Raw genomic sequence first — 72,089 nt, forward strand, 5'->3', positions numbered from 1 at the left:
AACAGTGCATCAATAAGTTTGTTAACTAATTCATCTTACGTGTGAAATAATTGAATAGCTAAGATTATTTATATATATATATATATTGAAGTAATGCCTCAAATTGTCTTTGAAATTTAGAGAAAAGTGTACCCTTGAAATTTAACGTGCTGTGTTAAAATTTAATAGAAAAATTCTAATATCTAAAATTTTCCTATTATCAATCAATTTGTCCGAGTAATCTAATGTTATTGTGTCAACTTGATCACTATAGCAGCAAACATTGCTATCACTCTAGCAAACCGAGGCTGCAACTTGAGGAAGAAAACACAATAATTAGTTTTGATGAGAAAGACGTACAAATTAGAATTAAACGTTGTATAAAAAATTTACTTGGGAGATTTTTGGCGGATAAACAATTTTCAAACAGTACTGTGGAGGCTGCTATGTATTTTAGATGGAGGCAATTAGAGAATTTTAAAGTGGTAGATTATAGAAGAAACATATTTCAATTCTCTTTTGGGGATGAGAAAGATATACTTCGTATTAAGAGGGGTGCCTCTTGACTCTTCAAAAACTACATCCTGAACCTTCAGAGATGGAAGGAGGATGAGAGTATTGTAGAAATATATTTTGCCCACGTACCAATATGGATACAAATTTGAGATTTGCCAGAACAATTCAAGACTAAAGAATTAGAATGGAAGATAGGAAGCTCATTTGGAGAGGTGTTAGATGTAGATATCTTCCATGTTCGGAGCAAGGAGCATAGCATTGTTAAAATCTAAGTAAATTTGGACATAACAAAACCACTTAGAAGATACGTCAAGCTTGCTGGTCCCAAAAATAAACAACTTGAAGTTGCACTCAAGTATGAACGGATCGGCACCTTTTGCAATTATTGTGGATTCATTGGACATGAAACAAGAGCTTGCAGTTTTTAATTTGAAGATTCGTTGAAGGAGAGGTGGAAGAAGAAAAATGGGGAATTGGTTGAAAGCTGACCAAACGGGATGAAGAGAGGGAGCTATGAAGGATAATCCTAATACTAATCTGCCTAAAGGAGAAGACAGCTCACACAATAGGGTCAAAAAGCCAACTCCAGTAAACTTAATTAAGGGACTGGCCAATCTATCAATATAGTATCGGGGAAGAGAGGGGAGTAGTGAGGAAGAAGAAGTATGAGCAATGCTATCGTTCAAAAGAAGGCACAAGTAGCAAACTATTTTCCACAAATCAATACCGGCTCAGAAATAGAAAGAAACAATGCTGAAGAAAGAGACGAAATGGGATATTTGAAGGGGATTGAAGTAACAACATGCTTTATGTTTAGAGAACAAGGGTAGCAGCTTACTCAATCCACCAACAAGAGACAGAACTTAAAGCAACTAACAAGAAAACCTATCAAAGTGTTAGGAGTTAAGAGGAGTACACAAGGAGAAAGGGTTCCACCCAATCAAAAAAAATTATGCTCAAAGAAAAAGGTGCAAGCTGAAGAGGGAGAGGGTGCCACCCTACAATGGGCATCCAGTGACCTATGAAGATGATGATGTGGAACTGTCGGGGTATGAGGAATCCCCTAACAGTTCACAACATACAAGGGATCTCTAGATCTCATTCCCCCAAAATAATGTTTTTATGTGAAACTAAGAATATTACCTCGAATGTTACAACTCAATGCAACAAAGCAGATTTTCAGCAGGTATATTGTGTGGATCCTAGGGGTCAATCTGGTGGGTTAGTACTGACATGGAAGGATAATGCAGTTGTCTCAATTCTTTTCAGTAATGATTTCTTTTTTTCTTTGAGTGGACAGATCCTACCAATCAAAGAAAATGGGAAGTAGTTGCTGTTCATTTACATTGTGATGACAACATTCGGTTTAATCAATACCGAAGAATTATTGAGCTCAAAATGATAGCTAGCCCCTACTTTCTTGTGATAGGCGACTTCAATTCCATCTTCACCTATCATGAGAAAAAGGGAGGAAGAATGAAGTCGGACTCATCAATAGAGGCTTTTAACAACTTCATTAGTGAGGGTGATTTGGTGGACTTGGGTTTCGAAGGGAGAAAATTCACTTGGTGCAATAGACAACACAGTGACAACCTAATTATGGAACGACTGGATAGATGCCTCTCTTCACATCATTTCAGAGCAAGTTACCCACGAGCAATAATTCTTCATTTAGATGATACAGGCTCTGATCATTGCCCTTTGATGCTACTGGCGGGCAGGGAGGAGCACAAGGCAAAAAAGAAGATTCTGATTTTAGAAAAGATTGTGTGATAGTGAAGAAGTTCTCAATATGATGAAAAAAATATTGATGACTGAATTTAATGGCTCTCCAATGTTCAAATTATTCTCTAACCTGAAGAAATGCAGACATGTTTTGGAAGAATTGCAGAAGTCCGGCTCTACCAATTCGCAAAAGCTAATTTCTGATATGAAAAATCGATTGAAATTGGAAAAAATGAAAAGGACAGAGGCAACAAGATCAACTATTTTACAACTAGAGGAAGAATTAGCTAAAGCCTACTTACAGGAGGAGAGGTATTAGAAGGAAAAATCTAGAATTCAATGGTTGAAATGGGGCGACCAAAACACAAAATTCTTTCATGCTAAATTCCAAAGTAGAAATCGGAAAAATAAGATTTTCAGACTACAAGACATCTCGGGTAATTTCAGCACAGATCCTGGAGGTATTGCCCAAATCGCCACTGAGTACTTTAAGGAGTTGTTCACTTCTTCTAACCCCAGTACTTACTCGGCAGAACTGCAATTTTTGGAGAGAAAAATTGATGATGATACTAATCGAATACCTACTAGAAGTGTTTCGGAGGAAGAGATCAAGAAAGTTACATTCTCTATTAATTCTTTCTCAGCCCCAGGAGATGATGGATTCACTGCAAAGTTTTATCAACATTATTGGGAGATTGTTAAGGGTGATCTATGTAGTGCTATTAAGAGCTTTTTCTCGAGAGGTCGAATGTTGAGGGCATTCAATCACACTCATATTTGCATAATTCCGAAAATGCAAGGCATAGAAACCATGAGCCAGGTCCACCCCATTAGCCTCAACACTGTCCTCCATAAGATTATATCCAAAATTCTTGTCCATAGAATGCAGGGTATTTTGGATAAAATCATAAGTGCTAACTAGAGTGCATTTATTAAAGGACGCCTAATAAGTGATAATATACTAATAGCTCATGAGTTTATGCATTTTTTGAAAAATAAGAACCATGGTGATCATGAGATGGTAGTGACGCTTGACATGAGCAAGGGTTACGATCGGATTGAATGGTGTTTTGTTTGAGAAGTCATGGAGAAGTTGGACTTTTGCTCTAAATGGGTTGACTGGATCAAGGAATGTGTTACCACTATGTCATACTCTGTTACTGTGGATGGTCAACCTTATGGTTACTATAAACCATGCAGGGGATTGAGGTAAGGCGATCCCCTTTCTCCCTATCTTTTCATTCTTTGTGCAGAAGTGCTGTCCCATCTGCTCCACAGAGGAGAACAGAGGAGAGAGATCTCAGGTCTACGACTCAATGGTAGATGTCCTACGATTAATCATTTATTCTTTGCAGATGACTCAATCCTATTTTGCAAAGCTAATGAGCAGGAATACCAAAGATTGCTAAAGATTTTGGAAGATTATAGAAAAGTTAGTGGGCAACTCATTAATTTCTCGAAGTCTTTAGTATTCTTTAGCAAAAATACTCCAATACAAATTAGAGATGCCTTAGCTGAATATCTACAAATTTCACATGTGGGTAGACAGAATAACTACCTAGATTTTCCAACAGTTTTACATAGATTTAAGAGACAAACATTCAATTTTATTAAAGAAAAGGTGGAAAGGAAGCTGCAAACATGGAAGAGATCTCTCTTATCTGTTAGTGGCAGAGAGGGTTTGGTGAAGGCGGTAGCTACTGCAGTGCCTATCTATACATTAAGCTGCTTTAAGCTCCCTGATTCGTTGCTTGAGGAAATACAAAAGAAGATTATGAGTTTCTGGTGGGGTCAGAGAGGCTCAGAAAGGAGGCTATAGTGGGTGAGATAGGATATAATTTGTAGAGAGAAGAAGTATGGGGGGCTAGGTTTTAAGGATCTAAAACCGTTCAATTTAGCTATATATGCTAGCCAAGCAAAGCTGGAGGATTCTTACCAAGCCTGAGTCCCTAATAAGCAAAATCTACAAAAGTAGATATTTCAAATATTCCTCTTTTCTACAAGCTCCAACAGGTCAGCAACCATCATGGGCCTGGAGAAGTTTACTACACAGAAGGAGAATTCTGGAGGAAGGAATCGAATGGAAGGTGGGAAGAGGCAATCATATTAGGATATTTGAAGACCCATGGCTAAGGAAGTTTAATCTTATTTCATACTACCAGCAAAACAATCACAATCCAAACATGGTATGGGTCAATAAGCTCATCAACAATTCCAGACAGTGGTAAGAAGAATTAGTCAAAACCATATTCAGAACCGATATTGCTACTGAGATCCTACAAACATCTATTTCAGAAGATGGGAAAGATAGCATTACCTGGAAGTGGGAACAAAACAGACACTACTCAGTGGCTTCTGGGTACTGTATTGCTTTCAAACTTTCTCACCCTCCAATCCAACAGCTCCCGGAAGTGTGCAGAGAGAAGAGAGTCTGGAATAGCGTGTGAGAACTTCAGTGTCCTCCAAAGATCAAAGTCCTCCTCTGGAAAGCTCTCTACGATGGTCTGCCTGTCCAACACCGATTACACAGTATGTTGCCAACAATCGCAGACGCCTGCCCGATGTGCCAAGAATTAGGGGAAATGGTAAATCATTGCATATTGGACTGTAAGCTTGCAAGAGAAATTTGGAGGAAAGTTGAATTTGAAAATTTTCTTACCTCTAATAGCTCTGAACATTTCTGGAGGTGTTGGATGAAGCTTATGGAGGAGCTGAAGAGAAGATCCAATTGGAAGACAAACACTGCTCTTGCTATAATTCTCGTTTGAAAGAACTGGATAGCACGAAACCTTAAAACCTTTGAAGCCAAGGATCCCTCCATTGACGTGCTCTATTCATCTGCTGTGGAACTTCTTGAAGAATTTGGGAAGAGAAATGGAAGGTAGTTGTTACGGTAGATAGGTTCAGGTTGTCATGTTTTGATGCTTGTAATGGGTTAATAGTTGTAATGGGTTAATGGGTAATCTTTTCTTTTCATTGGCGGTCCAAATGGGACCTCATCTTTTGTATATTCATTTTCACAAGTATAAATGAATATATAATTAACTTTGGAAAAAAAATGGTCTTTGAAATTTTTAACTCGCTTTAATTAAGTTTTTTACTTTTTAAAATGACCAAATATATCTCTCATTCTCAGAAACGTGAGTCCTTGTTAATCTAAATGTCATAATCCGTTTTAACATTATTGATGTGTGCAATTAAGTGCCAACTTGGCGGTTTGCTAAACCGCCTAAACGACGTCGTTCAGGTCTAACGTCCAATTGCAATAAAAAGACGCAGTTTCAAACTGAGTTTCTCCTTCAAATAAACAAATCCCAAATGGTCCCCATTAACCTTGCTCGGCCAGCAGCCTCCAAGTGTCTTCGGCGGTGAAAATAAAATGTTTGGGTCTTTAGTGACGAATAGCATAGCAATAAAGATGCCTCCGACACCAGTACCGGTGGCAACATTGAAGTAATCGGCGATTGTGGCATTGGCGTCGCCAGACTTCTTTTTGAGAGGATTTTCAAGGTAGGTCAGGATTTTACTGGCGAAGATTTTGCGCATGGCGCTACCGCCGTTGATTGAGAGGATGCACATCTTGCAACAATGGTTCTTGAGGGAAGATGCGGCGTCAAGAGTGGCGAAGGTTGGCGGTTGAGGAAGTTTCGATTTTGAATCAATGGAGGTAGGTATGTGCTTGAGGAACTAGAGCTTCTGTTTGTCGTAGAAAAATAGAAGCTTACTGTAAGGCCCACATCGGTTGGAGAGGGGAACGAAGTATGCCTTATAAGGGTGTGGATACCTCTCCCTAGCATGACGCGTTTTGACGAGTGAGTGTGGGGGACTTTGGCTATCATCCCTATCGTCAAAGGCAAAACCGTGAGGCCTTGTGTGCCAAAGCGGACAATATCGTGCTAGCGGGTGGTCTGGGCTGTTACAGATGGTATCAGAGCTAGAACCCGGATCGATGTGCCAGCGAGGGCGCTGGACTCCCTTAGGGGGGTGGATTGTAAGGCCCACATCGGTTGGAGAGGGTAACGAAGCATGCCTTATAAGGGTGTGGATACCTCTCCCTAGCATGACGCGTTTTGACGAGTGAGTGTGGGGGGCTTTGGCTATCATCCCTATCGTCAAAGGCAAAACCGTGAGGCCTTGTGTGCCAAAGCGGACAATATCGTGCTAGCGGGTGATCTGGGCTGTTACACTTACTACATTTCCTCTCACAAACTCTTCTTCTGATTCACATACAACATTCATCTCTACAAAATAAATATTATATTTTATTAGTAAAATATTTACAAGAGAATATTAAAAAGCATGTTTGAGCCTCTTCTAGCTACTAATCATTCTATGATGATGATGACTAGTGCTACATATACATATATAAACACTAGTATTTATTTTGAAAAAAAATTAATTAAACAAAGTAAAAAATTGTCACAATTCCTTAGCTGCTTCTCCTTATCTGAAATTAGAAAAACTAACTGCTCCTCAAAATTTCAACGGCAATCAACAACCAACTAACCAACAACAAGTACCGAACAAAACCACAAAATGTCAAATCGCCCTTGCCAAATGTTGGTGTTGCTAACATGGTTTTAAAAGAGACAATCAAAGGAGTAAGTACAGGGCGAAAGCTAGTGCACTCTAGATAAGGTAGGGAGTGCAGCACTCTTTAAAAGTTAACCTGCTATCAAAAGTAATTAGGTAAATTAAATTTATTTATTATTGTTATTTTTTTTTTGTCATGGGCTGAACAAACAAACCGGCACTAACAAAAAAAACTAAATTTGATCGACTTCCTCCTTTATTATGTTATTGTTGATTTGATGTCTTCAAGCATTTTTACTGTTTTGTTTGCTAGCAGGTGCTTCCACTATTGTTCTGTCTAGCCACAGATTTTGACGCTCTTGAACCCACCCCATTCCACATCTACCATAAATGGACCTTCAAAGCCCGAAAAATTGCTGCCATAGAAAAGGAAGACGCTGTCTGTCGCCGCTGCTGGTTGGCTAACTCCAAACGTAAAACTGATTCTGTAGAAGAACCCGGTCTCCATGAAGGCGCCATGATTCTTAGATGACAACGCAATCAAAGCACAAAATACATGACAGTTACAACAAGTCCATTATCTTTTATTTCAAATTATCCTCAACGTGTACGTAATAGAATGAAAAATTAAAATACAATTATATTTAAACAATTATTTGTATTATTTTTATTAATTTATTCAAAAAATAATTAAATTTTGAAGCTAATTGGTATAAAATATTACATATATAAAACTAAGAAAAATCTTTATTTGTATAAGAATGAGCCTAATAAATAATTATTTTATTTAATATATAATTAAAAGTATTTTTTTTTTGCCAACGAGTTATAGTTCAAATGACATAGTCTCTATATTCACCTAAGAGTTGATAAAAAAAAGAATACTTTTTTTTTATTAACTTTTTTAAACATTAATTATTTATTTTACATACAATATAGAAATAAATGAATATAATATTTATTGAGTAGACGCAATTACGTAAAAAAAATTTATTGTCATAGTATTTGAACCAAAAAAAAAAGTATTATTTTAAAAAAAAACTAATAATATATTTTTAATAATATTCTTAATACAAAATAATAAATTTTAAATATTTTTTAAATAATATATATTAACTAAAATAATATAATTATCCCAAATAATATATTATAAATATAGTAAAATGACATATTTCAATAAAAAAATTGTTAATAAAAACTTATATGAATTTTTGTTTCGCACAAAATAAAATTATTATACGTTTGTTTGCTTTTTACGTTGTGTATATGTTTTTTTAATTAAATTAGTATAATACAAAATCTTTTATCATTTTGTTCATATTTAATGTTTTAATTTTGTTTCTCACAAAATAAAATTATATATATATAACACAAAATTTTTTATCATTGTGTTTATATTTAATATTTTAATTTTATTTCACATAAAACAAAATTTATTTAAAATTTAATATTATATACATAATATATATTTAATATTATTTTTTTTAAGATTCTAATATATCTTTTTTTTTAGATTTAGTACATGAATTTTCAACTTATTTTTTATGTATTATTTATTTTAATTCTAAAGTCCAATAATTTTTTTTACAGACATATTGTTTTTAATATTTATATACTATTTTTTTATTTTGAACTTCAGCCCAATACCTGAGACTTACAAAAAAAAATCTAAAACTTATCAAAAAATGATTAACCTGATTAACAGGTTACCTTTTTAAATCCAGACCATTCAAATAAAATATAATAAATGAAGAGTTCAGATTTACGAATTCACAAGGTGTACAGCACTCCATACTTAGCAAGGAGCGTTTAAGGATGAGCCGTAAGTATAGGAATATTTGAAAGTTTTGGTAAAATTTGTTCCAACACCTGAATTTAAGACATTTAGAGTTGTTTATACTTTAATTTACTTGACTTTTATCACTACCATCCATCATGCTTCACACAGAAAAAAGGAAAAGAACAACAGAAGACGAAGAGGAGAAGGACACCAGAAAAGAAGAGCAGAAGAATGTATCAGAACAAATGATGAAGATGAAGATTTAAAAAGGGTAATTTACTCATTTAAATTGTTTGGAGAAATACGTTACCAGATTACAACTTTTCAAATATCCAAATACAAATGCAACTTTTGCAATTATATATAAACCGTGTCACCCTCCCACGAATTAGATTACATGTAAAAAAAAATTATATACACCCTGTTGCGGTTTACGTTAAATGGTGTGCATGCAGCGGTTTATAAAAAAATTGCTACGTGAAGAACGTCAAACTAAAAGATAATATTAAGCAAAAATAATAAAAAATAGTTTATTTTAGAATTGATATTGCTAATATATAAAAGATTTATAATACAAAATTTTCACGAATATTTGTTAAGATTTACTAATATGAAAAAAAATTTCTTAAAAAATAGTTAAATTAATTAAAATTTTTTAATATATATTTGTTTTATTTAATTTTTTTAAATAAAAATTTTCTAACAAATGTTGTATTGTAATTGTTAAAGTACTAAATATACATTTTTTAAATTAAATACTTAAACAATGTTAAACTTTTAATATTTTATAATATATTTATTAAAATTTTTAAATATCTATTTTAAATAATAGTGACGAGTGTGTTTAGAAAACATAACCTTAGTAAGATCCATCCATAATTAATGTTTTCAGCAATTTCATTAAAAAAAAGCTCACTAATAGAAAATCATAGAGATAATAAAGGTGGTTCTTTCCAAAAATTTTAAGAAGTTATTCATCAATTTAAAATCATGAATCAAACATATAGTCTTTCTTTCAATCACTAAATTAACACCGTTAACACAAAAATCTTATTGACATGTTAAGAAATATAGATAATATTCAAAATGATTTTTTTTAGCTTTTTAAATTAATTAAAATAGTTTTTTCATCCTCTCTTAAAATAAAATTCATTAACTATAGATAAACAATCATTTATGTAACTAAATTTAACATTTCATAGATAAAAGACTATATATTCAACCTGAAGAGTTTTGGCTGTAAGAGAGGGACTACGCAAGTTACAATATAAAATTATACATAAGAAACTAAATATTCTATATAAAATTTAAAAAGCCTTATACATATGTAAATAAAGTCCCGTACAAAATGAAATAAATATTTAAAAGAACAATAAATTAGTTCTTCTTTTCTGATTATTTAAAATTTACAAAATTAATCTCTTAGAGTTTCCAAAATCCTGATTGAATTAAAATATTAAACGTCTTGATTTGTCTGTTAAATATTTTTATTGTTAATCGCCTTTTTACTCTAAAAAATTTAAATTATCTCTAACTTCTTTTTTTTATTTTCTCACCATTTTCTCTCTCTACCAAACTTTGAAAAGAAAAGAACATGATACACTTTCAATTAGTGTTAGGTACTCTTTAGGTACTCTTTGGGTACTCTGATTATGAGAGAGCGACAGAGAGAGTGAGTTGAGAAAATACATATTGGAGTAGGTCTAGGTAGTCTAGGCTACGTTAGGTTCTTTATGGTTGTCATAGGTTAAGGTTGAATAATAGTTTAATAGGTAGCCCAACAAGAGATATTAGAGTCGATGGTGACCTAATAAGTAATATCAAAATCGACATTTTTTCGTTATATAAGTTGACAATTTTTCTATAATTAGAATAAAAAGGTTTAATTTGATTGAAACTAATTAAATATATTATGAGGAGAAAAAAAATGTGTGGGAGAGAAAATTCCTTTCATTCATTGTTATCGTATAATTTACAAAATATAATTCAATGAGAAACAACTGGAAAAATAAAACTAATCAAATATAAAACTACAAAACTATATATAACAGAGCTAAATAAAATCCAAATATCTGAAACATATATTTCTACAACAGTACACTAAATGAATAATCATCAAAAGCTACTATTTGATGTCACAAGTGCAAGGAATAGTATATGAAATTAGTCTCACGTTGAGGAGAAAAGAAAAATATTAATAGTTATATCAAGAAAAAATTTTAATTATAAATTTATTAATTACCTAGATTATTTTTTATTAATTTAATATTGATAGAAATTAATTATAGTAGGAGTACATCAAGAGTACATAAGGTTAAAAATTAGATGTTGAAAAATTTTTCTTAGAGCACTACTCATATGCAATTTAAATATATTATGAGAAAAAAAGAAAAAGGTGGGAGAGAGAAAACTTCTATCATTCATTATCACTGTACAATTTACAAAATATAGTTCAATAAAAAATAATTGTAAGAATAAAATTAGTCCGATATGAAACTACAAAAACTATATATAACAACGCTAAATGAAATCCAAATAGCTGAAATATATCTTCAATAATCACAAAAACTTACTATTTGATGTCACAAGTATGATGAATAGTGTATGAAATTAGTCCTACGTTGAGGAGAAAAGAAAAATATTGATAGTTATATCAAGAAAAAAATTTTAATTATATATTTATTAATTATTTAGATTATTTTTTTATTAGTTTAATATTGATAAAAATTAATTATTGTAGGAGTACATATAGAGTACATAAGGTTTAAAATTAGATATTCAAAAATTTTCTAAGGGCACCACTCATATGCAATTTAAATCAATTATGATTCATTCATTGTCACCGTACAATTTAAAAAATATAATTCAATAAGAAATAACTGAAAGAATAAAACTAGTCTGATATGAAACTAAAACTATATATAACAACGCTAAATGTAATCCAAATAGCTGAAACATATCTTCCTGCAACTGTACACTAAATGAATAATCACCAAAACCTACGTAAATGTGGTGTTTTCTCAACAAGTAGAGCCGACGGTGTGTCCCGCGGTTAATCCTAAATAAAAAAATAATTAATTAATAATTAAATCATAATTATCATATCTAAAAAAATATTTTAATTATATATTTATTAATTACTTAGATTATTTTTTATTAGTTTAATATTGATAGAAATTAATTATAGTAAAAGTACATAGGAAGTACATAAGGTTAAAAATTAGATGTTCAACAATTTTCTTATGGGCACCACTCATATGCTTGTGACAAAATAATTATATTATGTTTACACTAAAATCAACCACTAAAATTAGTTTATTAGTATAAAATATACCGCCACCTATCTAATATGCTTCCTGCTAATTTTGTAACTAAGTATGTTTTTAATTTTTCAAGGAAATATCTCACAAGCTTTTAAGAATATTATAAACAAAAGGACAACAAAGAAATAAAAAATAGTTCATATTTTATTTAATAAAGAACTAGGGACAATATTCCCGTATCCTACCACATTTAATGTAACTGATGTAAAATAAAAAAAATATCTACAAATTTTTGTGTAGAAAAATGTTAAACCTCTTTGTCATATAAACTATAATCCCAATCGAAAAATAAAGTAGAAGACATCCTAAAGCTAATACAAAGAATAAGGCAGTAACATGTCCCTGAAATTAAATAAAAAATAAATAATTAATAATTAAATCATAAACTTTTATAATAAATAAATTAAAAATAGGTAAACAGTAACGTTAAAGAATTATATGTTAGTTGCTAATGAGTTATAACTCAAATTGCATAGTCTCTCCCTACTCATTTAAAAAATTGTCGGTTCGAGTTTTCTATCTTTGGTTAAAAAAAAAATCATATGTTAGTTATATCTAAAAAAATATTTTAATTATATATTTATTAATTATTTAGATTATTTTTTATTAGTTTAATATTGATAGAAATTAATTATAGTAAGAGTATATAAAGAGTACATAAAGAACATCACTCATATGCTTATGTCAAAATAATTATGTTATGTTTGTGGAGCCGAGGTATAGGTCGGTGACAACTACTAGAATACTCGCAATACTCTTCTGCTGGGGATTGTGCCACCGGTTCCAGCCTCGTCCGAGCAGTGTGGAGCACTTGCAAAAAGGACTCCGATGCTTAAGTCAGTCTCTTAACAGGAATGCTAATAATAACCTAAAAATAGCTTATGAAGTAAAGTGGATTTGAATGTGTGTATTTGTTGTGTTGTGATTGTACTCGTAGCACTTATTTATGCTTGGAGAGGCACGTTGTCATATCCGAGATTCTCGGCCCCGTATCTGCAGTTGAGCTCGGATAATTACTTTTGAGCTAAACGGCCTGATCTTTGACCTCGTATTCGGTGCTTGTTTGTTGGACGTGGTCAGTTAGAGGTATAACGTCGGGTAGATTTAGTAGGGACAGATCACAGCCCCCAACCTTGACTTGACTTGATCGGGAGCAAGTTAAGGTTTTGGCCGATGTTATACTTTTGTGTGACCTATGTCCGAGTCCCCAAGCTTAACTTGTTCCAATACTAGGTATTTGTATAAGATTTAAAGTCGTTTAAAAATTTACATTTTGTGAAAATGTTTATATTATATTTATTTAAAAGATAAGAAGGTGAAAAAAAAGAAAAAAGAAAATAAAATTGAATAATAACTGGAAACGAAAGGTTTGGGAAAGGAAAAGAAGAGTCACATTTATTAGCATTTACGCCCTTTTAGTGGGTCCTTGAATCGAGATGGTCATGTCCGCTGATGCGTTGGTCATGTCAATAGTTTTTCAATCCGACGGTTGGGGGGTTAAGTATGGATTTGATCGTATGATAGTGTTTATTGCATTGGGAACCTTGGCGGAGTGTGGTTTTCTTGCTATATTTCTGCGGGGGGTAATGGCGTCGAAAGGTTAGTCTGTTTTTTTTTTCTTTCTCAGTTCTGGTAATGCTGTTGAAAACAGAGGACAAGATTGTTGAGGTCAAGGATGACCTTCATGAATGGGTTCACGCAGACGTCAAATGTCGTGCATCCCTGTTTCAAAATCCGAAAATGCCTGCCTCCCTTAATTCTTCTTGTTGGGTTCGTAAGAATAGTCTTTGCGGTATTGAGTTGGTTGCTTGTAGTGGGGAAGATAGGGTTTGTGAAAAGAGGGGTGACTGGACGTATTTCTATGCTTATACCTGCTTGTTTTCTGAGTTGGATGTGAAGCTTCCATTTACAAATTTTGAATGTATGGTCCTTACCCAATTGAACTATGCCTGTTCTCAACTTCACCCTAATTCGTGGGCTTTTCTTTGTGGTTTTGAAATTTTGATGTCGTTTTTGAACCATGTTTCTTCTCTGAACCTGTTCTTTTCTTTTTTCCAGTCCAAAGGGGTTCGTAGAGGCCTCTGGATAAATTTGAGTAGCTACTAGGACGTGCTTTATTTTCATTGTTTAAGTCTTCTCTTAAGAGCTTCAAAGAAATGTTTGTAAAAATCCATTCTTTCGAAACCGAATATCCTTTCTTTCTTGATGATGAGCTGGGTAAGCGGTTTCCCCTCTTTTGGTGTCTTGAACCAATGCAGGTTCTCGACGCATTGGGGAGATCCGAAGAGGATGACTTCGTTTTGGAGTTCCTTATTGAGTGTTTTTCCTCTGGTAAATTGTTATCTACTGCTGAACTCCTTTTGCATGAAAATGACCCTAAGGGTTTGGTTGAATACATTGGTGAGTGTTTTTGTAGGTTTTGTCCTATATTGTTTATCTACTTTCTTTATTGAGACATCTCCATTTTTTAGGTGGAAGAGTTCTGAGCTTGTCTTTGGTAAAGATGAGGACTTTCCTGGAGAAGAAACGAGAAGGGAAGGTAACTGCGGCTGGTGATATGGCGAAAGCGGTGACTGCGGAGAGCGCGCAGTCTAGCGCAGTCCACCGAGGAGAGAAAAGGAAGAGTCCTGAACCTGAGGACTCCTTGGAGGTGCTTTATGGTTTCGACTTTACAAGCGGTAATCGGATTAGAGGAGATTTAAAGAAACAGATGTGCTTACACGGTTTCACTGCTAGCGGGAGCTCGGAGTCGGTGTGGAGCAACCGTTTCCCTTATCCCGCCTTTTCAGAGAAGGTTGCACAGAGTTTCCCTGACACTCAACTTCTGAATAATACCGGGATGGAGGTTGTCGGGCAGTATGTTCAGGTAAAGCATATGGCCTTTATTTTTCCCTTTTTTCTAGGATCTTATTTGTAATATGTGAACCTTTTGTAGGTTGTAGCTACCAGGCTCTTATGCATTGGTCGTGGCATGGAGCTATCTAGTGCTGAAGGGAAGAAAGAAACTGAAAGAGTTAAGAACCTCGAAAAGTCTATCATTGAGAAGGACAACGTGATCATGGATCTGACTAAAAGAACAAAGGATTTGGAGAGCGAGGTAGGGACTTTGCAGGATCAAGTCTGAACTCTCCAAGAGCAGTCAAAAGAATCTGATGTGGAGAAAGGAAGACTGACAGCTCGGGTACATGAGCTTGAGGACGGCGGTTTGGAAATGTTTACTGCCGGGTTCGACCGAGCAGTGAGTCAGATTCCAGTGTTTTCTCCAAACTTTTATGTTTTAAAGCTGGATGTGACGAAGATAGTGGTTGGAGGGGTACTTGTTGATGATGACCCTAATGAGGCCGAAGGAGAGAATGTGACTGTGGCTAGCAAGTAGAAAATGTGTTCATGTTTGCTGGATATTTTATGTATTTGTGACTTTTGGGGCTTGTGATTTTTGGTCCCCTTTTTGTTGACTATTTATGTTTATAATACTGTTAAGAACTTTGTTTAAGCTCTGTATGGCGTTTTGCATTTTGCAAGCAAATAGATAGAAAAGTAAAATTTGACATGGATATTTGTTATTAATGTTTTCTTGTCTTGAATGTTTGATATGGGACAGTTCGGTGCTTGCGAAGATAGTCGCAAAATGAGAAACTAAGTAAATGATGAGCTTGGAGGGGTAGTCCAGGATGAGACCGCTGATGCAATTGTTGTGTTGTTTGATTTGTATTTGGCTTTATTTTGAGTTTTTCGTGAAACTCTGTGAGCGAAATGTATGAAAGCTTGTTTCAGCTGATGCTGTATGCAGCTTTCTTTTCATTGTCTATTGTGAATGTGACGTTTGCTTGCTGGTTTGTTGTTGAGTGTGTGTTCGAATAGGATGCATAAAATAGAATGTATAATTTTGATAACTTGGAATGATAATTCATATGTTTGAGTGACATTTGACATGTTTGAAGTGGCCGGCCTCATTAAAACCTCCCCAAGTAAAACCCTCCTTAGGGATAAAATCTTGGTGGTAGGAAAAAGAGTACCGTCCGAACTTCAAACCTTTAATAAGCAACTAAGTATGATACAGCCGTAATGAAGAAATGTCCATGTATTTGGTAAGTCAACAACTTCTAAGTTTTGCAGCGAGTATGCTCCTCGGCCATGTACTTTGGTAATTCGGAAAGGGCCCTCCTAGTTAGTAGCGAGCTTTCCCTATTCTAGTGGTTTCCGAACATCCTCTAAACATCTAAGGACTAGGTCTCCTTATTGTAGTGTCCGTGGTCTGACCCTTTTCTTATGCTTGTTCCGTATTATTTGTTGCATTGCTTCGCTTCTAATCCTTGCTTCGTCTCTTACTTCTTCCAGCGTGTTCAATTCGGCCTTCCTTGTTTGGCTATTCACGCTGTCTTCAAAGTGGTTTGTCCTTACTGATCCCTGAGAGATTTATACTGGGATCATAGCATCGGATCTGAAGACCAACGTGAAAGGTGTTTCGTTGGTCGAACTTTGTGGGGTAGTGTTGTATCCCCAAAGTATCTCGGGTACCAGTTTGGCCCATTCTCCCTTTGCCAATGTTACCTTTTTCTTAAGCGCCTGCAAAATGACCTTGTTAGTTGCTTCGGCGAGCCCATTAGTTTGTGGGTGCTCAACCGAGGAAAAATGGTGTTTTATGTTCAAATTGGATAAGAAAGAGGCTATTTTCCCATCTGTGAACTGCTTACCATTATCAGTAACAATGTCTATAGGTAATCCATATCGACATATAATAAATTTCCGAATGAAGTGTTTTACCTTGTTTGCCGTAATTCTGGCAAGGGATTGAGTTTCTATCCATTTTGTAAAGTAGTCTACTGCTACTAAAAGAAATTTTACCTGACCCTTCGAGATTGGGAAAGGACCAAGTATATCCATCTCCCATCTATGAAATGGCCATCCGACCTCTGTTGTGTGTAACATCTCGGCCGGGTTATGCATGATGGGGTGAACTTTTGGCAGTTGTCACATTTGCGTACTTTCTCCAAGCAGTCTTTTTTTAACGACGGCCAGTAGTACCCAGCTCTCAGTATCTTTGCTGTGAGACTTTGGCCTCCCACATGTGTGCCATAGATCCCCTCGTGAGCTTCGGCCATGGCCAGGTCGGCTTCTTCTTCTCCTAAGCATTTGAGTAGAGGTCGTGAAAATCCTCTACGATATAGGTTGTCACTGATGATGGTGAAGGAACTGGCCTTTCTTCTGAAGAGTTTCTAGTTTGACTCTTCCTGTGGTACCTCTCCGATCTTCAAGAAGGTGAAGTATGGGTCCTCTAGTCTTTTGCTTATGACAAGCTTAAAACAAGGTTGTTGCAAGTACTAGGATATTTTAGTGTTATTTATGACAGCTTAGTCTTATCTTCTAGTTTCCTTTTTGTAGCTAATTTAGACAAAATATCTGCCCTATGATTCTTGTTTCTGTTAATATGTGTTATTTGAAAATTCTGGAATTGTGTGATTAGCTGTTTTACCTGTGTATGATATTGTTCTAAGGAAGGCTCGCGTACCTGGAAGACGTCATTTACCTGTTGGACCACCAGCAGAGAGTCGCAATAGACCTTGATATTTTGTATTCCGCATTCTTTTGCCAAATGTAACCCCGCCAAAAGTGCTTCATATTCGGACTGGCTGTTGCTGACAGAGAACATGTACTTTATTGATTGCTCGGTTGTCAGTCCATTGTTGTCACGGAGTATGATCCCAGCTCCTTTGTCGTCTTCATTAGAAGCTCCGTCCACGTACAATTCCCATTCTGGGTAAATGTCTGTGGTGGTGGTGAACTCTACTACAAAGTCAGCCAGTGGCTGGGATTTTAAAGGGCCCCGAACTTGGTATTCTATGTCATGTTCGAATGATTCGATGGACCATTTAGTCAATCTTCCTACAAGGTTGGGCCTTGTTAGCACTTATCGCAGTGGTTGATTTGTTCGTACTATGATCTTGTGGCTCTGAAAATAGTGCCTTAGGCGTCTCGCCGTGATTACTAGGGCATAGGCCAGCTTTTCGATGGTTGGGTATCGCGTTTCTGCGCTCTGCAGGATCTTGTTGATAAAGTATATTGGGCTTTGTTGTCAAACTATTTCTGTTACAAGCACAGAAGAGATTGAATTAACAGATACTGAAAGATACAAATATAACAAGTTACTAGGTTTTGGTTTTGCCAGTATGGGAGGTGATGATAGTATCTGTTTAAACTCGGTAAATGCGTTTTCGCATTTCTCTGTCCATTCGAACTTCTTTGATTTTCGTAGTGTGTTGAAGAAGTGGTCCAATCTTATTGCCATTGTTGGTAGGAATCTTAACAGGGCGGCTAGCCTTCCTGTGAGTTGTTGCACCTCTTTGATTGTTGATGGTGACTTCATGTTCAAGATTGCCTTGCACTTGTCGGGGTTTGCCTCTATTCCTCTTTGAGTGAGCATAAACCCTAAGAATTTTCCTCCCTGTACTCCAAACGCGCAGTTTTCTGGATTAAGCCACATATTGTATTTTCTTAATTGATCGAATACTTCTTTTAGGTCGGTCAGGTGTTCTTTTTCAGTGTTTGATTTGACGACCATGTCGTCCACATACACCATGTTTTTCCCAATCTGCGTTTGGAATACTTTGTCCATTAAACGCTGGTAGGTAGCACCTGCGTTTTTGAGGCCAAACGGCATGACCTTGTAACAAAAGTTTCCCTAATCGGTTATGAAGGTTGTCTTCTCTTCGTCGGCTGAGTGCATGAGTATCTGATTGTAGCTTGAATTTGCATCCATGAAGCTTAGTATTTGATAGCCGGAAGTGTTGTCAACGAGTTTGTCAATGCATGGCAAGGGATACGAGTCTTTTGGGTAAGCTCGGTTCAAGTTGGTGAAGTCCACGCACATCCGCCATTTTCCCGAGCTCTTTTTGACCATCACTACGTTTTCCAACCATGATGTGAATTGTATTTCCCGGATGAACCCTGCACTCATCAATTTTTGTGTTTCTCTTGTTTCCGCTTCGGTTCTTTCCTTTCCGAGTTGTCTTCCCTTCTGTTTTACTGGTTGAGCTTTGGGGTCTAGGGCCAGCCTGTGGCATATGACCTCCGAGTGAATCCCCGGCATATTGGCCGGGGTCCATGCGAATAGATTGGCATTGGCTCATAGCAAGTCTATTACCTACTATGTGTATCCTGCAGGCAAAGTAGAGCCGATGTTAGTGTATTGGTTCTTATCTTCTGTCAAGCTTACCTTGTTTAAATCATCTGCTGGTGTGGGCCTTTGTTCATGATTGATCCGAGGATCCAGCTCAGCAAGGTCTGGTATATCACTGGCGTTGTAAACCGAGTTTATCCTTGTTGTTGGTGTCTGTTGCACTTTGAGACCTGCGTTGTAGCATTGTCTCGCTTCTTTCCTGTCTGAATGTATTGTTGCTATGGCACCTTTCTCTGAACAGAACTTAACACACAAGTGAATAGTGGAGACTATAGCTCCAAAAGCATTTAAAGATGGCCTCCCTAAAATGATATTATAAGGACTAAAACAGTCAACAATTAAATATTGGATGTCCAAAGTTTTTGAGTGAGGGTGTTCCCCTAAGGTCATCCTCACCCAAACATAACCTGTTACGGGGACTCTCTCCCCTGAGAATCCGACTAGTTCGCCAGAGGATGGTTGTAACACTTTTTCGTTCAACTGTATCTTCTTAAAGGTTGATAGGAACATGACGTCGGCACTGCTTCCCTGGTCTAGTAGGACTTTCCGAATTAGGAGGTCTCCGGTCGTTACCGAGATGACGACAAGGTCGTCGAGGTTAGGGGTCTTGGTCTCAAAGTCCTTGCTTGTGAATGTTATGTTAAGGATTCTGGGTGTAGGTACATCAAATGGCGTCTCATATTGCATTGTTAACATAGTTCTGTAGTTTCTTTTTCTGGCCGAGCTTGTTTCTCCACCGCACGTGAACCCTCCAAAAATATAATTGATGACTTTCTTTGATGGTTGACTATTCTGCCATTGACTCTCTCATTCCTTCATGTTTCACGTAGCTCCTCTATTTCGATTTGTCCAGTTACTTTATCTCAGAACTCCTCCAATGTCTTCGGTTTTGCCACGGCGATAGCTTCTTGGAATTTTCCAGGTCGGAGGCCACTCTTGATAGCGTGCAACTGTACTTCTGGATTAAGGTCAGGAATTTTCATGGCTGCTGTTGTGAAGCGTGTCATATAGTCTTTTAGGCTTTCGTGCTGTCCTTGCTTAATTGTGCTGAGGTAGTCCGAGTCTCGCACATAGATTTACGATGCTGCAAAATGATTTATGAACACCTTGGCAAACTCGTAGCACTTATTTATGCTTGGAGAGGCACGTTGTCATATCCAAGATTCTCGGCCCCGTATCTGTAGTAGAGCTCGAATAATTACTTTTGAGCTAAACGGCCAGATCTTTGACCTGGTATTAGGTGCTTGTTTGTTGGACGTGGTCAGTTAGAGGTATAACGTTGGGTAGATTTAGTAGGGACGGATCAATGAACAGGTAGATTTGTTGGACGAGTGCAGATTAATACATGCATGTTCGAGGTCATTCATGAACGGGTACACATTACTGTAGGCACGGTTGGATTCAATGTGTTCGTAAAGGAAGCAAAAACTGAAGTTGATGGCTTACTGCCTTGTGTGATGAAGGATGTATTGGGAGGCACTGATGTGCTCTCTATGGGAGGAAAATGTGCTATGGGAGATCATGGAAATTACAAGGGTGATAATAGCAGTAATACGCGACTGTCGGAATGAGTTGCAATAGTAGATTTAATGGCGATGACGGTTAGGGAGGATGATTAACCACAGGGTAAAGTTGTAATTCAACATGAGGATTTGTATGAGTGGAGAAACGATTTTTTAAATTTGAAAATAGCAAGAACAACAATTAGGTCAATCAATTCTGGTGTGTTGAGGGCTAATCAATTGGGTGTTGCAGCAAGTAATGAGGATGCTAATTCGGATAGAACTGAATTCTGGAATTATGGTAGGATCGGTAGCTGAGGTGGAAATTAATAGCAATAGTAGGAGGGGCAGACAATGGGCTGTTGACGCAAAGTCTCTGCGGGCAACCGGAGCTTTGGTAAAAGACAAATTGAGAGTAGGTTTTGCAGCTGAGTACGATGCTTATGATGCTATTGAAGGAAGGCATATGGGAGAAGGGTGTCATGTAGGAGTCCGGGTAAGGAATAATGGGGATGAACATTCGAAGGAAAGTTGTCTAGATTGTTGTTAAGAAAACATTGAATTGGCTAATGAGATAAAAGATTATGGCCAAGAGATAGATGCGACACAATGACGGCTTCATATGGTGGAGGGAGGGACTGGTGAGACTGGGAGGGTTGTAGAGGACTTGGAAGATGTAAGAATATATGAAGGCAGCGAAGCTGAGACTGAATCCTCTGAAACCAAATGGGATGATGAAATGCAGGAAAACAGGAAGGCAAGGGAGTTGGCAGTGGAATCTGGAGCAGTTTAGTATAATGAGGAAGATGATATTATGGCTATACTCCAAGCACAAATGAGGCAATTGCGCAGAAGAAAAAGCAAGCTAAATAGAAGGAAAAGGCAAGAAGAAGTCGGCTGAAAAATCGCAAAAAAGTGTGTACAATTGGTTTAAAATAATTTTTAGTTCTTGGAATGTTAGGGGTTTGGGAGGAGTTGGAAAATTGAGTATGGTAAAGAGTTTTAGGAGAAAATTTTAGTTGAATATGTTAGGTTTAATAGAGACAAAGAAAGAGATAGTAACCAAATATGATGTAGTGCAACTGTGGGGAAATAATGTGGTAGGATGCATGAGAGTACGTGGGGTTGGCAGGTGCTTCTAATGGGCTGTTGTTGATGTGGGATAAAACGATTTTTCAGAGGAGCAACTGTTATGAAGGGGAGAGATGGTTGTGTGTGGATGGCGTGGTGCTAAAAAATAATTTTAAGTGTGCTTTCAATTTAGTGTATGGTGTGCACCAAAGGAAAGAGAAGCTTGTCGTGTGGGACGGGCTAAGCTTTTTATCTGGGCTTTGTCAAGTACCTTTTTATTATTTGGGGGACTTTAACGAGGTTGTTCAAGTGGAAGAGAGGAAAGGAGCTACCACTTTGACAGTGACTGCAGCTGAGTTTAAATCTTGGATTTAAGATATGGAGCTTTTGGACCTTGCACTTGCTGATCGTATGTTCACATGGTTCAAGAGTCAGTTGTGTAGCCGCATTGATAGAGCTCTGGTTAGTTTGGAAGGGTTAGAAGAGTTTCTTGAAACAAGGCTTAGAGGAGGTCCGAGAGGTTTATCAAACCACTGTTCATTGATTGTGGATTTCACAAGATTGTGAGGGGGGTCGAGACCTTTTTGGAGTCTAGATGCTTGGTTTACTCATGAGGGTTTCTTGAGGATGGTAAAGGAGGAGTGGAGGAATTTGGGTGACCTACAATTCATTGACAAGATGAAGGCTTTGACAGTCTCGCTGAGTAAATGGCATAAGGAGAATTTTAGGGACATGGATATGAAAATTATGAAGTTTGAAGAAGAGATAAAGAAAGTAGATGATATGGTTAGCAATGGAGTTGTTGATGGAACTGTGGAAGCAAGAAGGAGGGCGCCGGTGAGCTCTTGTAAGAAATGGTATATCAGAAAAGAGTTACATTGGAAGCAGATGTCGCGATCCAGGCATGCCAAGGAGATGGATAAGAACACCCGCTATTTTCATAATCTAGCCTCAGCTCGAAGGAGGAACAATCGGATTGAGTCCTTACTGATTCATGGGAGGATAGTGAGAAATCAAGCAAGGATTAAGGTTGCTATCAGATACTTTTATAAGAATTTATATCATCAGGATACCTCGCCGGTGATAGGGTTCTGTGATGTGTTGGTTAATCGGATAACTGAGGAGGAGGCAGCAGAGTTGGAATGGATGCCGTCTAATGAGAAAATTAAGGATGCAGTTTAGGATTATGAGTCAACTAAGGCACCAGGTAGTGATGGGTATAATATGAATTTTATTAAGAAGTGTTGGGAGGATGTTGGTGGGGAGTTCACTGCAGCCATGATGGAATTCTTTCAGTTAGCTGTTTTACCTAGGGATGCGAATGTTACTTAGGTGGCTTTGGCACCAAAGTTTGTCGAAGCTAAAGAAATCAAGGACCTTAGGCCGATTAGTATGGTGGGTTGTGTTTATAAGGTTATATCAAAGATCCTAATTCGGAGGATACGGAAGATAATGCCAGGGTTGGTAGGAGAAACACAGAGTGCTTTTGTGCAGGGTAGGAAGATACATGATGGGGCTTTGATTGCATGTGAAACTGTGCAGTGGCTGAAGTTGAGGAAAAAGAACTCGACAATTATTAAACTAGACTTTCAAAAGGCTTATGATCGAGTCAAGTGGAGTTTTGTGGATATTGTTTTGCAAAAGATGGGATTTGGTCGTAGATGAAGGGAGTGGATAAAGGAGTGTGTGTGTTCTGCGTCTATGTCAGTCCTAATGAATGGCTCTCCCTCTAAGCCCTTCAGAATGGAAAGGGGTCTACAAAGGGGATCCTCTTTCTTCCTTTCTATTTGTGCTTGTTGTGGATGGATGATTAGAGAGGCGGTGCGGAATGGACGCATTACTCTGTTGTTGGTTGGAAGGGATAACATTGAGTTGTCATATTTGCAGTTTGCGGATGATACTATACTTTTTTGCCCTTCTGAAGAAGAGACGATCAGAAACTATAAGCGGTTGTTGTGCTGCTTTGAGATGATGTCAGGTTGACAAGTCCAGCTTGATCCCAGTTAATTGTGAGCAGAGTTGGGCACGACAAATGTGTCGACTGTTAGGGTGTAAAGAGGCGTATTTACCCATCAGATATCTTGGCATTTTTCTTGGGACAAATCCGAGGCTGGTCAAGACATGGAAACCAATGATTGACAAGGTAGAAGAAAAGCTAAGTCTGTGGAAAGCAAAGTCTCTAAATAAAGCGGATAAGTTGGTTCTCATTAAATCTGTTCTTGATAGCCTGCGTATTTACTATCTCAGCTTGTACAAAATACCGAAGGCAGTAGCAGATAAAATAATATCCTTATAGAGACGCTTTTTGTGGTCGCTGCAATTCCCAAAACAGATAACTAACACATATTAGTTATATCTAAACCATTAACTGTTCCTAAATAGTACTACAACTTATAATACACCTACCTATGCGTTTACATTAAATGTAACATATATATATATATATATATATATATATATATATATATATATATATATATATATATATATTTCTGAGCCACTAAAACTAACACCCTAAACGCATTATAAGATAATTATATAAATTTACAAAAACCTATTAAATACAGATTTTAAATTAAAAAATATAACATTTACCGATCTAAATAGACGTGTAAATATTTAAAAAAAAAAAAAACCATAAAACACTAACATCAAAGTCTAACGCTCCAGCTACGTGCCAAGTATCATTCAGTCTATTAATGTCTCCCGTGCGGACATATGCTTGGGGCCATAACTCATGAAGATTCTCAAAATCACACATCTCAAAAGTTTGAAAAAAATGAAGTCAATCTACGCTGTTCTCGGATGTTGTGGGTTTATATATGGCCCAAATCGTACCTCGAATGCACTGTCCCTGATCAACAAAAATGTGTATATCTCGGATGCAGTGGGTTTAGGCTTATTAAAGTCATATCTCAGATGCACTATATCCGAGATCTAATTTTATTCATATCTCGGGTGCATCCGATATATGACTGGTACGTGGCATATCATAATACGATAACAGTGCATCCGAAATACGCTTTTAGTGTGATTTATCCACTACATTCGAGATGTGACCCAAAATATATTTTAGTAAATACTTATACGATTTATTTAAATTGGTAAATATTATATATTTTTAATTTAAATAAAAAAAATTCCTATGATTTGCCCGTTATAATTTAGTAGTTATTTTTCTATAATTCAGTTTTTATTATAAAATCAACGTTATAATTTAGATATAATTTATAATCTTTATGACTCATCTGTATCCGTCTAATAATTATATTTTCGCAGCTTCTATAAAAAGGTAATATCTTATAAGGAGGAAGTATATTTTTAAACCCAATATTAACTTACATAAGATACAAAAAGGAATCACTCAAATTTTTAAAAATAATTTTTAGTAATTAAATTTAATACATATAATTAATTAAATTATATTATTTTTGTTAAAATTAAATTAGATAAATTGATTTATCAAAAAATTAATAAATTATACCTTAAATTTGTCTAAATTAGTATTTTTATAAAAAATAACTACAATATTCCTATTATAAAAAATAACAAAAATATTATTATTATTATTATTATTATTATTATTATTATTATTATTATTATAAGAGTATTTTAGTCATTTTTTATAATAGAATTATTATAGTCATTTTCTATAAAAAAGAATATTAATTTAGATCGATTCAAGGTTTGGTTTACCAATTTTTTGGCCAAATCAATTTATTTGATATAATTTTAATAAAAATAATATAATTTAATCGATTATATGTATTAAATTTTAATTACTAAAAAATATCTTAAAAAATATTTTAAATATTTTTATTTGAATGGCTCCTACAACCAAAATACTAATTTAAATATCTAAACTTTTTTTTTTCTGTATCTACACACTATATTTCTCTTCAATCTAAGTATAACTCATCTAACTAAGAGAATTCGAAATCATTTCAAAGTGAACAAGCTATATAAGAGGATTTTTTTTTTTTTTTTTTACTAAAGATAGAGAAATTCGAATTCACGACCTCTTAGATAAATAGGGAGAGATTATGCCATTTGGATTATAACTGATTGGGCTATCCAAGAGGATTTACTAAAGTTGTTCAAGAACAATATATAATATGATAATTAATTAATTAATAAATAAAAATAGATAGATAGTTATTAAGATATTTCCCTATTTGTCCCCGATGCACACCGGTTAGGGTTTAAGAGAAAAGAAACGTTTCGTTTAAAAATTCTTTCGTAGGGTTTTCTGGCAGTTACACATTTGAATTGCAATGCATAGAATTAACTCCTTATGCTGTTTGCGGAAGGTCGTTTTCTGAAATTGCAACTGAAGCTTTACACTTCCACGATAACAGCAATAAACCACTTCTCTCTCCTGAAATATTGTTCTTCTTTCAGCGCCATAACCACAGAACAAGTAAACTGCCAGGAACAGCAGAAGGAGCATACTCTGAATTCGATTTTGCATTATATTAGCTCAACAATGTCGACCGATCTCAATGATTATAAAATTATTAAGGAAGGAGAAGCTGAGATTCTCATGCATGCCAAGAACGAAGTCTTCTATAATAAAACTCAGGTCCCAATGTTTTTTTCTTTTTAATTTGAGTTTCTGTTATTTTGACTTTAAAATACGAGAATTGAGAACCTTTGAAGTTTTTTGGTTTTCAATTAGACTTTTTCCCCCCTGATTGGACGTTCAATGGTTTTTGGGAAGCTAAGTAGTGTTCATTGTAGAAAAATACTGGGGAGGGATGAAAATGTGGACCTCAATTAGAACCTTAAATTTAGCTTCTGAATATAAAGTTCAAGTTGTTTGAGATGTTTTTCTATGCTTCTGTGCTTATTAGTTGAATTGAATTACTAAGGATGGTTTGATTTTGGAGCTAATTCCGTTGATCATTTCCTTTTGTTATGTTTTACAGTTTTAATGCCTTTGTTTGAGTGGAAACTGGAAATGTTGAGCGGAAAATTTTATTTTATTTTATTCCTAGCTTTAATGCTTTGTTAGATGTTGTGGTTTTGGAGCGATGCTAATATGTTATGCTTCTGGTTTATAAATTATCATCAGGTTAATAACAGGGATATATCGATTACTGTTTTGAGAGAATTTATATCAAGACGGGAGCAAGAGCATGAAGCAACGTTGTCCAAGAGAAAGAAAGGGACACAAAAAGCAACTGAAAATGAATCTGTAAAGGAGGAAGCAGAGGATGTACCTCGAGAAACTCCGTCAGAAAATCATGAATCTAATGGAAAATGTGAAGGGGAGGAAAATACATCTCCTGAGGAATTAGAAGCATGCAGTAGCGTAAAGGGATCAGCCAAAATTGCAGAAGACTGCAGTAGTGCAGGAGAGCAGACTGATCTCACAGAAGGGAAAGGACATGTGGAACTGAAGCCACCAAGGGTTCTTGAGGTTTTCCCTAACTTGTTCTTATCATCATAGCATTATATTCACTTTTTTCCCCCATTTTATATGTATACCATATTCTCTGCAACTCAATTGTAGAACAAGTATCATCTGTATGACTTCTTTTTTGTTCTTGTATACAGGCATTGTCTGCTTCTGGGTTAAGGTCTCTAAGATATGCTCGTGAAGTAGAAGGGATTGGTCAGGTTGTTGCTCTGGACAATGATATAGGTGCTTCAAGGACTTTCAGTTTATATAAAAATATATCTTCTGTAATGCCTTATAAGAAAACATTGGAAATCTGTACTTGTGTCAATGGTCTACTCTGTGTAGCTATGATACCTACTTTTTGTTTGAGAGTTGAGATCTCTGTCTTGTTTGATCATTAAGTATGTGCATCTCAGTGCTTAACCATAACTTATGCTCCTGACAGTTTCTGTGGAAGCTTGCAGAAGGAATATCAAATTTAATGGGTCAGTTGCAATTTCAAAAGTGGAGTCTCATCATGTTGATGCTCGTGTATATATGCTAACCCACCCTAAAGAATTTGATGTGGTAAGTGGATGTTACTAAGTTTTATATATGTATTTTCCATTGAAAATTATTCTTATTCTATTTAGTGTTACTTGTTCAACATCTATATAATATTGTTCCCTGACTTGTGACCCTGCAATAATATTTGAAGCAATTTAATAAATATATATTTTTTGTTACTTGTTATTAGGTTCATTCTATTTTCTATTTGTTACTTGTTACTTAGTTCATTCTATTTTCTATTTGAAGCAATTCAATAAATATATTTTTTGAAATTAATGTTTCGGTTCTCAAGATCCTGGAAATATATATATATATTATTAAAGAAAGCATTTGTTTTCACTAAAGTTTGCAGAAAGTGAGGTGAAGTAGATAGAGAGGACTGTGTAGTTGTGTCTTGTTCAACATCTATATAATACTGTTCCCTGACTTGTGACCCTGCAATAATAACTAAGTTCATTCTATTTTCTATTTGTAGCAATTTAATAAAGTTTTGTTTTTATTTTTTGAAAGTAAATAAGTTTTTATGGTCTCTGTGTTTCTGTATTTTCAGGTTGATCTTGATCCATATGGTTCACCTTCTGTGTTTTTGGATTCAGCAGTTCAATCTGTTGCTGATGGAGGTATCCTGATGTGCACTGCAACAGACATGGCAGTGCTCTGTGGGGCAAATGGGGAGGTCTGCTATTCAAAGTAATGTTGATACTGGTATTAATTATAAACTTTTAATTCAATAATAGTTTTAATTACTGTACTAACCTTACAATTGCCATATAGATATGGATCATACCCACTGAGAGGAAAATATTGTCATGAAATGGCTCTGAGGATCCTTCTGGCTTCCATTGAGGTACATTGAAGTTCTATACAAAGAAAATTTAATATAAACTAAATTTATTTTCAACTAACATCTGATGTTTTAAACATAGGCATACAAATTTTCAACTCACTTATAAAAACTCACCTGCCAGAATTTCAACTAAATTTCTTATATCACTTGAATATCTGTTAATCTCTCACGTCACTGTTATTTTTATTCATACAAATTCGTATAATATGTTTGTTTGTCATTTAATGCAGAGTCATGCTAATCGTTACAAGCGATATATTGTTCCTGTGCTATCTGTTCAGATGGACTTTTACGTTCGTGTTTTTGTTCGCATATACACGTAAGTCCTCTTAGTGTGTGTTTTTTACTTATGGTAAATAGTTTATAAGTTGTTATTATCTTGGATAATGATTCCACAAGGTTGCTTGATTCTGTTATCCCAACTAAGATGAAATAATTGGTTGCAGTTCTGCCAGTGCAATGAAAAACACTCCCCTAAAGCTTTCATATGTTTATCAGTGCACTGGTTGTGACTCTTTCCATTTGCAGCCCATTGGGAGGACCATTTCCAAGGTATGTATCCTGTTGCAATGAAAGGAAAAACTGTTTAGTTCTTTCCCAGTGGCTTCTTTTTTGTGCTTGGGATGGTTAATTTTTGTTGGGATTTTGAACCTTTTTTAAATGTCATTTCTTTTGCAAAGCATTACCGATATGGGGTTATGGTGAATGTTCATTTCTGTTTGTTGTGTGTTTGTGCGTGTTGTCATGGCCATTTAAGTATATTGCTTTATTTTGATTGAATATAAATTTTATATCTTGAAGGGGGACTTATTTTCATTTTCCCATTTTTCAGAATACTAGTGTCAGATATTTACCTGGCTTTGGTCCTGTAGTTCCTCAAGAATGCAGTGATTGCGGGAAAAAATTCACTATGGGTGGCCCTATATGGTCTGCTCCAATCCATGATCAAGATTGGGTGGGTTCTATACTGGCAGATGTGAAATCCATGAAGAACAGATATCCTGCTTATGATCGCATATCTGCTGTGTTGACTACCATATCTGAGGTTTTATTTTCAGTTTGTTATTTTGACATGATGTGATATGACTAAGATGTGTGTGCTAATGCGACTAATTCCAGTTGAAAACCTTGTGGTAGAAATTTCTTCTTTGTATAGTTATTCCAATTCTAATATTTGATAATTGTAATATTTTCAGGAATTGACAGATGTTCCCCTGTTTTTGAGTCTGCACAACCTCTGTGCAACCCTTAAATGCACTTCTCCTTCGGCAGTTATGTTCCGTTCTGCAGTGATCAATGCAGGCTATCGTATATCTGGAACTCATGTTAATCCATTGGGGCTTAAATCAGATGCACCCATGGATGTTATTTGGGATATAATGCGCTGTTGGGTAAGAGATTAACATCATTCTTGCTGTCTTACTTTTTTGTTTGGTACAGATCCAGTCTCTGGTTCCTGCGAAATATGATTTTATAATATGGGAGTGACTTTTGTATATAAAATGCTCTTTCCTTTATTATTTGTTTTTTAATGGTTCCGGTAGAAAAAGAGAGAAGGAGAAGGTGGGGGTTGATTTTGGGAAAGGCATTGGAAATGATTGCCTTTTCAGTTCTTGGTCACTGATCCCTTCAATTATAGGTAAAGAATCATCCTGTGAAAGCTCAGCCAGCAGATCAACCAGGGAGTGTCATACTTGCTAAGGAACCTGTTCTTCAGGTACATCTAGCCTGTCAACTTTTGTTCTTGGCTAAAATGTAGCATTATTCTCTCTTCTCCTCACAAGCAATTATTTGCTTTTTGGTGGTTGTTTAATCAAGTTAGGGGTAGTATATAACTGATACATGTATGTGAATGATGTGTGCACAAGTTCATTTGGCCGGGGAAATAGAAGAATCAGAAGTAGCAAATATGAAGGATATCGTTTAGAATATAGAACTCTTGGCTGAACTTTGTATTATTTTAGCAAGCATGCCCTAGTGTGCCAACTTGGACATCTAATTAGTTCATGTCTTTCATAACCATAAAATACTGATATATGTATTTAATCTGCAAAATTGAGACCTGTCGTTTCTAGTTATGTCGGCATATATCTTGGAGCGTGTTTAGGTCATAAATTCTAGGAAGTTGGTCTTATCCTAGAGTTTTACATTGTTTTTACCTGACCTGACCTGGCCTATCCTATGATCCTGCTTGAATTATGAAAAACTAATATTGGTGTGTGTCCCTTTCAGGCTAGTTTTGCTAGGGCAATATCATCACTTAGCAAGGCACAAGCGAAGAAGGTTGTTCGCTTTCTTCCTAATCCAGAAAGACACTGGGGTCCAAAACTTAGGGCAGGACGTCAAATTACTAGCAAACACGTCTCTCTATTAGGTCCAGCAGCGGTTAATGGAGCTCTCAACCATGAAGATGATGAAGAACCTAAAAGTAAGAAGCCGAAGACCGAGAATGATATCACATCTTAGCTAAAAAATGAGATTCTTGAAATTAATGTTTCAGTTCTCATGATCCTGGAAATATATATTTTTTGTTATTAAAGAAAGCATTTGTTTTCACTAAATTTTGCAGAAAGTGAGGTGAAGTAGATAGAGAGGACTGTGTAGTTGTGCCTTGTTCATCATTTAACAATTTACAGGAAAATGCTGTGGCAAGATCAAGGCACTTTGCGTTATGTTAGATTTTTGGATCTGATTTTTTTTTTAATGTATGGAAATTGTATTATGTGGAACAATAATTCCTTTTTAGGGGAATATGTATTGTTGTTTCATAAAATAGATATTTTTTCTAGTGACTTGCATGGCAACCATGTTTTTCAGCAAGAAGTCTCTCTCTCTCTTTCTTTCTCTCTCTCTCTCTCTTTTATATATATATATAGAGAGAGAGAGAGAGTAAAGTACTAAATTGGTTCCCTATGTTTGGGCGTACTCCTGTTTTGGTCTTTAAGGTTTAAAGTGTCCTATTTGAATTCAAAAAAGTTTCATGGAATATCCTATATGAAAGCATTTGGTCTTTAAGGTTTAAAATGTCCTATTTGAATTCAAAAAAGTTTCATGGAATATCCTACATGAAAGCATTATAAGAACAATGGAATATCCTACATGACAGTACAAAATCAATTGTGGATGTATCAATATATTTATTTATCATTTTTTTTACAATTTAAATGAAATATTTTCTATAGTATTAAAGAGAATAATAAATAAATGTATTGATGCATTCATGGTTGATCTTGTGCCTCTGGAGTTTGTACTTGTTCGAACTTGTTCTTTAGATTATTAATCTTGTTCTTGTACTGTTGTTATGTGGAAAATTCTGTTAATTATTTATATTTGATCTCACGGTGGAACTACATTAAAGCTAAATAAACATTTTTTGAATTCAAATAGGACACTTTAAACCTTAAGGACCAAAACAGAATTATGTTCAAACGTAGAAGACCAATTTAGTACTTTACCATATATATATATATATAATGTTTGTATTCAGGCTAGGCCATCAAAGCAAGCTCAATTCAGCCTCTAGTTATCTCTCTCTGTCATTTAAATTCCTTGGATTCTCTATTTTAATTACTCATGGCTAAATTACAATAAGAGCTGTGGGAATAAATCTCATAAAAAGAATAGTTGCTATATATTAATCAGCAGTATCCATGGATTCATATATAGATGCGTGCGTATAAATAAGATTTAATTATTCTATTGGTTCTTATAGTTTTATCAAATTTTTAATTAGGTTTTTATATTTTTTTTTTCTGTTTAATTGAGTTTCTACATTGTTTTTAATTTTGTAATTAGATCATTTTTAGTATAAAAAATGTTAAGAGTTAATTGAATATTTGTTCTGCAAATTAAATGTATCTACAATTAAGAATTTAATTATATTTTTGACCATATGTTTTTTTAGAAAAATATTCTGTTAATTTTAATATTTTTAACATAAAAAAGATTTAATTACAAAATTAAAAAAAAAATATAAAAACTCAATTAAAAAAATATATAAAAATCTAATTGTAAATTTAGTAAAATTATAGGAGTCAATAGAATAATTAAACCTATAAATAATAATGTTGAAGGAGGTACTATTTGAGATACACGGAGAGAAATTTAGGGTGGCTGAATTTAGAGATTTGGGGTTTTTGAAATTTTGGATTAGGGGGTTATTATTTTATCTTACATGTTTCTTAGGATTAATTTTCCGTAAATTTTAAGGTTTATACCAATGACAATGCAGATTTCGTGGCACTAAAAATTTATCAGATTTAAAATTAAAATATCTAATTTCTTTGCTTGATATGTTTACCATTGGTTCATTATGAAAGCTGAAATCTGAACACAACTGTTAATTTCAATTACTATTGATTCTTACTCGGTAATAAAAATGAACAATACATTAATTTTCTTCCGATGAACTTGCCTCACATGGAACTCGGTGCTGCCACATGTATAAGGGCCCTTCCCGAACTACTCATTAAGCAAAAGGTACAATAAGAAAAATAACAAAAAAATAAAAAATAAAAAATAAAAACAGCTCCCTAGACCATTGTACTTTATTGCTTCTAATCTCAAAGCAAGAAGTTACGAAAAAAATAAGAAAAAAAGTGAATTGCAGGCTGCAATGCTGCAAATTCTAAGTGATGAAGAGAGTAAATACTTTATTTAAGAAAAAGGACTAAAGTTTTAATTAACATATAGTGGGTGGCTCTGTTTGGCAAAGTTGTTATTATTATTCATATGATTAATTTTCTATGCTTTGGCAGTGGTTGGCTTTTGAGGGTTAAGTTCATCCCAAGCTTCAATCCATGTAACCATTGCATCTGCAAGCTTGTCAAAGTAAGGGTCAACCTTTGAGAGCTTCTCTTTGACTTGCTTGGAGAGTTCAATGTAGCATTTCTGAACAGTTGTGCATTCTTTTGGGAGAACAACGTTCTGGAAGAACGGGATGATATCTTCCTGCCAGAATATTCCTTTGTACTCTTTCCTCAGATTCACAAATGGGTTGCTTGCCTTGCTGTGGTAGATGTACGGAAGTCCAGTCTTGATTCCCAGCCCCAAGTGGTCCGTGATCACCTGTTAACAACAATTATCATAATAAATTACACTAACTAATAAAATCAACAATTTAGTCAAATATGTCAAATCATCTAACTCTCGAGAAAAAAAGAAGAGATGAAAATGATAAGAAAAATGCACCTTGCAGCACCAGCCAGCCCACATGTCGTCGTAGCGTCCGATGGGCTGGCCATCACCCATCAAACCGAAGTACATTGCCGGTCCAATGAGATCGCGGTCGAAGGCCAAGTTCATTCCGCACATTGGGAACAATGTTCCTTTCGGAATCGTCAAAATAGCATCAACATACCTTGTGCATTATCATATTACAAAAGTTTTATAACTACTATTTGAATGGTTATCGAAATGAATATATTTGATTGCACGACTGTATAAAAATGAATGGTAGATACACACCTGGTGTTCCTCTCGAGAGGCTTGACAAGCTGTGTAGGAGCGTCATAATCCGGGATGTTGAGCCAGAGACCATGAGAGACAGCAGTGGGTACACCTTCGCGAAGACTGAAAGGGTAGCCGCGCACGAAATCTGCACCTTCTCTGTAAGGCTCATAGAGCGTGTTGAAGAAGAAAGGTGTTGATGGACACAGAAGGTTCTTTATGTGCTGCTCAAGTGCATTGATCGCCTTTCCAGATGGATCATTTGCAACCTAATTAAGTAGTAAACAGATGATAAATACATGATAAATCCAGATAGGTGATGAGATCTTTAGATCGCGCATGAATCAGTTTGATTCCAAAATATTTAACACCTTATTTAGTTTCAAAAAAAAATCAATCATAAGTCAAATTGAGTCAAATCGTGATCCATACAAGGTTCCATTGACACGTATTTAGAACAAAAAATAAGAGGACAATTAAGACCGATCCAAAAGATGAAAGCTGAGGAAATGAACAAGATTAGAAGACTCACGAAACAATCATCATCAATGGTATAGATGTACTTCTTCTTGGAAACCATGTAACCGAAGCAGCGGCAAGCGGAGTCCTTGAAGGAGATACAAGAGGCCCTGGGTCCAAGAATCTTGTTAATGTCGTTACGGTTATAGAGCTCGTAATCGAAGCCCGGAGGAACCTTGATGGTCTTGGTTGGATCACCGTCCTGAACAATGATGAGATGATATGGCTGGAAAAACGGCCTCCACATCTCCAGAAAATCCAGGTTTCTTATTGTTGGGATCACAATGTCAAGCTCGTCCTTCAGCAAAGGCGTCGGCGTCACGGCGGTGCCGGCCGTGTTGGCGGGGCCTAGATTAGCCATTATTGTTGTTTAATTGGAGAGAGAAGAGAATGAAAGTGAATGAATGAAGGAATTAAAGTGTGAGAAGAGAAGGTGAAGAGTGAATGAGTTTTTGAAGGAAATAAGCATGTGCAGTGGCCTAAGTTATCGGCACCGGTATGGGGCTTTTAAACATTTAGAGATTGGGGTGTGTTTGTGTGTGTGGATTTTTTAATGTGTAAGGAAACTGAACCAGTGACTCCTTCAAAGGTGTTGCCGTGTAATGTGGTAACTTTGTGGATGTAAAATTCCAGAGATCAGAGATCATCAATTAAACCAATGAAATATATTCGTATTAGTCTACTCTTTGCAACCAAATCATGAATCATGATGATGGGTTCATAATTAGAAATGAAATGTGTGTTACATGTTTGACTCTTTTGAGCCAACAACGAACCGGATATTTCTCATTCAATTATGTATTGTGTTTTTTTTTAGATAATTAAGGAATTCAAAATCATGATTTTTTTAATGGAAAAATGTAAGAGAGATTTGTGTTGATAATTTTATTTAAGATTATAGTCCAAATAGTCACGAATAATCAATTTAGTTCTTAAAAAAAAAAACCTAGAAATCTCAAATTTGTACCATAGATGACGGAAAGTGTATGTATCGTTATCAAATTATTATTTGATACGAAACAAAAAGATAAATAAGAAAATAATTATTGGAATTGAATAAAAAAAGATAAATTGAAAATGAAAATAAAAATAAAAAGAATATATCAAAATTAAATACCAAGAGAATCATTTTATTTTTTATTCAATTTTTTTGATGCAATATGAAAGGAACTCATTCAATCTAACTTATCCATACCGTAGTTTGCGAATTGAATCGAAAGGAATTACTCAATCTTTTTTTTAATTCTCTGAAGTAATAAGAGAATGACTCACTCAACTTTACTTGTCCATACCATAGTTTTATCATGAAACTAAAAAGTGCCTCGTCACTCTTCGAATATCTCTATACGAAGAGTATAATAGTTTATGAGATATTTATAACTTCTTATTAAGTTAAAAATAGAAAATTTTAAACCCATAAATATAAAATCCAATTTAATAACTAGATAAATAAATTCAAAATAAATTAAATATTCTAAAAATATAAACTAATAATTTTTAAATAATACTTAAATTTTTCATATTACAAACATTTAGAACACGTATTATTATTTATTCGTGATATATAAATATATCAAATACGGATTCGTGGCTGCCTGCTAATCTTTTTTTTTTCACCTTTATCATATATTAAAATAGAAAATAAAAGATAACCAAATTAAATGATATATCAAATTTGTGTACGCATATGTATATAGGAGCAAATTTTTATAATGATTCCTAAGATTTATGCAATGATTTAAAATAATATTTGAAATTTAAATTTTTTTATGGTAATCCCTCAAATAGAGTTTCGAACACCATAGCGATTTTTGCATTATTTCTGACATTAAGTTAGTTGTTGGAATGTTGATATGTCACTACAATATTTTGGGTCTATAGTTACGGTTTTTTTAGTTACAGTAATTTATGGTCACAATTTTTTACTATAATAAAAAAAATTATGGTCACGGTTTTTTAAAAAAGAGTGACTATAGAGTACTTATGGTCACGGTTTTTAAAAAAAAGGTGGCCTAAAATGGTGTATGATCACAGTTTTTTGAGGTGACCAAAAAAGATCTATGGTCACAGTTTTTTAAAAAATGGTGACCTAAAAAGGTCTATGGTCACGGTTTTGGAGGATAACCTTAAATGGTCTATGATCATAGTTTTTCAAAAAAGGGTGACCTAAAAGGGTTTATGATCATGGTTTTGGGGGTGACCTAAAGGGATCTATAGTCACGGTTTTAGGGGTGAACTAAAATGGTCTATGGTCACGGTTTTGAAGGGTGACCTAAAAGAGTTTATGATCACGGTTTTACGAAAGGGTGACCTAAAGGAGTCTATGATCACGGTTTTAGAGTGACCTAAAGGGGTCTATGGTCACGATTTTGGGGGTGACCTTAAATGGTCTATGGTCACAGTTTATCAAAAAAAAAAAGTAACTTAAAAGGGTCTATGATCACGATTTTTAGGGGTGACCTAAAGGGGTCTATGGTCACGGTTTTGGGGGTGACCTAAAATGGTCTATGGTCACGATTTTGAGGGGTGACCTAAAAGAGTTTATGGTCACGATTTTATAAAAGGGTGACCTAAAAGGGTCTATGGTCACGATTTTGGAGAGTGACCTAAAGGTACCTATGGTCACAGTTTTAGGGGGTGACCTAAAGAAGTCTATGGTCACGGTTTTGAGGGGTGACCATAGAGTACGATTTTTCAAATTTTTTTTAAAACCCCTCGCTCGTCGTTCTTCCCTTAGGAAAAAAGGGTGAAGACAACCCTTGGTGCCAAAATCCCCATTCCTTCTCTCCCAGCCATGCACAGTACCACCTCAGGTCGTGCTCCAACTCCTCTCGTCATTCGCAAGTCACCAACTTCTTCCTCGTGGTCGTCGAAGCGTCGTCTGTTGCCAGCCCCTCTCCTCTGCTCATCAGTCACTAGCATAGTTCTGAAAATCGAACTGAAATGGCTAGTCGAACCGGTCCAACCGTAAACTGATAGATTTTATGGTTTGATTCTTTAAGTAAAACCGTTGATTCAAAAACCGGATGCAAATCGCTAAACCGGCCGGTCAAACGGAATCATGACCCGACCAGTTCAAATGAAATGACGTCGTATCGCTTAGAGAACATTCAGAAAGCATGCGAGTGCCCCCAGCGCTAGAGCCTCCTTTCTCCTTTCTCCTTCTTTCTCCCCAGACCCCAAAGAAAAACGGAAGCCCTAGCCTCTACCACCGCCGCGTCCGTCGTGCTCAACCCTAGCCTCCATTGTCGCTACCATTCTTCTCACCGTCCGATAGTCTCTCCACTGTCCAACCGGTCGCCTCCAACCCCTCTGTACACTCATGAATCACAAGCTTTTCTGCGTCGTTCATTGCACGTCGTGGGTCGTCATGCTCGTCTCCCGTCATTAAGGTGGGGTGACCATAGAAGCTATGATCATGGTGAAAAGATAAGACTATAGTCACAGTTTTAAGGAGGGATGACCATAAAGGCTATGGTCACGGTAGGTGGGGTGACCATAGATAAGGTTATGATCACGATTTTAAGATGGGGTGATCATAGAGGCTATGGTTACGGTTTTAATAAAGGGATGGCCATAGAGCAACCTATGGTCACGGTAAAAAAGGTGGCCTAAAGTGCCAAAATTTGAACACTACAACTGTGACCATAGAAACTGTGACCATAGATAAAAAAAACAGTGACCATAGGTCTATGGCCACGACAAAATAGGCCACGGTAAAAAAATCGTGACCATAGGTCAAAAACTATGACCATGGACCTATAGTGACCCTTTTCACTAGCTATGGTCACGGTTTTTCACCATAACCATAGACTTTTTTTGTAGTGTGTCCTCTTTTACCATGCTGGACAATTTTAATGGCAGATGACGTGAATTCATTCTGATTTGGATTCAAGTTAGTCCCTCCCCCATTTTATAACCACAATTCTAAATGTGCAAAGCGTGTTTTTCATCTTTTTCTTTATCTCTTTTTTTCTTCTTCGCTGTCTCTTTAGTTCAGGTACTCACCCTTGTACTAGTTGTTCTTTTGAGCTGCTTCATAAAACTTTAGCTGCCAATCACTAAGGCACTGTTTGTTTTTGATTTATTCGTATGTTCTCCCCTCATTTGCCTCCTATTGGAATATTTTGTACATCTACTTTGATGCATGCATGCATGTTGCGTTGGGTTTACTTCAATCTGTGAGTTGAGATTTTAAATTAGACTCGCTTTATTTTATTTATTTTAATTCCTGGATTTTCTATTAATTTATTTGTGAACATGAGCTATCGTTTAATTCTTCATACAAGGGTGATTTTAATCGGTGAAGTGCTATGTTATTCAATTTTTGTTTTAGTTATAATGCTGCAATGCTATGAGATGCATTGAAATTGTTGTTCACTTCTATTAAGGATGGTTTTAGTAGTTTCAAATTGATTTAATTGAACATTTAATTAGAACCATACCTTCATTCTATAGAAATAAAGAGATGGAGAAGAAAAAAAAAGATAAAAAATATGCTCTGCACATTTAAAATTAGGATTATAAAATGACGAAATGATCAAATTGAAATGAATCCAAATTACCTAACCGTTGGGACGGTTCAACGTGTCAAAAGATAGCTACATCAACACTTCGACAGCTGATTTAATGTAAAAAATAACGTAGGGATCACTATAGTGCTCGAAACTCTATCTAAAAAATCATTATAAAAAAAATTTAGATCTCGAAGATTATTTCAGATAATTACATGAATATCAGAAATTATTATAAAAATTTACTCATATATATAAGTGTCCTTAATATTTTTTTAAGTTACCGAAAAATAATATGAATGGAAATAAAAAATTACACAAAATTAATTTTTTAATTAATTAATATTAATTAATTTTAGTGTTTAAATTGATAATTTAAAATTTAAAATTTTTTATTTAGAGTTTATATTTTAAGATGAATAAAATAATTTTAAAAAAATTAATTAATATTGGCTAAAAAAATAGTAGCTATGATAATTAATTTGTGACAATCATGAAAAAAAGGTAACGTAAATGTTAGGGTTGAGTGTGATGACGTTGATATGTAAGGGAGGTAGGTGGCGTTGGATTCAATAATCTTGAGTATTTTCATGCAGAGGATCGGAAATGACGAGGAAAAACTCGAAAAGCGTATGAAATTAGCAAAATGGCTTAGCTAGCTAATTCCTAAAGTTTATTAAGATCTTCAAAGAAATATTTTTTTATCATATTAATGTGTATTTTAGTCACAAGTGCTATGAATGCCTGAATTCCGATTACTTTACCGCACATGAAAGGAATAATGGAAGTTTCTTACACTGCGATCCATACAGGTAATTAGATTTTACGTTCTAAATTCTAAGCAATGTAATGTTTGAGAACGTGAAGCCCATAACTAAATTAGTGGTTAAGACTAATTGATCAATCTCTTTGTCTGGTATACTGGACCCCTTTAACCATATTGGAAGATACCTACCTAAGTCAAACAAAATATCATTCACCATTAATATATATGATTTCATTTTTATTTCCCTTCTTAGAAAGAAGATTCTTAAACTAAACTTCCATAAATAATAACAATGCATGTTATATTAATATTTATTTTATTATCTTTAAATTTTGGTTTTTTTGTATGATAACATTGTCCTATTTTGATTCTTGAAGGGATTAAGTTTCACTCTTCTTGTCTGATGACGACGAAGTATACTTCAAAAAGTATTCTAAGTTCAAATCAGTAAGTATTTAAGAAGTTTATAAAAATTATAGAATATAAAATATTAGAAGTAATAAGAACATAAAATATGATATTAGTTTGTATAAGTTTATAGATTTTTCTTTTTGAGAGATAAATAATATTTTAAATTGAACATTAGATTGATCAAGAATATTAATGTATGTTATGACAGTTTAGTCATCAAAATAGAAATGATAGTCATTAAACTCATCCGTTACATAAAACTAAGAATAAATAATATTTAAGGTTTACTTATAATTCATCAGGATGAACAATTAAGTTTGAGTTATAATTCATATTGAGTAACCGATAATAATAATAATAATAATAATAATAATAATAATAATAATAATAATAATAATAATAATAATAATAATATGGTGAACTCCAAATTTAGTCATATTCTTATATCGGTATTTATTCAAAAAAATAATTATGCAATGAATTCTATATGCTTAAATTAATGGTAGAAAAAATACTGTGTGAATCTTAACAAATAATCGAAGAATATTTCTTTGCCAAAATTATTTATTAAATATTGGATGAATAATAAAAATATTATAACATAAATAAGATATGTTGAAAATAAATATACATAAATTATTATAAAATAGGAAAATAAAAAAATGAACCAATTATATATCCATATTTCAAGTAATGATATTTGAATTTGCTTGGTGATTTATAGTATCACCGCTAAAAGTAAAATCTCCAAATAAATGAATCATTATTTATTCATGAATAATGGCTATATTGATAGTTATTCAACTACATGACTTCTATGCTAGAAAACTATATTAAAAGGAAAAGTCTAGGGATCAGTAATTTTTGTGTTTTTTGGCCAGCACTTAACCATCAAAACAAAAGTAAGTGATCTCTCACCATTAGATATAATCTCACACCATTAAAAATATTATTGATGGTTAATTGATGATTACAAAACACCAAAATTACTGACCTCCTAACATTCCTCATATTAAAATTCATATGATGTTATGATGGTGTTTAATTTATTTTCAAATTTTGTAACAGAAAAATTGTATAATAATAATTAATAAAATGCATTAAAAATTATGGTTACAAGCTACCATATTTAATAATGATCATCATATAGTTCTTCTAAAACAAGAGCTTTATTAGTTATATTAGTTTTCAAGAATTAATATAAACATAACAAAAGAGAAGATTAGTCATAGTCTTTTGAAAGATATAGAATATAGAAAAATGATGTTCGTTAAAATATATGTAGTTATTTTTGAGTTGATTGATGATAATGGAATTTGTTTTTAGAATTGATAGAAAGTTGAGTTTTATTTTTGGATTGATTGATTATGACATGTAAAATGATAAGATAGGTAAAAGTGAAGCAATTCGAGTATAGAGTACATATTTTATAAAAAATCACTTTGTATTAAAACTTGTAATAGCTAAATATTGTACATATTGGAGTCCAAGACAAATATTTAGAGCTGCCTCCCATAATTCAAAAATCGAAGAAAATAACTTTTAAAGTCATTAAAGATAAAGTTCAGAAGTAGATTTTAGGTTAGAAGAGAAGCTTGTTATAGTCGATTTTGTTCTCGGAGGTTTTGCTCTGGAATTGATTGATTATGACATGTGAAATAATAAGATATGTAAAAATGAAATAATTCGAATACATAGAGTACATATTTTATAAGAAGTTACTATGTATTAAAATTTGTAATATTGCGCTAAACATTGTACATACTAGAGCCCAAGAGAAATATACTTAGAGCTGCCCTCCATAGTTCAAAAGTCGAAAGCAACTTTTGGAGCCATCAAGTATAAAGTTCAAAAGAAGATTCTAAGTTTGAAGAGAAGCTTATTATAGTCGATTTTGTTCTCAGAGTGATAGAAAGTTGAGTTTTACTCTCAGATTGATTAATTATGACATGTGAAATGATAAGATATGTAAAAGTGAGGTAATTGGAATATATAGAGTAGATATCTTATAAGAAGTCATTATGTATTAAAATTTGTAACATTCCACATATTGATGTTAACAATGATATTAATAAGCTAATAGTTTATTAAAAAAAAGTTGTAGTTGTTAACAAATAGCATAGTCTTCCCATACTTACTTAGAGATTGTGGGTTTGAGTTCTTACATATTACAGACCGAAGAGAACAGCTAATGGATGATAACAACGTAAGAACACAACACAAAACAACGTTGTTGTTGTGATTGTATTGTAATATTGTTAGATCAATTTTACTTCTTCTACACCGACCGAACCCAAACACCTTCTGGGGTCCAGGGTTCTCTAATCCAATTCTCTATTTCAATCGTTCTTTGTTTTGGTGTTGTTAGCTGTTTTTTCTTCTTCTTCTTTTATGGTTCTGTTTTGTTGTTTGCTCTCAACAAATCATCACTTTTTAGGTAAACTCCCTCAACATTCTCTTTGTCAAAATTATTTATTAAATATTGGATGAATAATAAAAATATTATAACATAAATAAGATAGGTTAAAAATAAGCATACATAAATGATTGTAAAATAAAAAAATAAAAAAATGAGCCAATTACTCATATTTCAAATAACATATTTGAATTTGCTTGGTGATTTATAGTATCACTGCTAAACGTAAAAGCTCCAAATAAATGAATCATTATTTATTCAAGAATAATGGCTATATTGATAATTATTCAACTACATTACTTCTATGCTAGAAATCCATATTGAAATTCACATGACGTGATGGTATTTAATTTATTTTCAAATTCTGTAACAGAAAAATTGAATAATAATTAATAAAATGCATTAAAAATTATAGTTACAAGCTATCATATTTAATGATAAAATTCTGTTTAAACCTACAGAGTTGAATGATAAAATAGTGAAGCAAGCACCATATGAGAGGGAAGTTCTGAAAAGAGAGAAAAAGTCAGTTGAGGATGAAAAGCTGTGTTCCCTTTGTCATTACTATTATCTATATATATACAAGAACATTAGATACTCTAACCTTAATAAACATGCTCTATCTAACCATCTATATATATCAGAGTACCTCAGAAGTACTTAAGGAATACCTAATTAACAAGATAAAATACTATTTAATATATAACCTTAATTACATTTAATAATGCTTTCATAGTTCCTCTGAAATAAGAGCTTATTAGGTATATTAGTTTTCAAGAATTAATATAGCAATAACAAAAGAGAAGGTTAGCCATAGTCTTATGAAAGATATAAAATATAGAAAAATAATGTTTGGTAGAATATATATAATTATTTTCGAATTGATTAATGATAACTGAATTTATCTTTTGAATTGGTAGAAAATCAAGTTTTATACTCTAGTTAATTGATAGTCCATTTTGTTGGCTGAGTGATAGACTGCTCATGCAAGGATGGGTGCGTGCACCCCCAAGTATTCCTGTCATATTATAAGTGTGAAAATAAGAGTGTTCTACCGGAGAATCTTGGAGCAGCCCATAAATGCATGTGCAAAGTCAAGAACTGTGCTAGTACCGACTGTGGGTGCCATCGCCTTCACATAAGGTGTAGTGCTGAGTGTCTATGCCGTAGTGGTGAGCGGAACCCCACAATTGAGGGGGGTTCTGGTTGCATTGGGGCTCAGGTAAGAGTTCGAGTCAATGAAGCAATTCGAATACACAGAGTCACGGAGTACATATCTTATAATAAGTCATTGTGTATTAAAATGTGTAATATTGCAAAGATGCTAAACATTATACATATTAGAGTCCAAGATAAATACTTGAGACTGCCCTCCATAATTCAAAAATTAAAAAAAACAAACTTTCAGAACCATCAAGAATAAAGTTCAGAAGAAAATTCTAAGGTGGAAGAGAAATTTATTATAGTAATTTTGTTTTGGGAGTGATAGAGTACATATAGAGTACATAGAATATAAAAAGTCACTGTTTATTAAAATTTGTAATATTACGTAAAAATTTGTAATATTACGTAAATGTTTGTGCATGTTGGAACCAAGACAAATATATTTGAGACTACCCTATATAGTTCAAAAGCCAAAAAAATGCAACTTTCAGAGACATCAAGAATAAAGTTTAAAAGAAAATTATGAGTTAGAAGAAAAATTTGTTATCTTTGGGAGCCAGACACGCTCTTGAGAGCAGTGAGTAAAGCAATCTCTATATATACCCTATCTTGCTTTAAACTTGCCCAAAGAACAAAAAGAGGAGTTATTTACAAAGCAAGACTACTTCTCACAGCTCAGGGCTTGGAAAGAGCACAAGGGAGAGGTGTCCAAACACCCTGCCGAGGGCTCTCCTAAGCAGGCAATATGTGGTAAATCTTACCTCTAAATTCTCTCTGTTTTCCTTTGATTTCTTATTCATTCCGTTAACTTCCTGATATGAGTATCATCCTCTCAATTTCCAAGTTCAAAGCAATTGTCCTGCGAATCATTTTGAAACTTTATCATATCAATCATAATATCATTGTCTACTTTTATACCACTTTACCCATTTATTTCTAATGCAAAATCTCAGATAATTTCACATATCAGCTAATTAGAAAAGAAAACTCAAATACGGGCAGCAACAAAGTAAATGTAATATATAAGCTTTGCTGAGTGGAACACCATGGAAGCAACTTGCAAGAATAGGACTCTAAAAACTGAACAGCAGTTTCAAAAGACCTTGAATTTGTACTCGCCTGCATGAACCAAGCCAGAGTTACAGGCCAAAATCCAAAAGTAAAGCTCACAGTATTATTTAAGGGATTAACATGCACAAATATTTTTTTGGTAAAAAAACATGCACAAATAAACCCCTGGACTTCTAAACTGAAAGCTCACACGACATTCCACCCCCTCCCCATCTCAAAGGTCTCGGGCTCAACTCCTACCAATTGCAACCAAGGAGAAAAAAGTGGAAAATACAGCTCCTGTGAACCCTTGAAGAACGGTCAGCATATTTTTCTTTCAAGTCATGCCTGTCTCCGATAATGCTTTTACTTTGAGTGAAAGAGGTAGATTAATATCATTGATAGAAAGCAATTCTGCAGTTTTCTCTACAACCAAATTCTTACACACCATATGCAAGAATGAATCAAGGGAATGAGAAGAAGATTGTCATAACTGGTTTCCACTTTTACAAAGAACAATATCTAGCAAATACCCATAGATAATTTCTTGTCATAAATAAAGATTCTCATCATACTAGACATTTAAGTGTTGAGTATTTATTTTCCCAGCCTGAAAATTTCATGGCAGTTACACTAAAGATAAAGACATCTTAAGATTGAGGCCTTTAATCCCTTACCAAGAACAAAAGGTATCGTAGAAAGAAATCGTATTAAATGTATATATAAACAATATACCAAAACCACTTAACTATGACACTAAAAAGCATAAAAAAAATATTACTCTCTAATGTAGGTGTTCCCTTTCTCGCAAATGTCTTCAATCTTAGCCTTTGATTTACATTCTGAAACATCTGAGGTCCCATGTGGACAAAATCCTTCGAATCATCATAGTAAAAAAAATAAAATAGAAGAACTAATACACAATAATGAATTACAGAAACTTTCATAGCAAAACTAAGACCCCAACCTACTATTAGAGTAAATCCCAAAAGATACTGAATAAATTGAAGGAAACCCTGTCTACAGTTAATACTTGCAAATCAATTGTCACAATGCGTAAGGGATCCCTTACCGTCTGCAACGGAACTTCTTCCATAACCCTCATCCGACCACATAATCGAAGAAAAATTTTCCAAAAAAATAAAAAAAAACGAGAAAATTCCATATAAGCTATGGCTCCGCGAGAATTCATGTCTTATAGATAGATAAATAGATTACTATCTGGCGTTTAGAACCAACAGTGGCAAGTTTCCAATAGTACTACTACTACCATTGCTATGCATTGGAAACAATTTTTGTACCGAAGTTTCTGTCTTTAGAATAACTACTACAAAACAAGTGATTAAGAGTGATAACAGCGATTTCAACAAAAAACAAAGGTTTATAATATAACAATTGCCACCGGCAAGCAGAATATCGCAGAATTAGTTCATATGAAAAATGTGATCATTATTTGGGGGGGAACATAAGGGGAACGGGAACGGGCAGGAAAAGAATTACAAGATTTTGGGAATCAAAAATCCTTTTGAGTGTTCTGGAGCTGCTGCTGGCGCAACAATTCTTCTCTGACTCTTCTGATCTCAGCTTCCTTCTCCTGCCTTTCCTTCTGCAATTTAGGGTTTCGAAACATAAAACGGAAAGAGAAAGTGTATAAGTGAAATTGGAGATGCCAAAGTGGTGAGAGTTAGAAGAGATAGAGAAAAATGGAGAAGAAAGGGAGAGGAGAGAAGGAGAACCTTTTCGTCCTGATGAAGTGCGATCCAGACATGGACTCTGTCCATGGACTGCCAGAAGATGAATGCTCCAAGAGTCATAGCAAAATACGTGGCCACTTTCACCATCCTTTCTTCTTTCTCCTTTCTCTGAGCTTCGATTCACTCGCACCTTCTTCTCACTTTTGGGAATTGCTATCCTTCCGTTCCCTTCAACTCTGCCTATTAAGAAAGATCGTCAAATTTCATTCTACCCTTCGGCACCGACGTCATCCGCCCTTCCCTTTCCGAGACTCGCCTCTCCTGCGGCCCAAATTCTATTTTATGGGCTTCATCCATATATTCATTTCTTTAGAACCATTTTTCTCAATATTCTTATTTAGACCCAAAACCAAACAAAATATATCACAGTTTACAAAAAATTAAAGACTATAGTTCTCATTTAGTTCCTAATATTTAGTCAAAGTTTTAATTTCATTTTTAATATTTAAAACATTCTATTTTTATTCTAAATATTTCATTTCATTTTATTTAAGATTTTTAGTTAAAATTAATTTTTTTTTAAAAAATACTTTCTATTTCTATTATTATCTTGTATCTTTATATTATTCTCTCATTTTTATTTTTAAATAATTATAATTACTACCATGACTACTATAATTATATTTTTTATTGTTATTTAAAAAAATATAATAAAAAAAAGTTTTTTTAAAATTTAATTTTGATCAAATAACTAAAATATAATAAAATAAAATATTTAAAATAACAATAACACGTTTAAAATATTAAAAGTAAAATTAAAACTTAATTTAAATATTAAAGATTAAAATAATACTTTGTTTTAAATTAAGAAAACGACACACACATGCATTTTTTTTTACTAAAGATATGAGACTCGAACTCGCAACCTCTTAATTGAGTATGGAGAGACTATGTCATTTGAGCTATTACTGATTGGCGACACACACATGCATTAAGCATATTAAAAGTTTCATTTTAATACTATAATATTAGTTTCTTCAATCATCATTGCTCCCATATATTAGAGATTCTTTCATATTAAATTATTTTAAGTTGTTATGAAATATTTTTATAAGCCCAATATAAAGAACTAGATTTAAAAGTATGAGAAATTTAAGGATTGATTTGATGATTAAGTATTTTCGGATTTTAAAAAAATTTTTATAAAGAGAACACTAATTCTTTATCATTTGTTATTAATGTTGGCAATTAGTAGGATAAGGTAGGGTTTGGACTTTACCCTAATCTTATTCGTAAATTAATTTTTTTTTAAATTCTATCTTACTTTATTCGCGGGTTGAGAATTTTTCAATCCTAACCCTACCCGTTTCTTAAAGTTCTAAACCCTACCCTATCTGATTCTATCTGCAGAAAAATAAAAAATTTTTAAACAAATATAAAACTCAACCATTCTAAATTTTATACATATTAATAAAATAGAAAATAAAAAAATAAATTCAAATTAAAATTAAAAACAATAAAATTATAAATAATATGATCATCAACTATTTTAGTAATTATTTCAAGTTTTTATAAGAGGATCACAATCACTTTCTTCACTACATACATAACTTTTACATATATATTATATAATATATTAGGGGTAGGGGTGCAGATAGAGTAAGGTAGGGTATACCCTGAACCTGTAACCTACCCTATCTGCAGGCAAATTCGCACCGCACCGTATCCTACCCTAGGGGTGTGCATGGATCGGGTGAAACCGGGTTTGATGTGACCCAAACCGGACCCGAAATACATACCGGGCCTATTTATTAGACCCGAACCCGGCCCTAGACCCGATGAAATCTATACACTTTCAGGTCACGATTATACCGGGTAAAAACCGGGTGAAAACCGGGCCGTTAACATTACATTACCTTGATACCTTCTTATAAGCTAGCATGTGAAAATATCCAATTTCCAAGACTCCAACCATTATTTGACATGGTAAAATTCACTTAGAAAAATATAACAATAACCAACTCTTCTCTAAAATTAAAGCATAATCATAATCAATACTAATATTGTCTAATAACACCAAATATTTAATTTAATACAAATAACACAATATTATGTATTAGTCTAAAATCTTATACATTTTAAACATAAAACATTAACTTATAGTCTTATAATAACTAATAACTAAATATTAAGGTTTACAATACTTAAATTTCACATAAGAATAGCCATCATCCATCACTAATAACACAAAATATTAATTGTGTATGATGACCGAACCACCAGGCTGACTTCGGGTGACCCGAGCCATGGCCCGGACTCGACCCGAAATAATGACGAGGTCTATTTTTGAGACCCTTACCCAACCCTAGTCCCGGTGAAATCACACCAAAATAGCCCCTAAAATATTCGGGACCGGGTCGGGTCGGACCGGGTCATGCACACCCCTTTCCTACCCTACCCGCAGCGGATCAGATCGGGTTGAGAAACCTATTCGAACGGGTTGGTCCGAGTTAGGTACCCGCGAGTAGGGTATATATTATAAGTCCTACTTGTTATAATACTTAATAACTCAATTTTACGAGGTTAATTACTATATTGTAATCAGCATTTTATTATTAAAGAGAATGTTACATATAAATTCAAAAGAAATGAGTGTTAGGAGACCAACAAATTTTGTGATGTGCAATCATCAATTAGTCATTAATAGTATTTTTAATGGTGTGAGATTTCATCTAATGATGAAGAATTACTCTTTTTTCTTTTACGGGCTAAGTGCTAGCCAAATTTTAATAAAAGTGTTGCCCCTAAATTTTCTCTTCAAAAGATGAGTATCATGAGAATAACAACTCATTTTTCTACGTCAGCTTAATCTAAAAGACAATTTATTAATACAGTATTAACATAAAATTAGACAATTGTAACGAGTGTTAAATAAATTTCAGAGATAAAATTAGATATTATCTCTAATTTAAATATAAATAAATACATAAAAATATTAATTATCTAACGACTTTTATTGTATAAAACTGTAAAACGATGAAGTGGATGCAGATATATAGTGTAGATTCCACTTACACGTAGAAAGACAGAGAAAGACAAAGTGCATTTATCTCTCAACATTAAAGAAAGAAGGAAGAAGCACAAAGACACGCAAACTCATTACCATTTCTTCCTTCTTGTTTCTCTAATAAAGAGAAACAACCGGTGTGATGATGAGTGAGGCGTCATAGGAAGGGAAAGCATGCAAAGAAGCAGCATCATCATGATGAAACTCTACCAACATTCTGCACATGATGGAGACTCTAGTAGCGGTAGTAGTTTCATTGATTCTAGAACAACCGTCATGATTAAGAACATACCCAATAAGTACAGATAAATTTAATTATATTATCTATGATTGGCAATTTCATAAATATATTAAAGTTTTACAAACTTCTTTATTGAACCATTCTCAAACATCTTACAAACTTTTTAATTATAAAATAGTTTTATTTGCATAAGTCCATTAGCTAGGTGCCTAATTATTAGTAAGATGACACCCTTATATGCAGTCCATTAGGTGCTGAAACTCGAGGAAATTTCACTAGTTTATCATCTCCTGCTGCTTCCCACCTGCAATCAAAATTAAATATAAGGTGTCAGCAAACACCATAAAATAATAATTACTATAAAATTTCAATAGACGAAGAATAATAGTTGTATAATATATTTATGAGCTAGAACAACGGTCAAAAATAAATATATTAGAAACTAAAGGGACTCAAATTTGTATATCTCTATACTTTATTTTGTGTAATTGGATATGGCGTTTCCTTTTATTTTATAATTCAACATAAAAATCTTTATTTAATTTTCCTACTTTTTAAATGTAATTTTTAAGTTTTTCTTAAATTCTACGAGTAAAGGTTTGTTGTTCTATAAAAAAAATGACAATTTTATCCATTGACTTAAGAAAGAAAAAATTTAAAAAGTATAATTATTGTTTCTTTGATGATATAACTTCTTTTTTCGATACTCATTCGTATATTTCTTTAATCTATGCGCGGAAAAAAATTAACTAGTAATTAACTATCATATAGAATATTTGATACTCAAAAGAAATATTAAATTAAACTATCGTAGAAAAATGTTTGATTATTTAGTAGTGAGAAATTTAATTATTCTATTATGATATGTTTAATAGTTTTGATAACTAACTACTTTATTAAAAAATATATGAAACATATATAAATCTACACAAATATAGTCACCAAAGAAAAATCTACACAAATATACACAAGTATTGACTTTTTGTGTTTATGAAATTTTTTTTCTATTATTTTGTTATATAAAAAATAGAAGATAAGTAAAGAAAAACAACTCTGTGAATGCAAATAGCTAAACTGACTATTCTCTAATAAGGGAATATAATTTTATTAGGTTTGCATATAAGCATAATGAATAGGAAAATTAGTCACCTGTATCTAGTTACAAGATAGTGCAAGAAAGTTGAAATTTCAGCTATCCCCAAATCTTTCCCTGGACACAATCTTGTACCTCGTCCAAATACCAAGAAGTGGTTTTTTGACTCTAGGCTCTGATCCTGCAATTTTCAAACTTAATGATATTAATATACGTTTGATAAGCAATAATAGACAATAGAAATGCTATTTGTATATAAAATTAGCCACTACAATCAACTACCAATGTATTTGTGTATAAATATATGTGTGGTTTAATTTATTTTCATAATGTATTTATATTTCAGCATATATTTTATATTGATGGCTGACTTTGATGATTAATTTTAGTATACACGTAGCATAACCCTAGACAAATTAACAAGAGAACGAGTCAGTTGGTACTAACCTGCAGCCATCTCCATGGGTTGAACTTTAGTGGCTCCGGATATAGAAAAGGGTCATAATTTATCTCTCTTATGAACACATATATCTTCCACCCTTTGGGAATCAAATAACCTGAAAAAAAAAAAAAAAGCTAGTTAAACTTTAGATTATGAACTACGATTTTTATTGAATTGTCGTATTTATATATCATACACATTTTAAACACAATATTTATTGACATTTGTAGACATATATATCTTTTATATTTAACCATATCTTAATAAATAATAAATTTTTTTTTCAAACAAATTTAGATACACATAAATACCATTTAACTCCACATCTTGAATGGTTTTTCTTAGGACGCCATTAACTATTGTGGCCAATCTAGCAGTCTCAAAAATCACCTGCACAATACAAAAAAGAAAAATATCAAAATCTATAGCAATGTTATGTGATGCACTTATATTTACAGGTATGTACACATATAAAATATATAATTTACTATTATCTTTATCAAAATTTGTATACGTAGGTTAATATAATTTTTATTTATTAAAAACAATTTAATATATGTACTTGCCAAATGATAATAACTAAAATTACTAAAAAGTGCTGCACCTAGAAATTTTATAAACCTATGTGAACATTCAATTACAATATAGTATAAAAATATTACCGCGCGAGTAAACCTCATTGACTTGAGATCGTTGAAATCAATTGGTTCGTCTGGTTTTTTCCTTTCTCTAATGGCCAAATGCTCTTCCTGAAAAACCAGAAATTTCATCAGTGTCACAAAGTAAAAGTAAATTAAATGAAATGAATAATGAAACTGCAAATTATTTATTATTATTATTATTATGGAGACTGACTCTGAGTTCTTCAAGTGCTTTGGGATGGTCCTGAAGATACTTCACTGCCATCATTGAAGTGGCTGAAACAGTTTCATAACCAGAATACATAACTGCAATCAGTAGATCAATGATTTCTTCATCACTTAGTTTGTGTCTACTTTCATCATCATTTCCCATTAATACTCCAAGCATGTCTTTGTGTGTTTCTTGGGATTTTCTTCTTTCCTCCATTACCTCACGCAGAATGCTCACAAGAGCTTTCCTTGCCTGCAACAAAGTGTTCGTTACTTAAAATTATTGGGGTAAAATGTATTTTTTGTACTTAAATATTTTAAAAATATTTATAAGTTTTATTTTGTTTTAATTTTATTTTAAATTTTTATTTGCATCAAATATATCTTTGACAACTAAATTTTAAAAAATTTAGGACTAATCTAGCAATAACGTATATATGATAATTATCTCTAATTTGCTTGTATTAATGGTTGTTCTTGTAAAATTATTACTGAATTGGTCCTAAATTTTTTAAAAAATTAGCTGACTGCGATATATTTAATGCAAATCAAAAACGTTTGGATTAAAATTAAAAGAAAAAAAAACTTAAAAATATTTTAAAATTTTTTAGCAAACTTCAATAATAAAAATATATTTATTCAATTATTTATTTAAAAAAAAAGAGCTCAACACAATAAAATAAACCATATTTTCATACCGAATAAACAAAAAATACTCAAACAAAGGAGTAACAAAATAAAAAGATAGGCAAAGATCAAACCTGACATCCGCGACGATACTTCGTCCTCGGAAGGTCAATAGGGAGAGAAATGGTTCCTGAAACCATTTTAAAGTACTCCGGCATGATTGAATCTGATATTCTGCTTGATTCCATGCTTACAACCATCATGAGTGATAAAAGGAAGGTCATCTGTCCATAAAAGTTTGAGAATGAATTATATAGTAAAAAATGTCTCACGCTCATAAAATACTCATGTTTCTGTTTTTTCTCTTGACTCATTTAGATCAAGATCTTTAATTGATAATAATTAACAAAGCAATTATTATAACTATTATCATAGCTATTTCTTTTAAGTTATGTGCAGCTAGGATGAGTAACCTTAAAATGTACAACCAATATTGCTTACAATTTTTTTAATAAGAATAAGAGTTTAATTTTGGAGTACGATCACATCTGTTCTTTTAAATGACGATAATTTGTGTTCAATGAAAAAATAGTTATTTTTATTGATGTGACATTATGTAATTAAATACACATTTAAAACCACTTTTGTTCCAAAATTAAATTCTAAGAACAATAGTGATAATAATAATAATAAGAATAGAAGGCAACCTCTTTGGTTTTGCGTTGAATGTCGAGGACTTGATTGTCCCAATTGCTAAGGTGGGATCTCATGAAGTGATCAATTTTTGTCAAAAGCTGATCTCTGACCATGGCGGGACCAATAATGGAAAGCAAGGCACCTCTCAAGTACTTGTGAGTGGAGCCATGAACGGCTGCAATGTTGCAGTTTCCCAAGATGTCTACCATGGATTTAGGGTATCCTGGAACAATCCCTTTTGATTCATTCATTAGAATGTATCTATTGAGCTCTTCATCCATTGATATAATTGTAGGAGATCCCAATATGTGTGTTTTGAAAAAACTGCCATACCTGCCATTCATTATTCACAAATCACAACCAAAAGAATAAGAATAAAAAGAATTGGTTAATAGAAGATAAAAATGATCAAAAGTAAACCATGGGGTAAAAAAGTACATGCATGAAAAGTGGTTTACTTCACACCCCAAGTAGAGACAGTAGAGTGTGTTTGGCAATGTTTTTCTTTAGACTCTCATTTGTAGTTGATAACTTTTGATTAGTTCAAAAAACTTCATCAAAGTAATAAACCATGTTTTCCAGTACTTTGGACACCAATAAAAATAAACATGAAACAAGCCAACCCAACTAACTTCAAGGACTACAACAAAAATTTTTTTATTAAAAAGTTTTTAATAGCAATAACATAATAATTATTGTATATCTTATTTAACTTATATTTTTGTAGTAATTATATATTTATAGTTATTATTATATATTATAATGACAATAATATATTTTTTGTGATCATTAAAAAAGTTTTTATTGACAATTATCACTAAAACATTTTAGTATCGAAACATAAGACGTCTAATATTAGGGGTGGCAAATGGGTTGGGGTCCGCCCCGCTCCATCTACCCTACCAAAAATTCGTTCTGCTCAGTGAGACAGTCTCGAATTTCTCCTTCGCTCCGCCTAACGGCGGGTTGGCAGACTAAACTTGCTAATTCTTTTTTTTTTATTAATTTTTTTATTAATAAACTATTAAATATTAAATAAAATATATAATTTCACAGCTATTTCAATAAATGTATAATTTATAAAGACATAAAAAAATTATAATTTCAAAATTTACAAACATTAATGTCTTTATAATTCTAAATATGTAATAAACATAATCATCAACCCAATTTTTTGAAACAAAAATAAAATCAACATTTTAAAAAGTAAAATAAACATTGTCCAAAACATATAATTAAATATCTTCAAGTATCTATAATCAAACATAGAACATAATTCAAATTATAACTTAGAACATCTTCAATTACCAAAAAAAAGGACCTGTTGGAAAGCTCACCCTGTCCTGCCGAAACCCGCCAAAATTCGCGAATTAAGCGGTGCGAGTTAGGCGGACTTTTTAATCATACCAGTTTTAAATTTTCAATCCAACCCGTCTTTTTTGACAAGTTACGCAAGTTGATTGGCGAGTTTTGGCCCGCTTACCACCCTATTTAATATCTAATTATTGATAAATATATCATTAGCTATTTTTATTAATTGGCGAAAAAACATATGCTAATTGCAAAATGTTTTCATGTTCATTGGAATTAAAATGTTAAAATTAAATATTTTATATTTTGATAATATTCTTTTTATTTTTTAAATTAAAAGCCGTGTTACATAATAAAATTTATTATTTTAATTTTAACAACACTTTTAAGATATCGTAGTCACCATGATAAGTATCCTAACATGCCCCACAAAAATTTGTAATTCCTTTACTTATATATGAGTATATAATATATAATAAATGTTCTTATTTAGTTTAATTACTTACCCATTGTTAAAATTATTTTGAATTTACTTTCATTTTAAATTTTAAAATATAATTTCTATAGGTAAATTTTAGTGACTTATTTATTGTTTAATTATTTAGTTTTAACAAAAGAAAAATATAATGATCAATCTTTAAAAAAAATACAATAATCTTATTATTCTACTTACTTGTTTTTCTTTAAAAAATGGCTTCTTTTAATGAAAGATAATTAAAAAAATTAAAATTAAATATACTATTTTTAAATTCAAATGAGATATAAAAGATTTATTAATGCAAAAAATTATTATTATTATAGCAAAGAAAGTAAATAATTTTAAATATTGTACTAAAGAAAATAAATTTAATATACTATTATTGGTATTATTAAAATTATTATTTAATATTTTCATAATGTAAATTATGAAAAAACTAATTATAATTTTATTTTTTTAATCAAATTGGATTAATCACTATATTTTGATATATTAAATGACATATTTTAGATTAATATATATAATTATGTTCGGTTATATATGTATGCATGTATGCGTATATACGAACAATTTTTATTCCATTGATTAAAATTTTTGGACATTCGTATAAATTAAAACATCCTACAACCCACATGATCTCAAAAGAAAAAGGTGCAAAACATGTTGATAAGACCACCTATTTTCACCACATTATGCAAGTGAACATGAATTAATTTAGTTTAATTTTAATTGTTACCTTGCTCTTTGGTTTTTCATGAAGTTAGGACCTTGTTTAAGAAACTCAGATGTTTCTCCAAAAAGTGGCCACCCCATTGTACCTGGTGGCAAACCTTTATTCTTTTTCACGTACCTCACTTCATTCCATCTCAAGAGAGCAGAGAAAAAACAGAACAAGAACAAAACACCACCAACAATTGCAATGAATGTAAAAGCCATCTGGTGCTTTTCTTTCTTTCTAAAAGTTCTTGCAAAGGACTCAAAACAGAGAGAATAAAAATAAAAGGTACAAGCCTGGCTTAAAAAGAATGCACACAAACACACATATATATAGGTTCCCTTGACCAACCATTTTCATATAAGAAAAAAACCATATAAACAGAAGGTAGCATCACCAGCTATTGTAGGTCATGGCCATAAAAACAAAAAAAAAAACAAAAACAAAAAACAAAAAACAAAAAACAAAATAAAAGGGAAGACAATAATGTATACAAATAAATTAAGATAAATGATTTAATTAACCATATATTTTAAGAGTATAATAATATAAAATTTAAAATTTTTAATTCATTAGAAATATAAAAAAAACTTACTTTTACAATAATTTTTAATAAAAAATTTATTATTCTCTTAAATAATTAATGTCTTTAAAAAAAAGATTTAGCTAACTTGTGTGTTTAAAAACATGTTTAAACATATAATAATAATTTTTTAAAGTTTTTAATGTATTGAAAATGCAAAAAAAAAATTTTTAAATAATTTTTATAAAATATTTTTATGGTGTTTTTAATTTATGTCCTTAAAACATAAATTAGTTTAAAAAAAAGGATTGCTGCCTCATTTGTGAAGAATTTATTATTTTTTTTTGTATCTGAAGAATTTAATTTTGTAATAATCTAGCACATCATTAATTAAAAGATCTAGAATTTAATTTAGTTTCGGTATCTTCCTATTTTTCTCTTCCAGTGAGAAAAATGAGGGTTGGTACCTATTTTTCTCTTCCAGTCAATGCTAATTGATAATCGTTCAATGAGTTGGCAATGTAAACATTTTGACTATTATTATCTTATACTCTAAGAAGATTCTAAAACCTACAACCTCACTATAGATTTAGAGGTTAATGATGGAATTAGTTCTTGAAAGATGGATTATTCATTTTCTAAATTTATTTTTAAAAAATTTTATTAAATAAATTAGGTCTTTAAATATTATAAATTAATTATTTTTGTCCTTCTACCATTTGATTAATAGTTTTTTGTCAATAATTGATGATATAAACCGTTAATTGATAGCATATATGACACCTATTATGTCTAATTAAATGCTGAACAAATATATTTATAAGAAGGGAACCACTCAGATAAAAACGTTTAAAACGTTTTTTTTAGATATTTTTTAATAATTAAAATTCAATATATATAATTAATTAAACCATATTATTTTTTTTAAAATTAAATTATACAAAATGATCTGGCTAAAAAATCGATAAATTAAATATTAAATCTATCTAAGTTAATTTTTTTTATAAAAAATGACTATAATACCTTTATTATAAAAAATGACTAAAATACTCTTATTTTATATATATTAATATTAATTTTGAGAATGCTAACCCTCCTCTTCTCTCACCGCCCTTCATGAAATTAAGATTTAGGGTTCTCAAAATTAATATATATATATATATATATAATGAATATTTTAATAATTTTCTATAACAAAAATTTTATAGTCATTATTTTATAAAAAATATTAATTTAGATCGATTTATCTGAGTGGTAGAAGATTAATTAGGTGTCTTTATCTGAGTGACTTTCTTATAAAAATCTATCAATTTTGTCTATTTTTTAATTATATAAATCATAATCTTAATATAATCTAACGATATTAAATTAATAAATTTTTATAAATATATTTATTTATTATCTAATTATATATTATAGGTATCATGTATAATATGAATTAACATTATTTCTCATTAATTGTTGATAAAAACTATTAATTTAATTAAAAAATATGAAAATAATTAATTTATAATCTTTGAAAGACCAATTTAATTGATAAAATATTTTAAGAACAAATTTAATAAATCATCTTTTACAGTATTTTTAATCTATGTTCTTAGAGAATAAGTTAGTAAAAAATTTGCTGTCTTATTTGTGAGGAATACTTTTTTTGTGAAGAATTTAATTTAATAATAACGTAGCATAGCCTTAATTAAAAGATCCAGAATTTAGTTTTGGTTTCAGTATCTTCCTATTTTTCTCTTCCGGTGGAAAAAACGAGAGTTGGCAGGAACAATGCTAATTGATGACCGTTAAATGAGTTGGCAACGTAATCTTTTTGACTATGATTATCTTATCCTCTAAGAAGATTCCAAAACCTACAACCCCATTATAGTCTCGTACAATTAATCTTCAAGTCAACCAAAAAAACAAAAATTAATCTTCATCTTTTCCTCTGGTAAATGCATGAACCATGGCTGAGAATTGCGAGATCTTGGAGTGAAAATCGCGAATTTGTCTCCCTCTATATTTATTGAGATGAATATGGTAGAAGAGAATATCTACAAAAAAGGAAAAAAATCTTTAAAATTACTGCAAAAAATTATTGAAATAGTATCTGATTTTAATGAAGGGAAAATTCCACTCCCCTCCCTTGCGAGATGCTAAAATGACACTTCCTCTCCTCTATTTTATAAATGTACATTTTCCTTCTTTCTAATTTTTAAAAAACCTCCTCTTTAGTCCATTTTAAACTTTTTGTGTTAACTAATGTTAATTTTATCCATTTTTTAAGAAAAAATTATTTTTAAAAAATACCCATTAACAAAAATTTTATTTTTATCATTAAATTTTACTTACCAAAATATCCTTTAATAAATTATTTTTTTATTGATTAAATTATATTTTAAAAAAATTTAATAATTATATTATTTTTTCTAAAATACCCTTCAATATTTTTTAATTATTAAATTATAATTTTATCAAAATTTTCGTTAACAATTTTTTTATATTTTACTATTAATTTTTTGATATCTATATATATTATTTTAACATTAAATAAAAAATTTTAGTAAGATTATTTTTTAATATTAATATATATTAATTGTTATACATATTAACAGTGGTAAGATTTTTTTATTTAATATTAAAATAATATATATTGATATAAAAAAATTAATAATAAATATAAAATAATTGTTAATAAAAATTTTAGTAAAATCACAATTTAATAATTTAAAAATTATTGAAGGGTAGGTATTTTAAAAAAATAATTTAATTATTAATTTTTTTGAAAATATTTTGGTAAAAATATAATTTAATCAATAAAAGAATAATTTATTAAAAGGTATTTTGGTAAGTAAAATTTAATGATAAAAAATAAAATTTTGTTTAATGGATATTTTTCAAAAAATAATTTATTTTTTCTTAAAAAATGGATAAAGTTAACATTAGTTAACACAAAAAATTTAAAATGGTTTAAAGAGGAGGTTTTTTAAAAGTTAGAAGGGAGGAGAATGTACATTTATAAAATAGAGGGGAGGGGAGTGTCATTTTAGTATCTCACAGGGGAGGGGAGTGGAATTTTCTCTAAAATTAATTGTTAGTAACAGCCCAATTTAGCAATTAATCGGTTTTTTATTACATAAAAAAAAGTTAGGCGTTAAATCGATGTCAATTTTTAATTTAGAAATTGTCACCGATGTCATTTTAGTTAATCGTTAAATTAAAAATTAGCGACTGAATTTAATGACTAACATTATTTTGGTTATAAAAATCAATTCAGTCACAAAGATCAATCGTTATTAGCGACCCATATAATTGGTCGATAAAATTGTTCGCGAATTTTATCATTAGCGATCGATTCAGCAACCAACATAAAAAATAGGTTAAAAAAATGTTAGTTACTAAATTAGTTGCTAAAATTTTGATCTCTAAATTAGTTGCTAATAATAAAATTAATGACCAATTCAAAAACTAACAAGAGAATAAAATGAGAAAATAGTTAGTCACTAAAATTGATTCCTAATTTTATCATTAGCGATCGATTTAACGATCAACATAAAAATTAAGCTAAAATTTATTTAATTAATTTTTTAAAACAGACAAATATCAAAACAACATAGGTATTTAAATTTGTACTAGGTTTTTGCATAAAAACGTAGAGAACAAAGTTTTACCATCATTCAATAAAAAATAAAAAATAAGATTCTAATTTCCTTCAAGTAGGCAAAATTATGATTTGATTTTGGTCTTTCGTTCCCTTGAGTTCTTTCTTTTCTTAATTTCATTAAAATTTTTCAATAAGTTAATTTTATAAAAAAGATAGATATAAATATCAAATTATCCAACTGAATAATCCTTCTAAAGTATTTAAAAATTTAATACTTATGTTCTTTTAAAATTTTGAAATATGTTTTGTATAATTTATATATTTGTTAAATTATCTATAATCTTATCATTTTTATTTTCATCATCAATTTTATGCTATCAAAATATTTTTTTACTAATTAATTTTAACATAATTTTTAAAATCATTAACAGTAAAAAGAACATAAAAACTGTAATTTCATTTGTTCATACCCTGACCCAACACTAAAACCCAGGACCAAATAAGATAAAAAGGCCCAATCTATAGATTGGCCTCCCACGCAACCGATCTCCTCACAAGAGGTCGGATTCGACACAGGCTCCACCAGAAGGGAGTCGGAAACGAGGGTTAGTTAGCAGATAACACTTATTCAAATAAGTAACTGTCTCTAAAATCTCTCAACCCACTCCCAGGAGTCATATCTCAACTTCCCTAAGATAAAGGGACGGTTATCCTCCTTAAAAGGTGGAACTACTCCAACGGTGGTTATTGGTTCACCACTATAAATACACTGACACCCCTCAGGTATCTCTAAGTTCCAATTTTCTCAAAACTTGCTTAGACCCTTGCTGACTTAAGCATCGAAGTGTCTTTGCAGGTACCACCACCCATTCTCTCTCACGTACAAGTCGGATAGAGACTCCCAAACGCAAACCTGCTCGGAGGCTTCCTCTCTCAGACGATTGGACTAACCCAACGAGTCTAGCCTATTAATCTCCGGTTACCCATCGTAACATTGGCGCCGTTGTCGGGGACCCGAGAGATCAACTAGTAATGTCGGACAATTCACCTGAAGATGGCCACACAGCGTCCGATTCTGAGCAAGAGAATTTGGACGTTGGGAACAATGACGCGGACATGGCCACCCACCAAGGAGTGACCAACCAGAACAGAGAGGGCACTTCTGGGTTGAAAGACCCAAAGGCAAACTCCTCTGACGGATGCGAGTCAGGAAAAGAGGGACAACCCCATGCGGCTGACTTCATGGGTTTGTTCCACGACCATCAAGGGCGCTTGGAACAATTGGAACAAGAACTGGAGCGCCAGCGAGAGGCAGAGAGAAACTTGAAGAACGAGATAGAACGGCGAAAAAAGCTAGAAGAAAAACTTTTAAGGCTGTAATCGGCTCTTAAAAGTCGAAGCTCCCGTAGCGACCGAGAAGATTCTCCCTTGGGGGGAGAAGATCCCTTCAGCGAGGACATAATGAGGGCAAAAATTTCAAGGAACTTTAAAAGCCCTGATATGGACCTTTATGACCGAACCATGGATCCGAAGCATCATCTAAGCAACTTTAAAAGTCGGATGTACCTGGCTGACGCTTCTTATGTTACTCGTTGCAAAGCTTTCCCGACCACCTTAACCAGAGCAGCGATGAAGTGGTTCGACAGTCTTCCCCCAAGGTCGGTCACTAGCTTCGATGACCTCTCGCGAAAGTTCCTGATGTGGTTCTCCATCCAGAAGGACAAAGTGAAGCACGCACCGAGCCTCCTGGGAGTAAAACAGGAGGTCGGAGAACCTTTAAGGGACTACATGGAAAGGTTCAATAAAGCATGCTTGGAGATTCAAGACCTGCCAACGGAAGCAGTAATTATGGGCCTAGTAAATGGACTTCGAGAAGGCCCCTTCTCTCAGTCCATATCGAAAAGGCACACAACCTCCTTAAGTGATGTACATGAGAGAGTCGAAAAGTACATCAACATGGAGGAAAACGTTAGACTACGAGAGCCGAGTTGGTGGACTGGGCATTCTCACTCCTCAAAAGAGAAAGAAAGAGATCCCAAGAAAAAAGAGGACATCGACCCTGAAAGGCCTAGGAGATATCACTCCTATACTCCTCTACGAGTTTCCTTGGTAGATGTATACAGGGAAATCTGCCATACTGAAAGGCTACCGCCCCTAGACCCATCAAAAATAAAAAGGGGGGAAGTCGTGGCGACTACTGTGAGTACCATAAGATGTATGGTCACTCAATGAATGATTGTTATAACCTTAAAAATGTGATAGAAAAGCTGGCCAGAGAAGGTCGGCTTGATAGATATCTCATGAAAAGGTCGGACCATCATGGAAAAAGGAAGCGAGACGGCGAGGACCGAAGAGATCCACCACCACAGATCCCGGAAAGACACATACATATGATCTCGTGAGGGTTCGGTGGAGGCGGCCTCACAAAGTCATCTCGCAAGAGGCACTTGAAGGAAGTCTACCAGGTCGGGGACGAGGCTCACGACCTTCCAACCATCTCGTTCACCAAAGAGGATGGGCAAGGAATCATTCCTGGACATGATGATCCAGTTGTGATAACTATAATTCTTGCCAATGCCCATCTTCACAGAACCTTGATAGATCAGGAGAGCTCAGCTGACATCCTTTTCAAACCAGCATTCGATAAGCTAGGGTTGGATGAAAAGGAGTTAAGAGCTTACCCTAACACCTTATATGGACTAGGGGATACACCAATAAAACCACTGGGATATATACCCCTTCATACCACTTTTGGAAAAGGGGAAAATCCAAAACTTTAAGCATCGACTTCATAGTCGTCGATGTGGGGTCAGCCTATAATGCCTTAATCGGCAGAACTACCCTAAATCGGCTCGGAGTAGTGGTATCCACCCTCATCTTTGCATGAAATTTCCAACACCAGAGGGAATAGCAACCATTAGGGGAGACCAGAAATTCGCAAAGAAATGCTACAATGAAAGCCTGAACCTAAGCGGAAAAGGAAAGGAGGTGCACACAATTGAGCTCGGAGGGGCCAGAGCCAAAGAAGAGTTGCGACCACAACCCGGGAGAAAAACTGAGGAGGTACAGATTGGAAAAGAGGAAGGAAAAACCACCAATATAGGAGCCGACCTGAAAGAAGAGTTGAAGGAGAAACTTATAAAACTCCTACAAGAAAATTCCGACCTCTTCGCCTGGAAAGCCTCCGACATGCTAGGGATAGATCCCGAACTCATGTCACACAAACTATCAGTTTATCCCGGATCACAACTTGTTCAACAAAGAAGGCGGAAGCTCGGACCTGAAAGGGCTCAAGTGGTGGAAGAACAAGTGCAAGCACTCCTAGAAGCCGGGTTCATCAAAGAGGTCGAATATCCAGCGTGGCTGGCAAATGTGGTGCTAGTCAAAAAACAAAACAGCAAGTGGAGGATGTGCGTCGATTACACCGACCTGAACAAGGCGTGTCCTAAAGACCTATATCCACTTCCAAGCATTGATACCCTAGTAGATTCCAGCTCAGGGTATCAATACTTGTCGTTTATGGATGCTTACTCGGGATACAATCAAATCCCGATGTACAGACCGGATCAAGAAAAAACATCATTCATCACGCCTAGGGCAAACTATTGTTACGTGGTTATGCCCTTTGGGCTAAAAAACGCTGGAGCCACATATCAAAGGTTGATGAATAAGGTGTTTGCACCTCACTTTGGGGGATTGATGGAAGTCTATATTGACGATATGCTAGTAAAAATCAAGGATGAGACCGACCTCTTGGCAGACCTCTTGCAAGTCTTCGACACCATAAGGTTGCATGGGATGAGGCTAAATCCCGCAAAATGCAACTTCGCAGTAGAGGCTGGAAAATTTCTAGGATTCATGATTACACAAAGAGGAATTGAAGCTAATCCCAACAAGTGTAAATCAGTCCTAGAAATGAAAAGTCTGACTTGCTTAAAAGAGGTCCAGCAGCTGAATGGCCGACTTGCCGCCCTTTTCAGGTTCTTGGCGGGATCAGCACTAAGACCCCTACCACTCTTCTCTCTATTAAGAAAAGGATGCCAGTTCGAATGGACTCCTGAGTGCGAAGAAGCATTCCAGGAGTTCAAAAGGTTTTTAAGCCAACCTCCCATTCTGACCCGACCCAAAATGAGGGAAGAACTCGTCCTGTATTTGTTCGTAGCAGACAAAGCTGTAGCATCAGCCCTAATATGGGAAGACGAGGTCGGGAAGCATCCTATATACTTCACCAGCAAAGTTCTACAAGGCCCTGAATTAAGGTCAAAAACTCGAGAAGTTTGCGTACGCCTTAATAGTAGCCTCTCAAAGGTTACGGTCTTATTTTCAAGCTCACACAATAAGAGTCCGAACGAACCAACCCATGAAGCAAATCCTCCAGAAGACGGATATTGCGGGTAGGATGGTTCAATGGGCGATAGAGCTATCCGAGTTCGACTTGAAGTATGAAACTCGGACGGCAATAAAAATCCAATGCATCACCGACTTCGTAGCAAAATATGCAGGAGACCAAGAGGAAGAATCCACTACATGGGAGTTATACATAGATGGATCCTCAAACAAAATAGGAAGCGGTGCAGGCATAATACTGGTCAACAAAGGGGGAACGCAGATAAAAGTTTCCCTCAAATTTGAATTCACAGCTTCTAACAACCAAGCAGAATATGAAGCCTTGATTGCAGGATTAAAGCTGGCAGAAGAAGTCGGTGCAACAAAAGTAGTGATATTCAGCGACTCTCAGGTGGTGACCTCCCAAATAAATGGAGAGTATCAGGCTAAAGACCCCAATATGAAGAGATACTTGGATAAAACCTTGGAGTATCTTAGTCGCTTTGCAGAAACCGAGGTCAAGCATATAACTCGGGATCTAAACAGCAGAGCAGACGCCCTCTCCAAACTAGAAAGTACCAAACCAGGAGGGAATAATAAGAGCCTGATCCAAGAAACTCTCCAAGAACCCTCTATAGAAAAAACAAAGGCCAAGCAAGACGTCCTTGAAGTCTCCGGATTAGACCTCGGATGGATGAATCCTTTAATCGAATACTTAAAATTCGACATCCTACCCAAAGAGAAAAAAGAAGCCAAGAAAATCCGGAGGGAAGCACAAAACTACACTTTGGTGAAAAATATCCTCTACAAAAGGGGGATATCAACACCATTGTTGAAGTGTATTCTGACCTCAAAGACGACAGAAGTCTTAGAAGATGTTCACAATGGTATCTGCGGAAATCATCTTGGAGCGAGGTCCTTGGCTAGAAAAGTCATCCGAGCTGGGTTCTATTGGCCGACTTTGCAAAGGGATGCTACAGAATTCGTGAAGAAATGCCAGCCATGCCAAATGCATGCAAACTTCTACGTTGCTCCCCCCGAGGAGCTCATTAGTATAACTTCTCCATGGCCTTTTGCAAAATGGGATTGTATTTGTTAGGACCATTCCCCCAAGCGCCTGAACAAATAAAATACCTAATAGTGGGGTAGACTACGTTACGAAGTGGATAGAAGCAGAACCATTGACCACCATCACCGCCCAGAGAAGTCGGAAGTTTCTCTACAAAAACATTATCACAAGGAATGCAGTACCTCACTCCATCACCACTGATAATGGCACTCAGTTCACCGACTCAACCTTCAGAAACCTAGTAGCCAGCATGAAGATCAAGCATCAGTTCACCTTGGTAGAACGTCCACAAGCAAATGGGCAAGCCAAGGCAGCTAACAAAGTCATACTGGCAGGATTGAAGAAAAGGTTGCAAGATGCAAAGAGAGCTTGGGCTGAAGAACTCCCACAAGTACTTTGGGCTTATCGGACTACACCTCAGTCTGCCATAGGGGAAACTCCCTTCCGAACAAAGTCCAAGGGTGAGCTTCTACGATGAGGTTGGAAATATACAAGGGCATAAAGAAGAACTTGAACTGCTCCCTGAAGTTCGAGAACAAGCCCAGATAAGAGAAGCAGCATTGAAATAAATGATGACTACCAGATATAATAAAAAAGTCATTCGAAGAAGTTTCACCCCAGACGACTTGGTTTTGATTAGAAATGACATTGGAGTCAATAAATCTGGGGATGGAAAGCTTGCTGCCAATTGAAAAAGACCATACAAAATTAGTGAGGTCTTGGGAAAAGGCTATTATAATGTGACCGACTTAAACGGCGCCGAGCTACCTAGGTCGTGGCATGCTTGTAATATGAAAAGGTACTATAGTTAAAAGCGAACTCCGCTCCATGATGTACTCTTTTCCCAACTTCATGGTTTTTTCAAAGAAAGGGTTTTCCTGAAGGGGGTTTTTAACGAGGCATCAAAGTGTGGACTAAGGGGGGACAAATTGTCAAAACCCTTAGTAGCAAAAAGTACCTTCGCAAGTAAATAAAGATCTTTTTTTCATATCTCTTTATAAGTTCCTTTTTACATTATTCTCACTTTTTCTACGAAACGCGCCGACTTAAGCTCGACAAAACGTGAAAATCCCATGAACCGACCTAGATGGTCGTCAGAATAAAACGACGAGGTACAAGTCGGTGTAAAGAGGTTATAAAAGTAGATCATGAAAGAACTCGGAAAGTATTCGACTTATAAGTCGTAAAAACTGAGAAGAAATGAAATGCATCGCAAAAATAACCTAAGTTATGGAAACTCAATAGAAGAAAATTGAGTATGAGGAATACCAAAAAGAGATAAGAAAATCCATCAAAAAACCAAAGGCAGAGGCAGTCCTAAATCTTTGAGGAAATTTGAATCACGTCGGTTCCTAAAAAATTACGTCGGTTCTTCACCAAGTCGGCTACGATCCCGAGTTACATACTCGAGCCCAACTCACAAAAAATCTTGGACTCAAGTAGGGGCACTGTTCATACCCTGGCCCAACACTAAGTCCCAGGACCAAATAAGATAAAAAGGTCCAATCCATAGATTGGCTTCCCCACGCAACCGACCTCCTTACAAGAGGTCGGATTTGACACAGGCTCCACCATAAGAAAGTCGGGAACGAGGGTTAGCTAGCAGATAACACTTATTCAAATAAGTAACTGCCCCTAAAATCTCTCAACCCACTCCCAAGAGTCATATCTCAACTTCCCTAAGATAAAGGGACGGTTATCCTCCTTAAAAGGTGGAACTACTCCAACGGTGGTTATTGGTTCACCACTATAAATACACTGACACCCCTCAAGTATCTCTAAGTTCCAATATTCTCTAAACTTGCTTAGACCCTTGCTGACTTAAGCATCAGAGTATCTTTGCAGGTACCACCCCCCATTCTCTCTCACGTACAAGTCGGACAGAGGCTCCCAAACGCAAACCTGCTCGGAGGCTTCCTCCCTCAGACGATTGGGCCAACCCAACGAGTCTAGCCTATTAATCTCCGGTTACCCATCGTAACACCATTCATTACACGAATCTTTACATATAAAGCTTTGAGTTATATAGACTTATTTTTTAAACAAATATTATTTACACGTGAGCAATTACCGTAAAAATTACTAAACAAATCGATTGAAAATATATTTACTATTGGAATTATCGTCAGAATAAATCTGACAGAATAAATCTCATTGATAATTATTTACTAACAGTTAACATCATCGTACCAAAAATTCAGGCATTACTTACCTCTAATCCTTTAATTTGATACTATATTTATTTAATATTGAGCCTTCACAAATATGAACCGAATTTTTAATTATGAAAGCGAAAAGTCTTTACTTTAAAATTACAGAGTCACATATCATATTCACGTAATAATAAATACATAGACTTATCCAAAACTTCTTAATATACAAGTTCTGCACCTCTAAATTCTCAAAATGACAAATGACAAGGGGCAAAATAAAATCTAAGACTAAATCATATACAGAAAATAAAAACATATATATACGTAAAGTTCTGTAGTTCAAATCGCGCCTTCATGCCAAAACTTCCTGAACCTGTCACTGAAAAAGAATTTCTATAGGGAGTGAAAATATTTTCCTCAAAAAGGTTTTCAGTAGAGGGTTTAAGAATTGTTATAAGAAGATACGCTTAAAGAGAAGATTTGATTTCAAGGCAGTGATTATCGTTCGTTCTATGAATATTTTAAAAATCAACAACTAATCATCCAAAACTTTTTCAAAGAAACAATGTTTAATTTTTCAAAAAATTCAAAATCTTTCTTTCCTTGTAAGAAAATCTTAATCAGCTTCCTAGATTGTATGAATGACCAACCTATTCCAAACATAGGTTTATTAAGTCTATGCTGAACCAGCTTGATTTTTCATACTTTACTAATAACTCAATTAAAAACCAATCACAGCCTTCAGACCATCATATAATCAATGAACACAATCATTATCTCATCACCAATAATCTCAAAAGTACCACATCAGAACAAACACAGGCAAAATAGATAAGAAAATTATAGGTATAGATAGCAGTTACAGTAAATAACTTAAATAGCAGTTAATAACAATTTAACAATTAGGCAAAACAAAAAAAATTCAAACTCAAGCAAAGCATACAAATGCATATGATGCATGTCTGTCCTATGGCTAATGAGCTCATCTGTCGATTATACAGCCAACCCGACATGTCCTGGTAACTAACTATTGCACAGTCCCTCTGTACGCGCATCCCCAAGCTCAAAAATAATATCTATGGAATCAAACTCCAAGCTCAAATATAATATTTCATGAAGTCAAACTCCAAGTTCAACAATTTAATATTCCATGGAGTCAAACTCCAAGCTCAATAATATTCCATGAAGTCAAACACCAAACTCAATAATATTCCATGGAGTCAAACTACAAGCTCAATAATTTAATATTCTATGGAAAAATCCCAAGCTCAATTCATATATATATATATATATATGCATGTCCATGGGAGAATTCGAGGAGTTAAAGTCAATATCATTTAATTTATTTAAAAATCATACTTTAAAATCAATCCTCATCATCCTTCATTCAAATTCAATCATCATCATTCCTCCCATTGCATCCATCAATAATTTCAAACTCAAAACATAATCATTTTCTTAATAACTCAAAATCAAGCCTTATAACCCTTAAATCCAAGTATTTTTAAATAACCATCCAAACAAAATTTTCAGTTTTTATAAAAATTTCGGCAACATCCCCTTTAAACCTCGGACTCTACCACCCTTTTCAGGTCCCATCCAAACATTTCTTAAACTCTTTTAAATCATTTTCAAAATCAAACCAATTTCAATATCTCAAATTATTTTCAATTTCTCAAAAATCATCCCCGATAAATCAATAATCCAAATCCAATGTCTCAAATTCTTTTCAATAAATTAAACTCATTTCCAATATCAAAACATTTCCAAATCTCAAGAAAATCAAGGACAACCACCAATTTAACAAAATTCAATCAATAACCCAAATTATTCAATATCCTCAAAAAATTAATAATTCAACCATGCAAATAATTACAATGGTCCAAAACAACTCAAACCAATCCATAAGACTTACGAAATTACAAAAATATATATTTCGTAATGATATCGATTTATAACAATTTTCGGAAATAAAATGAGTTTAAGGAAAGTGCCCCTACCTCAAATAGTCGAAACCCAAAATCTATATAGCGTGTCAAAACCCCTTTTTCTTTGACCACAACAGTGGTAGCCACAATCACAGCTTCAAACTACTTTCACAGCAACCACAACAACTCTAGTCGCAACATATATTAACTGAAATTCAATCTTACAGCAATTAACGCCGCAAAACCTCAGCGTAAGATAATAGAATAGTGACTAAAGGACTTTTTAAAACGAAAACGCTTACTGCAACAAAGGAAGAATGACTAAATCAAGTAGCGACACGTCCGGTGGTGGTTTCGGCAACACCCGCGCCATTCCTGGTGACCAGAACAGTGGCAGCGGCAGCAGAAGAAACTCCGGCAGTGACGGCGACCACCACGACGGCGTTCATGGCACGATAGTGGCAGAAGATGACTCCCTTCCCGTCGCGTTCTGACCCTTCTTCCATAGCTCAGTTCGGCGACAGAGCAGATCCACGGCGCGATGATGGCACAGTGGCGATGGGTCGACTCAAGGGAGGCGCAGGCAATGTGAGTTCACAGCAGCAACTTCCCCGACTGCTAACTCTCCAGCATGACGACAACAATGCGAGAGGCTTCCCCCCCTCTCTCTCTCTCTCTCCTCGTGTTCGTCTCTCTCTCCCTTCTCCATCGTTGGTGACGATGGCGGCGACTGGCGGCGAGGCGTGGCGGTGAGGCGTGGCGGCGACAACTCTTCCCTCCAGCTCGACGACAACGCGACGGCGCCCAGGACCTACTGGCGACGCGCCTCCCTCTCTCGGATCTCTTCTCCGTGTATATGAGTGTATCTGTTTTGTGTGTGAGTGGGTGAAACGCAGAGAGAGTGAGGAAGGGGTTCGGGGCTGCGCAGCGTGAAGAGAAAAAGGGAAGGGGTGAATGGCAGCTGTGGAGGCATGGCGGTGGGGACAAGGAGGTTAGGATTAGGGTTTTGTTTGTAATTTAAAGTTAGGGTTAATGGGTTTTAATTTGGGAATTTAGGGTTAATAGATTAGGGTAACTTTAATAAAATTAGGGTATAATGTATAAATTTAAAATATAATTTAATTTAAAATTATTTTAAAAATATTACTTAACTATCAATTTGTTAATTGGCTTTTAATCAAGTATTTTAATATAAAATTGAAGATAATATAATTAATTTTCCTTGCTTATTAAAATTAAAGTATTAAATTCTAAAATCTCAATTATTAAACTAAATCATATAAAATTCTTATTCTTTTACCACGGCTAAGTTTTATAATTTAAATATAAAAAATTATTCAATAATTATAACAATAAGTAAAATTTTTAATTTAATTATCAAAACTTGATTTAAATACTTTTAATAAAATAATTTCAAAAAAATGAAGTCTTTAATGAATAAATAAATTGAAATTAACTCTTAATAGAATTTTTCGAAAATTCTAGATTTTACATCCTACCCATCTTATAAAAATTTTCGTTCTCGAAAATTTAAAGTAATACATAAGATATTACATAAATTTCAAATATCGGACAATCCATAAGATTTAGATATAAGAAAAGAGTATAGGATAAAGTAGAAGTTATAAGATCGGCTCAAAATAAAGAGGTTATATGATGTTAATACTTTTACTAAAACTTGAATAAACACAATAAGGTGCAAATTTTTAAGATAGGTGTTTGCAAAAATAATGTGTCAACAGGCTAACGCTCTTATTCCCTTAACTAATCAATCACTAGGTGCTTTCTAGCTTGCTTATCACTCCGTTTTAAGTTCACTCAAATATCCTACATCATTCCCGACATTTTATCTTATATGAAAAAGCTCATCAACCTCCATTCCTTTCAAATTCTCATCTTTATTCATGCTCAACCATTAACTTTGACTTTCAGCTAACTCACTCAAGGTTTTATACTCACTTGTCGTCAAGCAACGATCTAACCATTCGATCTAATTATTTCAAAAACTTTAATAATATGACACGCACTCAAACACATCAATGTAATATCACTATTTCACATAGCTCCGGTCACTTAGGTAGCTTACTGCGAATCAACATCTTGTATGCATCGAGCTATTGAAAACTTGAATTAGATTATGCAAGATTTGTGAAATGAAAATTAATTAGACTAAGGATATAATATTTCCTCATAAACCTTAAAAGATACTTTAGGTACATAATTATACCGTCGAATTTTTTTTTGGTAAATCTGACAGTAATATATTATTAATTAATAATTAAATTAATAACTACTGGCAGATTTAACCAACGGTAAATTCAACCATAAACTTAAATTTTGAATTTTTTAAAAATTTGTTTAAAGATTAATATATAATTTTAAATATTTAAATTCAATAATTTTTTAACTAATAAATTAGAAAATACAATACTAATTAACTTAAAAAATAATTAACTCATATAATAATAAACTTAAAAAATTAACAATAATAAATAATAAGTCAATAATTAACTCAAAAAATAAACAAGTTCAGATTATCTCAGACAATTAATAAGAATTACCTAATTAACTTAGAAAACAATTAACTCA

At 33.6% G+C, this 72,089-nt stretch overlaps 6 protein-coding genes across 7 annotated transcripts in view; 3 read left to right on the forward strand and 3 right to left on the reverse strand.

Annotated features, from left to right (window-relative positions):
• Positions 1-22,233: 22,233 nt before the first annotated feature.
• Positions 22,234-23,271, forward strand: LOC140183262 (uncharacterized). The gene is made up of 2 exons (XM_072231294.1): positions 22,234-22,782; positions 22,939-23,271. Exons 1-2 carry the CDS (start codon positions 22,234-22,236, stop codon positions 23,269-23,271), a joined length of 882 nt encoding a protein of 293 aa, XP_072087395.1.
• A 2,521-nt stretch (positions 23,272-25,792) lies between these two features.
• LOC112784026 (tRNA (guanine(26)-N(2))-dimethyltransferase 2) lies at positions 25,793-31,229 on the forward strand. 2 transcript variants are annotated; one of them, XM_025827114.3, is made up of 13 exons: positions 25,793-26,188; positions 26,681-27,028; positions 27,166-27,253; positions 27,456-27,577; positions 28,110-28,249; positions 28,334-28,406; positions 28,637-28,725; positions 28,853-28,958; positions 29,239-29,451; positions 29,603-29,797; positions 30,046-30,123; positions 30,639-30,834; positions 30,976-31,229. In XM_025827114.3, the coding sequence occupies exons 1-13, from the start codon at positions 25,901-25,903 to the stop codon at positions 30,990-30,992; spliced, it is 1,953 nt and encodes a 650-aa protein (XP_025682899.1). In that variant the 5' UTR covers positions 25,793-25,900; the 3' UTR covers positions 30,993-31,229. The 2 variants fall into 2 exon arrangements, with proteins under 2 accessions (XP_025682899.1, XP_025682898.1); XM_025827113.3 differs by having other exon boundaries at positions 30,639-31,157.
• A 1,504-nt stretch (positions 31,230-32,733) lies between these two features.
• Positions 32,734-35,054, reverse strand: LOC112785329 (UDP-arabinopyranose mutase 1). Its single transcript, XM_025828795.3, has 4 exons — positions 34,387-35,054; positions 33,873-34,123; positions 33,597-33,765; positions 32,734-33,473 (listed from the first exon to the last, which is right to left on the reverse strand). Exons 1-4 carry the CDS (start codon positions 34,732-34,734, stop codon positions 33,150-33,152), a joined length of 1,092 nt encoding a protein of 363 aa, XP_025684580.1. The 5' UTR covers positions 34,735-35,054; the 3' UTR covers positions 32,734-33,149.
• Positions 35,055-46,055: 11,001 nt separating this feature from the next.
• Positions 46,056-46,725, reverse strand: LOC112784196 (uncharacterized). Its single transcript, XM_025827321.3, has 2 exons — positions 46,431-46,725; positions 46,056-46,300 (listed from the first exon to the last, which is right to left on the reverse strand). The coding sequence occupies exons 1-2, from the start codon at positions 46,533-46,535 to the stop codon at positions 46,208-46,210; spliced, it is 198 nt and encodes a 65-aa protein (XP_025683106.1). The 5' UTR covers positions 46,536-46,725; the 3' UTR covers positions 46,056-46,207.
• A 3,076-nt stretch (positions 46,726-49,801) lies between these two features.
• LOC112784627 (cytochrome P450 85A) lies at positions 49,802-56,291 on the reverse strand. The gene is made up of 9 exons (XM_025827901.3): positions 55,931-56,291; positions 53,417-53,738; positions 52,844-52,993; positions 52,087-52,335; positions 51,894-51,980; positions 51,543-51,621; positions 51,237-51,346; positions 50,846-50,970; positions 49,802-50,000 (listed from the first exon to the last, which is right to left on the reverse strand). Exons 1-9 carry the CDS (start codon positions 56,128-56,130, stop codon positions 49,913-49,915), a joined length of 1,410 nt encoding a protein of 469 aa, XP_025683686.1. The 5' UTR covers positions 56,131-56,291; the 3' UTR covers positions 49,802-49,912.
• A 13,677-nt stretch (positions 56,292-69,968) lies between these two features.
• Positions 69,969-72,089, forward strand: part of LOC140183263 (uncharacterized) — an 8,478-nt gene continuing 6,357 nt past the window's right edge. Inside the window, exons 1-2 of the mRNA XM_072231295.1 lie at positions 69,969-70,083; positions 70,397-70,491. Coding sequence (XP_072087396.1) covers positions 69,969-70,083; positions 70,397-70,491 — 210 coding nt within the window. The remainder of the gene's footprint in view (positions 70,084-70,396; positions 70,492-72,089) is intronic.

This window comes from Arachis hypogaea, chromosome 20 (genome assembly GCF_003086295.3).
Source record: "Arachis hypogaea cultivar Tifrunner chromosome 20, arahy.Tifrunner.gnm2.J5K5, whole genome shotgun sequence".
In the NCBI taxonomy this organism is placed as follows: Eukaryota; Viridiplantae; Streptophyta; class Magnoliopsida; order Fabales; family Fabaceae; genus Arachis; species Arachis hypogaea.

What these genes read in the sequence shown, in the direction of transcription:
- LOC140183262 (XM_072231294.1), top strand. Translation starts at nt 22,234, where the DNA reads ATGGTAAAGGAGGAGTGGAGGAATTTGGGTGACCTACAATTCATTGAC. An exon ending in ATGAGAAAATTAAGGATGCA is followed by an intron (nt 22,783 to 22,938) that starts GTTTAGGATTAT and finishes AATGTTACTTAG; the next exon opens with GTGGCTTTGGCACCAAAGTT.
- LOC112784026 (XM_025827113.3), top strand. Translation starts at nt 25,901, where the DNA reads ATGCTGTTTGCGGAAGGTCGTTTTCTGAAATTGCAACTGAAGCTTTAC. An exon ending in TCCTTCTGGCTTCCATTGAG is followed by an intron (nt 28,407 to 28,636) that starts GTACATTGAAGT and finishes CATTTAATGCAG; the next exon opens with AGTCATGCTAATCGTTACAA. An exon ending in TTGGGAGGACCATTTCCAAG is followed by an intron (nt 28,959 to 29,238) that starts GTATGTATCCTG and finishes CCCATTTTTCAG; the next exon opens with AATACTAGTGTCAGATATTT.
- LOC112785329 (XM_025828795.3), bottom strand. Translation starts at nt 34,734, where the DNA reads ATGGCTAATCTAGGCCCCGCCAACACGGCCGGCACCGCCGTGACGCCG. An exon ending in CCATTGATGATGATTGTTTC is followed by an intron (nt 34,124 to 34,386) that starts GTGAGTCTTCTA and finishes CTACTTAATTAG; the next exon opens with GTTGCAAATGATCCATCTGG. An exon ending in GGGCTGGCTGGTGCTGCAAG is followed by an intron (nt 33,474 to 33,596) that starts GTGCATTTTTCT and finishes TGTTGTTAACAG; the next exon opens with GTGATCACGGACCACTTGGG.
- LOC112784196 (XM_025827321.3), bottom strand. Translation starts at nt 46,535, where the DNA reads ATGGTGAAAGTGGCCACGTATTTTGCTATGACTCTTGGAGCATTCATC. An exon ending in CACTTCATCAGGACGAAAAG is followed by an intron (nt 46,301 to 46,430) that starts GTTCTCCTTCTC and finishes CCTAAATTGCAG; the next exon opens with AAGGAAAGGCAGGAGAAGGA.
- LOC112784627 (XM_025827901.3), bottom strand. Translation starts at nt 56,130, where the DNA reads ATGGCTTTTACATTCATTGCAATTGTTGGTGGTGTTTTGTTCTTGTTC. An exon ending in ATGAAAAACCAAAGAGCAAG is followed by an intron (nt 53,739 to 55,930) that starts GTAACAATTAAA and finishes AATGAATGGCAG; the next exon opens with GTATGGCAGTTTTTTCAAAA. An exon ending in ACCCATGGAGATGGCTGCAG is followed by an intron (nt 50,971 to 51,236) that starts GTTAGTACCAAC and finishes TGAAAATTGCAG; the next exon opens with GATCAGAGCCTAGAGTCAAA.